Source organism: Pogona vitticeps, chromosome 3 (genome assembly GCF_051106095.1).
Source record: "Pogona vitticeps strain Pit_001003342236 chromosome 3, PviZW2.1, whole genome shotgun sequence".
In the NCBI taxonomy this organism is placed as follows: Eukaryota; Metazoa; Chordata; class Lepidosauria; order Squamata; family Agamidae; genus Pogona; species Pogona vitticeps.
Window position 1 is genome coordinate 197,594,766 of NC_135785.1, and position 72,089 is coordinate 197,666,854.

General features: G+C 42.2%; 2 long non-coding RNA genes across 2 annotated transcripts; both read right to left on the reverse strand.

Annotated features, from left to right (window-relative positions):
* Positions 1-1,695: 1,695 nt before the first annotated feature.
* LOC140705421 (uncharacterized) lies at positions 1,696-28,196 on the reverse strand. The gene is made up of 2 exons (XR_012084803.2): positions 28,151-28,196; positions 1,696-1,920 (listed from the first exon to the last, which is right to left on the reverse strand). It is a non-coding gene; the product is annotated as an uncharacterized LOC140705421 (long non-coding RNA).
* A 42,120-nt stretch (positions 28,197-70,316) lies between these two features.
* Positions 70,317-70,973, reverse strand: LOC144588192 (uncharacterized). Its single transcript, XR_013543596.1, has 2 exons — positions 70,871-70,973; positions 70,317-70,766 (listed from the first exon to the last, which is right to left on the reverse strand). It is a non-coding gene; the product is annotated as an uncharacterized LOC144588192 (long non-coding RNA).
* Positions 70,974-72,089: the final 1,116 nt, after the last annotated feature.

Sequence of the window (72,089 nt, forward strand, 5' to 3'; positions counted from 1 at the left end):
AGGATAGGCCTAAAAGAGCTAATTTCCCAATTTCAAAATTGGGAAAGGAGTATGAAAAGGCTGTATATTGTCCCCCGGCTTATTTAACTTATATGCAGAATACATCATGCGAAAGGCTGGACTGGAGGAATCCCAAACCGGAATTAAGATTGCCGGAAGAAATATCAACAACCTCCGATATGCAGATGATACCACTCTGATGGCAGAAAGTGAGGAGGAATTAAAGAACCTCATAATGAGGGTGAAAGAGGAGAGCACAAAAAATGGTCTGAAGCTCAACATAAAAAAAACTAATATCATGGCCACTGGTCCCATCACCTCCTGGGAAATAGAAGGGGAAGATATGGAGGCAGTGACAGATTTTACTTTCTTGGGCTCCATGATCACTGCAGATGGAGACAGCAGCCACGAAATTAAAAGACGCCTGCTTCTTGGGAGGAAAGCGATGACAAACCTTGAAAGCATCTTAAAAAGCAGAGAATCACATTGCCAACAAAGGTCCGAATAGTTAAAGCTATGGTTTTTCCAGTAGTGATGTATGGAAGTGAAAGCTGGACCATAAAGAAAGCTGACTGCTGAAGAATTGATGCTTTTGAATCAGTGCGCACTGGAAGGACAGACCCTGAATCTGAGGCTCGAATACTTTGGCCATCTCAGGAGAAGAGAAGACTCCCTGGAAAAGACCCTGATGTTGGGAAAATGTGAAGGCAAGAGGAGAAGGGGACGACAGAGAACAAGATGGCTGGACAGTGTCATCGAAGCTACCAACATGAATTTGACCAAACTCTGGGAGGCAGTGGAAGACAGGAGGGCCTGGAGTGCTCTGGTCCATGGGGTCACGAAGAGTCAGACACGACTTAATGACTAAAGAACAAAAACTTACTCCAGATTGCAAAATATTTTTAAAACATCCTGAATGGCTTTTATCCTTCAAACCCACACCTGAAAATTTTACAAGTACTGTATTTCTGGATATATATCATGCTGCCTGAAATCTTGTTGCTACAAGTTATGCTGCAGAAAGCTGATGAGATCAGCAGCAGAGGTGGTGGTGATTTTTTAAAAAATTGAAATATTTCTGAATTCTCCCCTGAAGTTCCTGAGGCTCCCATGTAGCCACTTTCAGCACCAGAAAGCTGTTGGAGGTCACTGAATGAGGGGAAGTCTTTAGCTACCAAAAATAACTTCCACCATTAAAGTCGTCCCGGTGGCAGCCATTCCCTCCTCCTGCAACAAGATTTCAGCTGCTCTTTGCCTGTTCTGTTATATGCCTATATGACATTTATAAAATGAATAGAAATAACATAAAAACTTTGGCTGTGATACTAACAAAACAAGTAGGAAAGGTGTTGAAAGTACTGTAGGTCAGATCTCATCCTCTGAAATCTTTAACTGTCATGAATTAAGATGAGATATTTTAATTTTTTAGAATCACATTTTATGAGGAGTCCATGAAAAAGGTGATTGAGAGTGTCCCCCGTTCGCCTTAGAGGAATAATTGAATGATAATATACTTAATAGTAAGTGACTTTCTATCTTTGCTCATTTAGTACTGATGCCATACGCAGTGAATATGATCCTAAGCTTATCAAACTTGAGAACTGCGACTGAAATGGATCAAGAAAAAGGAGATTCCACATAGTCTTTGTTTTTGTTAATTGCAAAGAAAGTCATGCTTTTAATATGCCCTTTAGGTAATTTGCAGTAGTGATTTAATTGACATATCAAGGCTACTACAGTGTTCTCAACTGATCTGTACTTGTCTGAAGATATGTGGCATGCAGTACATGAATGGGACGTGGCGGCATTGCAGGTTAAACCGCAGAAGCCTCTGTGCTGCAAGGTCAGAAGATCAGCAGTTGTAAAATCGGATCCATGGGATGGAGTGAGCTTCCATCGGTTGTCCCAGCTCCTGCCAACCTAGAAGTTCAAAAGCATGTAAAAGTGTGAGTAGATAAATAGGTACCACCTTGGTGGGTAGGTAACAGCATTCCATGTCTAGTTGTGCTGGCCACGTGACCACAGAAACTGTCTTCAGACAAACGCTGGCTCTATGGCTTGGAAATGTGGATGAGCACTGTGCCCTAGAGTCGGACACGACTAGACTAAATGTCAAGGGGAACCTTTACCTTTACCTTACATGAATAATATCTATACAGCATAGAACTGGCCTTGGAGCCACTGTTGGGTAAATATGACAGTACAACAATAAATCTGGAGACTGCATTTATGCAAGTCCAAGGCTAATTGTGTTGGTGTGAAAAGGTGAGTGAAAACCTGATTTATCAAGCTCAATGCCACAGACTTTATTTACTGTTTGTCTCACTAGTGTCATATTGGAGAGGCACTTGGACACTTCCTGACAGAATAAACATGACCTTTAGCTATCAGTGAATCAAACTCCTCCACACAATGAAGATGTTGATGATGAGATTAAGTGACTGGAATGTAAAAACTAAGGAGTTATATCACTATGTATGAGCAGCACAACTGAGCGTGGGACTCACTACATTGTGAAAAATTATTGTGTTATCTGCTATAATTCACATCTATGGAATCCCCAGGTGAAATTGCTGTAGCTGTCCAGCAGGAATCAGCAGGGCAGAGGTAAAGAGCTTGGTTTGCACTGAGCAACAACAGCAGAAGCTGCCTTAGGGTGCTTACAAGTGCTAATTGGCAATTTCCATCTCTCGTTGTCCTAAGTAATCTTGGAACAAATGTAAACCATCCTTGCTAGCTGAGCAAAGAAAGATGATTCCCCACTCAAAAAACAGGCTTCTTCGCATTGAGCTTTATGGCATGTAGCCACCACATTTTAATCTAAATTTATCTGTACCCAGTCTGATGTAAATTGAGGTGTAAATGGCCAATATAGTTGCCCCCTCAGTCCCACTTGCACTTTTCATTGGCCATCATTACTTTGAACAAAGAGTAAATAGTTCTCCTTCAGGATGTGCGAGCAGCCAATAGTTTCGTAACAAATCTAGTTAAAAGGTAGTTTGTGTGTTAGTCAAATGTACTGTGGGCTGATGGGGTAGAGATCTTTTGTTGAGAGCTCTTTTGTTGTTGTTGTTGACATGGTTGGCTTTTTGAGGAATTGTGTCAGCTAGCGTCTCCCTCCCATGATTCTCTTTTTTAGATGGGAATTTTCCTGGGTGGGAGGCATTAGGAAATGTCAAGCATAGATCTCTGTCTTGCAACCTGGCATCTCTAATTGGTCCTGCCACATATGGGGAAAGCAGCCCCTGCTGCCTTAACCATCTGGCCCAATCAATACCAAAAGAAAAAAGTGAAATTGTCAATCCTCCTTAATAAAGACTGGCTGACATTTTTAAATGCAGTGTCTGACTGAAATGCAGTGACAAAATCCATAGATGCATTTACAAAGAAAATAGTAGAGGGCTATGTCTAACCTTGAAGATCAACAGTTTCTGCCTGAAATACATGTTTGGAAGTAATTCTGTACAGATCACTGGAAAATATTTACCTTATATTTTCTTATGGTGATGGTAATCTTTCAAAAAAAATTCTATATGACTAATTTAACTGTAACTTATGTACTGTAAGCCCATGTGTGTGTTCTTCTGTGTTCTTTTCTTCCACTCCCTAGAGGGTTCAGCAAAACAATTCAGCTCACCAAACCCCAGTATTTTAATAGACCTTTTTTTTCAATACTCTTAGTTAGACATTCTTATATAAAAAACTGAATGCTTAAAATTAACTATTCTCCCACAACTTTGTGTTGACTTAGAACTCCCACCAAGAACATCTCAAATGATCATAATCAGTAATAGGATTTCACATATTTTTCTGGTGTTCATTATAGGACATTCAGCACTGCATCAGAAAATTCTGACAGAGAAAACATTATTACTTCCTAACATAAGCCAGGTGAACTGAAGCAACTGTCTGTAGCTTTCAACTACATTAGAAGCCCATAGTTGCCAATAGAGGTGGGTTTGGACTGCAAGACTTGTAATTCCCTGGACAGCATAGCTCATAGGCCAAAACCCACAAACCTGCACATCTTTAGTTGCCATTCTTGGGCTGACCTGGTAATCTGTTGAAAGGGTCATGGTGGTATCGCTGGATGCCTTTCCATTTGCTTAGACAATAAAATTTAGATGTTTCACAAATGGAAGGTGCGGATGCACATTGAAATACTCTTGGGTTTGTGTTGGGTTTTGCATGCTTGAAATCAATTTTAAAAAACCTTTTACATGACATACAGCTCAATGTACATTTTTTGGCTGGGAAGTTTGTTGTTGTTCAGAATATGACATATTTTAAACAACTTGAGGGGGTTGTTTATTTTAACTCAATTTATTTTGAATTGTTTTGGCATGTGTGCTAGCTTGTGTTGAAGTAAATTGTGTCTGTGGCACCTATGGGATATTGGATGCCAGGATCATGGGTGCAGGGAAATCTTGCAGTCTGATCTCCCCCCTCTATCTGTAATACTGAACTAGTGCTATACCAGTTTGAATTTTTTAAAAGTTGTCCGAATAGGATGCACAGACCGACCCCCAAACCACATAATTTCAAAAACCCTGATCCTTCACACAGTTTATTCCAATAGTGTAATCACGCCCTAAATTGTTATGGAATAGCCACACAACTCAGCATCCACTTCTTTCCCTCCCCATCATACCAAACTCTGCTGTTGTTCTGTAACACCTTGATCTTCATTCAGAAGGAGATTGAAATGAAAAAAGGGGGTGGCCCACAAAAGACAAAATTGTGACTCCAGTGACTTTTGTGATTCTGTGATCTGCTGAACTTGTTGTCCTGTCTGTAAATCCAGCTGAACTCAAGAGAACTCATTCCCACATAAACCCTGATTAGGTCTGAGCCTCTGAGCCATTTTTTAAAAATTGTCCTCCACATACATCTATTTTTAGCAGGCGAAGAATTTTACTTGATATACCTGTTTGCAAATTCTGATCATTTGTTTTTGTTCGTCAAAACAGTGGCTTGTGTGTTTGCAGACATTCATAGGCTCAAAAGCAAATTATTGTTTTCGCACAAGACTTTTTTATTTAAAAATAAAACAAATCACTAACTAGACAACATATTCTTTGGTGTTGGCTGATTAATGCTACTTTACCGGTCTTCTGGGGAACAGCTGTTGCTAATAAAAGGCATTATAAGAAAATAATTGGGTGTCTTTCTAGAAGAAACATTTTGTACCATCGCTAATGATGCTTATTTTCCTTCATAAACATTTTCAGGGACTGTTCTTTTATCTGCTGCAGCAAATTATGGTGGTGATGGCTTACAGGCAGAAAGACAAATTGTTCTCAGCTTTACACAGAGAAAATTCTCCTCTGATTTATATTTGGCTAAATGTTGCCTCCTCCACTTGGGAGCATACTACTTTGTATTTAAAAAGACAACTGCCCCCCCTTTTGCATTACAAACTCTAGTTATGAGAGTATTGTTGCTAAAATGCTTACATTTATTATATTACTAAAATGCTTACATCTATTTTGACATTATTTATGCATATATTTCTATACTGTATAATCTTTGTGATGGTAAAGCTTTGCCACAAACAGGGCAGTAGAGATGGATGTCTCTTGATACTGCAGATTCCAGTCTGCACATTTATGTTGTTGGACTGCCTAGGGAATTCTCGGAGCTGAGGTCCAAAATCACAAATCTGCATAATTCTAGTTGCCAGGTTTTAATCCAGACCTTACAGGAATTATCTAAGATGTTGGACCCAATCCTGCTAAATAGATTCAAGACCTTGGACAGGCCTTTTACAGTTCAGACAGAAATTTAGAGAGGACTGAACCTACCCTGTCTACAATAACACATTTTCCAGCCTTCACTGAAACATGGAGTACATCCATAAGAGATGTTGTTGTCTCTAGATGGGACAATGAGACTATTGGAGAGGTTGAGTTTTGGCTACACTCCTCTAGCTGCACAGCAGAAGTACAGGGAGTTACAGAGAAGAATTAGCTTCACATCTCCCCAGAGTAGTCCACTCCTTATTGTCTCATCAACTGGCATTTGCAGTCTCAATAGCTCCCTCTGATTAGTAAGAGAAAGAATACAAAGCTTCTGTTTATTCATAGCTGAACAGATCAAAAGAGCATACTGTACAAAAAAAATGATCGTTCACAGTAGTAGTAGTAGTAGTTGTTGTTTAGTCGTGTCCGACTCTTCCTGACCCCACGGACCAAAGCACGCCAGGCCCTCCTGTCTTCCACTGCCTCCCATTGGATCAAATTCATGTTGGTAGCTTCGATGACACTGTCCAACCATCTCATCCTCTGTCGTCCCCTTCTCCTCCTGCCTTCACACTTTCCTAACATCAGTGTCTTTTCCAGGGAGTCTTCTCTTCTCATGAGATGACCAAAGTATTGGAGTCTCAGTTTCAAGATCTGTCCTTCCAGTGAGCACTCTGGTTTGATTTCCTTTAGAATGGATAGGTTTGTTCTCCTTTCAGTCCAGGGGACTTTCAAGAGTCTCCTCCAGCACCACAATTCAAAGGCATCCATTCTTCGGCGGTCAGCTTTCTTTATGGCCCAGCTCTCACTTCCGTACATCACTACAGGAAAAACCATAGCTTTGACTATTCAGAATTTTGTTGGCAAGGTGATGTCTCTGCTTTTTAAGATGCTGTCTAGGTTTTTCATCGCTTTCCTCCCAAGAAGCAGGCGTCTTTTAATTTTGTGGCTGCTGTCTCCACCTGCAGTGATCATAGAGCCCAAGAAAGTAAAATCTGTCACTGCCTCCATATCTTCCCCTTTGATTTGCCAGGGGGTGATGGGACCAGTGCCCATGATCTTAGTTTTTATTTTATTTTTGCACTCTGCTCTTTCACCCTCATTAAGAGGTTCTTTAATTCCTCCTCACTTTCTGCCACCAGAGTGGTATCATCAGCATATTGGAGGTTGTTGATATTTCTTCCAGCAATCTTAATTCTGGTTTGGGATTCCTCTAGTCCAGCCTTTCACATGATGTATTCTGCATATAAATTAAATAAGCCGGGGGACAATATACAGCCTTGTCGTACTCCTTTCCCAATTTTGAACCAATCAGTTGTTCCATATCCGGTTCTAACTGTTGCTTCCTGTCCTACATATAGGTTTCTCAGGAGATGGATAAAGTGATCAGGACTCCCATTTCTTTAAGGACTTGCCACAGTTTTCTGTGGTCCACACGGTCAAAGGCTTTTGCATAGTCAATGAAGGAGAAGTAGATGTTTTTCTGGAATTCTCTGGCTTTCTCCATAATGCAGCGCTTGTTAGCAATTTGGTCTCTAGTTCCTCTGCCCCTTCGAAATCCAGCTTGTACTTCTGGGAGTTCTCGGTCCACATACTGCTGAAGCCTGCCTTGGAGGATTTTGAGCATAACCTTGCTAGCATGTGAAATGAGTGCAATTGTATGGTAGTTGGAGCATTATTTGTCATTGCCCTTCTTTGGGATTGGGATGTAGACTGATCTTTTCCAGTCCTCTGACCACTTTTGAATTTTCCAAACTTGCTGGCATATTGAATGTAGCATCTTAACAGTGTCATCTTTTATGATTTTAAACAGTCCGACTGGAATGCCATCACCTCCACTGGCCTTGTTATTAGCCATGCTTTCTAAGACCCACTTGTAGTAGTCCTTGGCAAACACACACTGCTTTTAGCTGGCTCCTGCAGACTACATTCCAACTACACTCTAACAGCATAACTGCCAGCAGACAGAAAAGAGAGGGGGAAAGACTCTAAAGCAGAGAGGCGTGGGTCTCTTCAAAATCAAAGGCAGGGAAGGGACAAATGGTTACTGCTAGGTTGATTAACAGTCACCCCAGCCCAGAAAAGCTTCCTCCCAGCCAAACTTAATTAGGCAATATAAAAGGCTGAAATAACTGCATCATGGACAACAGGACATGTGTCAGGGGAAGATCTGTGATGAGAGTGGCAAGTGAGTGTGAGCGAGAAGTGAATACATCAAGAAAGTGATGGTGGATGGCCCAATGATTAGGAAAGTGAAGGGCAATTGTGTACATTGGAATTTATCAGTCAGATTACTGGCTACCGGGTTTTACTGTTATTTATATAAGTTTATATGTGTGTCAGTGAAAAATGGGGCCAAGCAATATGATACAGATAGGCCACAAGTAAAAGCTGAACTTCACTAGTGTTACAAAGATGTGATTCAGACAAAACTTCATGAGTGAGCAGCCATACTTTTAAACGGACAATCCACTTATATCCTGGTGCTCAATCACAAAACAAAGCAAGCTAATTTGCACAGTGAAGCCAGTGCTTTGCCTCCCAATGACTAATCCCAAAACCAATCCAGATAATTTGAAAACTGTAGGAGTGAAAAACCTCTTGTGACACTCAGATGTTTACAAAAATAAAGGAATTCTCTCTTCTAATGAAGTACTATCTCTAACATATAGCTTGACTCTGATTTTAGTATAGTATAAATCAACCAGCAGATTAATTTAGACCACATGAAACTCCATCTTAAGATAAAGAAGGCATGTTTCCTCATTCTCTCTTCCTCTTCTCCTTTAGCCATCGGGGTCCCAAAAACGGTACTTAGATTGAGATTGATGTAGGGGTGGGGCTGCCAGAGATACAGTTTAGCAGAAAGTCATTATGCCTGCATTACCCCCAAAGTAGATTGTTTTTAATGAGTTACATCCAAACTCTGACAGGCTCACAAGTGCAGTATGATCACAATAGTGCTCTCCCACTTGTGTTCCCTAGCAACTGGTATACAGAGTCAGGCTGCCTCTCATACTGCAAGAACTATTTGTTGCCATCCTTCATGCCTAGTTGCTATTGATAGCCTTATCCTTCAAGAATTGGTCTAATCCCCCTCTATGGGAATCTAAAGGCTTGGTTACATGTGGGGGAAATGTTCTTAAATCGGGTTTAACGTGTTTGGAATTGATATTAAAAATTCTGACCAAATGATGCAAAGAGAAGCACAGATTTTTATTTTGCGCAGAAGGTATGTCTTTTGGTTGGAATGCCAGGTATTTTACTTGGCCATGAGAGAGTCATTTATTTTATATCACTTGTGAAATCTTATTTATTTATTATTTATTTATTTTGATCCCCCCCCCCCAGCATATGTAATTTGTGCCTGTAGGGTATGTGAATTAATGGGTGGTGGGATAAGGGGTTTAAGGCTATAGGAAAATCTTGCAATCCAGTCTGAAGAGAGAGCTGGCAGAGAGAGAAAGGTTGAGTGGAGGAAAGTGCTTCCTCCATCACAACCTAGGAGTTGCCAATCTTGTCAATTTCTATGGTCAATTTCTTTTTTCCATTCACTGGCGTGCCTTCCTTCTCCCCAGCACCACTACTGATTGTTCCCTCACTCTGACTCCTTCTTACCCCCTCTTGCTCTCTGTGTGTCTGTCTGTCTCCATGCACATGGAAAGTTTGCAGTCCAATATGTTTTAATTTTTTCTGTCTCTCATACTGAACTAGTAGGCCAGGGCATGGACCCACCTCCGTTACCATCTCCACACAAGAATTGGAGGTTGTTCATGACTTTGTGTACCTTGGCTCAGCAATCTTGGACACTCTCTCCCTGGATGTCGAGCTGGATAAGCGCATTGGCAAAGCAGCTACCATGTTCTCTAGACTCACAAAGAGAGTGTGGCTCAATAAGAAGCTGATGGCATATACCAAGATCCAGGTCTAGAGACCCTGTGTCCTGAGCACACTCCTGTACTGCAGTGAGTCCTGGACCCTTTGTGCATGGCAGGAGAAGAAGCCAAACACATTTCATATGTGTTGTCTCCAATGCATTTTTGGTATCACCTGACAGGACAAAGTTCCAAAGAGAGTAGTCCTAGATCAAGCTGGAATTTTTTGTGTGTATACATTACTGAAACAGCAACATCTACAATGGCTGATGGTTGGATTCCAAAAGATCTCCTGTATGGAAAATTAGTGCATGGAAATCACCCCAGAGGGAGACCGCAGCTGCGATACAAGGATATCTGCAAACAGGATCTGAAGGCCTTAGGAATGGACCTCAACAGATGGGAAACCATCTGAGTGTTCAGCCTGGAGGCAGGCGGTGCATCACTGCCTCTCCCAATTTGAAGAGACACTTGTCCAGCAGGCCGAGGCAAAGAGGCAGTCCCGAAACCAGCAAAATCAGGGAGCTGGACAGGGGACAGATTGTATTTGTCTTCAGTGTGGAAGGGATTGTCACTCTCAAATTGGCCTTCTCAGCCACACTAGACGCTGTTCTAAGTCCTCCATACAAAGCACGTTACCATAGTCTCTCGAGACTGAAGGATGCCTAATCTAACTGAACTAGTGTTATGCCAGATTGCAAGAAAAGTATTTGTAAAAAATATTAAAAATAAGATCACAGCAGCAGTGGCTACGGCAGTGAGATGCAGCCAGCATGAGGGTGGGTGGACACAGGACAAAGCCTTAAATACAAAAATTATGAAAGCCTGTGTAGCCCCCTCAACCAATATACAACACCAGTTAAAATGGATTAAATTTTTTCCCAAGAAAAATCATGTGACTACCACAAAAATCATGTGACGACCACATCACTTTAAACCCCAATCTGTCTCCCAATTCATTTTCATAATGTAACTGGACCCATGAAGCTGTTGTTATACAGAGGAGTTATACATTCTGTGTTACCACTCCAGGTCAGCAACCTGACTGAGGCAGCTTCATCATGCTGTTTTTTCCTGGCCACTATGATGGGGGACAAGGCTTGTGGGAGTTGTAAGCCCAAGGAATTAGAAAGCCAAAGGATCCTCATTCCTGCTTTAATTATTGCAGCTTTAAAGCCATTTAAAGATGTTTTAACCGAAGCCATATAAAGATCATATCTCCCCTCACATAAAAGGCACAGAATCTGAGACTTTAAATCCCCCTTCCATCTCCCATGCATTCTGTATATGGCAATAGACAGAGGAATACCCTTCAGCCTCAGCAACCCAGAAGAAAAATGACGTGAAGACTGTTAAGATACGGTGGCATTAAGTGCTAAATAGAGATGGGGACGAATATAAAAATGGATAAGCTTTTCTGATGAATATAGCCAATTCATCATATATTCGTCGATCCGTATTTGTAAAATTTTAAATCAGGACGAATATGGCTTGACGAATATTTCCTCGATTTTATTCGTTGATCCATTCATATTCATCTACTGTATATTCATTACCTGTTTTAGGGGCCTCTCTGAGCTTGCTGGTGCCAATTCAAAGCTCTGGCTAATCAGGACAGAGATCCTGGATTGGCATGTCCGGCAGCCAATAGCGCTGCAGAAAGGTGTATCTACTTTTACAGACACTTCATATAAGCTTTTCCTGTCCAGCTGTTCCCCACTTCTGTTTGTGCTCTGTGGAATGAGAACAGTTGCTGCTCGCTGGCTTGCTGGTGCTGTTGTGGTTTCGCTTTTGCAGCAGCAAAGCAAAGACTTATATTTTTCTTTTTCATCATAATTCATTAATCATCATCAACTTTACTGGGAATTTGGGGAGGGATTTCAGGTAGCTTAGGTTACAGTACTTCTTTGGAAGGGCTTAATTTTATTTCAAATTAAAATCAATCAAGCCTTTTTTTTTTTGCTGGAGGCTTGAGTCTCTCTCTCTCTCTCTCTCTCTCTCTCTCTCTCTCTCTCTCTCTCTCTGTGTGTGTGTGTGTGTGTGTTTGTGTTTGTGTGTGTATTGCCCGGTGGGGGGAACTGTCATCATGTGACTGTGGAATCTCTTTTCCTTTATATTCAGTTTTCAGAAGTTTATTTTAGGAGAATCATTTCTCCCTTTCCCCAAATTGGTTGTGTGTGTGTGTGTGTGTGTCTGACTGTGACTTAGGTGGCAGGGCTTTTCTTTTTGGACTTTTTTGGCTTGTCTGCCACAGTGGGTTGGGGGGTGGATTTTCCTAATTACATTGTACTGAGGGGGGCAGCTTTGTTTAGGCAGGCAGGTCACATTTTAGCAAAAGAATTGCACTACCATCATTCTGAAAATAAAATTTACACACACTCTCTGACCCTCTATTAGTTTCCTTCCTCAATCTCCATTGCTTTATTTGTTTAGTTCGTTTGTTAGGCAGGCAGTAGAAAATGAAGGGATTTCTTCAGGGGCAATCCAAGGGGAAGAAGGTTGTGAAGCTACGCAGGCTAGGTAGCAGCAGCACCATCACGACCACCATGTGCACAACCACATCTACGATAACCAGTGCCACTGTCCCTCCTCCGGTGGCCTTGCAGGCAGGCAGGGAACCGAAGCTTCCAGAGGTGCCAAAAGAACTGCCGCTCCTCTTCCTAGAGGAATCTGAGGAGCTACTGGTTTTCAAAGATCTCCAGTCCAATTTGGAACCAGTAATGGCAGGGTGGGCTTCACAGCCCCCCCATCCCCAGAGTTATCTGTTCCCTCCTCCCACACCACCAGACCAGCAGCGCCCCTGGAGCACAAAGTTCTTCCCAGACCAGCAATCTGGAGCAGGGAGTGGGTCCTCGTTTGGGCAAACATGGCAGAGGGACCATGTGGGATCATTGCACGGTGCTCAGTGATGACCCACGGCTGCCACACTGCAATACTTGCCTTGGGGTGATCCAGAGGGGTCAGACCCCCAGGCATCTGTCCTCTACCACCCTCCACCAGCATCTGGAGAGGAACCGCCCAAGGCTCCTGTCTAGGGAAGGCACTTCGTCCACGCTGTCTGGGAGAGGGAAAAGAGCAGCTCCAGGGGAGGCAGGAGGAGGTGCCTCCTTTCAAAAGGGCAGCCACAGGGGTTTCTGGGGTCGGGGGCATGAGGTAGGCCACGCTCCACGAAGTGGCACCCATTGGGTCCACCATTACCCTCAGCCAGTGGTCAAAGGGCAAGGCCTAGCAGGTGGCCACTTGTCACTGAGATGATTGCCCTGCTCAGACTTCCACTGTCCATTGTGGAATCCCAACCTTTCCGCCACTTGCTGCATTTTTTTTTTTTTTTTTTTTTGCCCTCTGGTACAACCTCCCCTCACAGAGAACTCTCAGTCTAGAGTGCTGCCCTCGCTCTATGACTCTTTGACGGAGGTGGTCCATGACCATTTTTCACAGCTACAAGGACACAAGGTGCACTTCACAGCAGACCTGTGGAGCGGAGGTCAGCATGGCTACCTTTCTCACACAGCCCACTGGTGCCAGCCGGAGGACTTGAGTAATGGCAGGGCATTGGTGACAGGGCCGCAGGGGGAGGCCCTTGCCCTGCCCCTAGGCTACAGGTCCGTTCTGCTGCAGGCATGGCACATGGAAGCTCAGGTGATGGGGAGGAACATCACCGATGAGTTCCTATCTGTGCTGCAGGAGTGGGCACCAGAGGGTGAGGTGACCTGTGGCCACGTGGTCACAGATGCTGGGTGGAACATGTTGCCGGCATTGAACATGGTGGGCTTTGAGGGCATTATATGCATCGTGCACTAATTACACCTTGTGGTGTGCGATGCCCTTGGCCTGGGCAGCCATGTCAAGCCCGAGGGGGACGCAGGCACCCGGGAGATGCGGGCACTTCTGGAGCAATGCCATCAACTGGTGGGCCACTTCTCCCGCAGCCTGGAAGCTGCCCGCTGGCTGCGTGAGAGGCAGGAGGAGTTGGGTCAGGAGACCCACATTCTCCTGACAGACCTGTCCGCCAGGTGGAACTCCACCTATACCATGGTGTCCCGCCTGGTGGAGCAGAAAGCCGTTTTAGAGGACATCATGTCCGCTATGCCAATTCTGCCTGGGGGGGGGAGAGGTGCACATCAGTGCCATGGATTGGCTGGCCCTCTCCCAGATGGTGGAGGTGCTCAAGCCCTTCCTGGAAACCACAGACATCTTGTCTAGTTATACAGCAAGCCTGGGGCAGGTCATCCCCCTGATTCATGCCCTTGATCAGTCCCTGGAGACTGCTGTGGCACCAGGATCCTCCCTCCTTCCACAGACCAGGGCTTTGGTGAAGAGCTTGCAGGCAGGGTACAGAAGTGACTCCATCCTGTCTACGGTGACAGAGCTTACCGCATGGCCTGCCTGTGTGATCCTTGAATCAAGGGGAGCTTGGCAGCATGCACCTCAGACCTCAAGAAGTGGAGAACGGAGCTCTCCATCAAGGTCTGCAGGGCGTTGGGGGCACAACGCTTGCATGGGGCGACAGGAACATACGAGGGGCAGGGTGGTTTGCCCAAACCATAGGGAAGAACTTCACCTGGTGAAGGCTCCATTCACCACCACCATTACTGGAGCTCTGTGTGACCTTGGGACTTGCCTCAGAGGAAAGACTTTACTTACTTTTACTTGGCGCAAGACAGCTGTCTGATGAGGATTCAGCAGTGATAATGGTGCGGGAATATCTGGCTCAGCCCCCTCAGCCCCACCAGTCAGATCCCTACATTACTGGGCTAGGAAACTAGTCATACGGCCAGAGTTGTCTAATGTGGCCATGGACCTCCTTTCCATCCCCCCCACCCCAGCATCCAGAGCAAGTACATGTTTCCCCATCTCTGAGACATACTCTGACCACGCTGCTCCCGTTTGGACTCTGTTACTGTGGAAAGACTGTCGTTCATCAAGATGAACCTTCCCTTGTTGGGCTTGCCCTCACTGAACCCAAAGGGGGTTTTGATGACAGTCTCTCCCTTAACACACCACCTGCCTGGCTGCCCGCATGCACTTGCCTCTCTGCCTGCCTGCCTGCCTGCCTGCCTGCCTGCCTGCCTGCCTGCCTGCCTGCCTGCCTGCCTGCCTGCCTACCCACTCTCCAGTCCTCCTGAAAAAAGAGACCTGCCTACTTGCCTGCTGGCCTGTAAATCTGCCCCTCAGTCAGAAGTCCAGTTGCTGATTCCAGTCACCTCCTTGGGCCAAGAAACTAAGTCCTGCCTGCCTGCCTACTGGGTCACGTCAGCCCGGTGGGCCAATTTTTGTAGAACTCCTGCCCGTTGCAGTTTCCAGGTGCTTCATTGGGATAACTGCTGCCTGCTGGGTCACATCGGCTTGGCGGGCCAAGTTTGTTCCACCTTCTGCCTCCTTCCCTGCCTGCTGGGTTACATAGTTCCAGCGGGCTAAGTTTTGCAGAACTCCTGCCTGGCACGGGTTAAACCAGATCAGCTCTGCAATCTGAAGCCAGGTGATTTGGTGATGAGGTGATGTGCAGACAGCCTTTGGGTGGGGCAGACCCAGGCCGGCCCTCTTGACATCCAAGCTTAAACCCTCTCATGGCACACTCAGAGCCTGTCCCGACACCACCCCACCCCCCACCCCGGATATGACTAGAGCGCCAGCCAACCGTCCCTTGGCACACGCAAAGCCTGTCCCCATCCCTGAATGTGGCAAGAGGGCCAGCCAGGCCTCTTGGCAGTTGGCACACCCAAAGCTGGTCCTGGCATACTGAATGTGCCAAGAGGGCCAGCCTGTCTCAGCCCCCCCAAACCTCCAAGGGCTATCTTTGTCATATCCGGGCGGTCTCAGCAGCCACGTTGCAATCCCCAGCTTTCTAGTTCTAAATGAACATCTTTGTCGCCCCATCGCCTGGCTTCAGATCGCAGAGCTGATCTATTTCCGACAGCCCTGCATCCCCGCGGATTAACTGCTGTTAGTGGCACTGACCCTGCTCATCTGATGGTGCTGCTGGTGCTGTTGGAAGTTGCAAGCAACCTCAGTTTCCTCCTGGGGGCAAAAACCTTTCCTTTGCAGGCAGATCTGATGTTGCTGAAGAAGACCAGAGTCTGCTCTGCTGCCTTTTGCCTCAGTGCCCTGATGGGACAAGACACGCCACTTTGCTGCTGCCAGCTTCCTCAGTGCCCGACGAAGCCAAAAAGCCTGCTGTGCTGCCAAATACCTCCTTGCCTCCAGTCCTCCTGAGGGCAAACTCTACTTCACTGGCAAATGTAATGTTGTGCTGAGCTGAAGACAAATTCATTGCCTCATGCATGCCTCTGCCAACAGGACCTCTCATTTTGCTGGGGCTAAATATAACTCCCTCAATGCCATGGGCTTCTGTGCCGTGTGGTAAACTCTCCTGGGGGGGAGACCCAATTTGTGGGTGAATAACTCAGAGTTCCGATATCCAGTCTTCACCAAAGCTGTCAGGTGTGTTGGGGAAAGACACAGGAAGCTCTGTTATGATCCTGGATTCTCTAAGTACCTGGGGGTCGCTCTCCTGGTTGTACTGAATTGGTGAACAATGAGATGGATCTTAAAAGGCATTGTATAAATGTTTATTGTCACAAGATTAATATAACTTCTCATTAGCTGTTCTTGAATGAGGCTCCTGAGAATTCTTTTTCAAATTTCTCTTAGTTCTTCACATAACAATGTTTTCTGTGGGCTTGAATCTGGTTTAACTTGATAGAACAGGCAAAATGTCAGAAGCAACCTTGAGAGGGCATTTCTTCGTCAGAACACTCTGCAGGTAAAACAACGCAGAGTTAAAGCATGCAGGGTCCCAGAGCCGTGCATTGCTGGACGCAATTGAAAGTTTCCATCAGCTGGATTTGTGATGTTAAAAAAAATTGTAACCATTAAACCAATGTCATCAATGTTTCAGTAGCAAGGATTCTTTACTGATGGTGGTGTAAGGATACTTGTGGCCCAGAAGTTGCCAGAAATATTTAGTAGATTTTTTTTCCTAGGTGGAAAAGCCCAAGGGAGTGAAGGATGACAATTTGAAATATCAGGCAAGAATAGAGAAGGTAATACTTTTTTGAAAGCTCCTGCTGCCTCTCTCCATTTATGCTGGCCCCTGCTGAACTGGAGCTGCTCTTCACTGCTGGAGCCTGGAGCCCGTCGAATGATACTTAAGTACCTGTGGTGTGCTTTGTTGTACAAAACAATCCTGAGTTTTATTCAGTTGAAGCATGTCGTTTAGCAGGGCAAATCTGCAACTCTGTTTGGAAGGGAACTGGGTGATATCTGTTACATAACAGCACTGATGTTACCTGTCTGTCATGGGTTTGGAGGGAAAGTTCCATCCTATGGGGAGTGGAAGGCGGGACATCAGGAGGAGGGGCTGTACTGTATAAATATGTGATGCCTGTGTGGTGAAGGGAGATGCTGAGACAGACTGTGAGACACTGGGTTGGGACGACGCAGCAGCTGGGGAAGAAGAAGCTGTTGTGGGAGTCTGGGTGTCTGACAGGGTACTACTGTGTGTCAGAGTACCAGCCTGAAAGGTTCAGGGGTCTGTGGGTTAGCCAGAACTGATGGGTTCAGGGTCTGTGCTTTAAGTTAAAGGTTCTAGGTGAACCAAACTGTATGCTTGTGTGTGTGAGAATAAGCCACGTTACTTTATTTTATTCACCTGATTGTTTTATTTACCCTGTTTGTATTTAAAATAAACCTTATTCTTTTGTTGTTTAAAAATCCATCCCTGGTCTGTGTGACTTATTATAGGGAATGGTTGGTGGCAGCTTAGTAACTGTGTGATAGATCCCAGTAGGTCTGGGTTTGTCACATTGATTGGTGTCCAGCGTGTGGGATACGACTGGTCCAGTTGTCCAGCGGTCCAGCAAAGCCTTGGCAAGTGTGCCCAGAGCAAGGGGGGTCTAGTCAGGGACAGTCTGAGGCGCGTAGGTAATCTTCTAGGTGTACCTCACGGGGAGGTGCACTAGTAGAAGAACGTGCCAACTGGGGAGACTTAGATTAAGGTGCTCTGAGGCAGCCTGATTTTGGCGGGAAAACGCTGAGGCAAAACTGCGTAGCAACAGTGAGCTAGCTTGCCAGCTGAGAGGCCCAGCAGAGGGGGGTAGGCTCTGACTCGATACTGTTGCAAATTTAGTGCTGAAGAACAGCAGCAATCTCTGGGGAGAGCTGGTTCTGAGGCAAAAAGGAAAAAAGTGGTCGTTTTATTTTGAGGCTTGACTTTTTAAAGCAGCCTGTTCTGAGGGGGGGGTTATGCCCTTGACTCGGAGCCAAGTAGCAGAAATGAGTGAAGTGAAAGACCCCCAGATTGACCAAGGTTCTGAGGAGGAATTTGGCTCAGTGCAAGGTGACAGCACAGGAGAGCAGGACCCAGAACTCAGAAAAATACTCCTAGCCCAACAGCATGAGCTGAGGGTGAGGGAAATGGAGGAAAGATTAGAGAGAGAAAGAAGGGAGGAAAGGGAAAGGCAATTTGAAATGGAACAAAGGGAAAGGGAGAAACAGAGACAATTTGAATTGGCATTGGAGAGAGAGAAAATGGCGTTTGAATTAAGAAAACTGGAACTGATGAACCAGAACAATAATAATAATAGGGATTCTGAGGGAGGCCAATTGTCTAAGGCTGACCTGAAGAAATTCCCTGTGTACCACAAGGGAGATTGTCCTGAGGTGTTCTTTTCCTTAGTGGAAAGAGCGTTTGTGGACTTCTCAGTAAGGGAAACTGAGAAGATGACCATCATGCGGTCTTTAATCAGTGGTAGCCTGGCTGAGGTTTATGCCGAGATGCCTGAGGAATTGATGAAAGATTTTGCAGAGTTTAAAAAACTGGTGTTTGCCAGACATGGGATAAATGCAGAGCAGCTGAGACAAAGATTCAGGTCCCTCACCAAGAAACCAGAACAGACTTTTACCCAAGTGGGGGCCCAATTGGTGAGGCTGCTTGAGAAATGGCTATCGCAGGAGGGAATAGAGACCTATGAACAGCTTAAAGACTTGATAGCCCTGGAACAGTTCTATTCAGTTCTGCATGGGGAATTGAAATTCCAGGTGAGGGAAAGGAAACCGAAATCTGTGGCAGCAGCCGCAGAAATCGCGGATTTTATCTCCCAAATAAGAAAGCCCTTGGGTGAGGGGAAATCTGTAGGTAAACCCAAAGAAACTTACAGCAAGTACTCTCAGGGACCAGGGAAAAGCCAGCAAGGGGGAGGGGCCCATGGTGAAGGGAAGCCCTCAGGCATGAAACCAAGCCCTCAGAATTTGGAGGGAAAACCGAAACAAGAGGAGAGAGAATCCAAATACACTAGAAAATGTTATTTCTGTCAGGGAAAGGGTCATCTAATCTCAGAGTGTGAAAAATTAAAGCAGCTAAAAGGAATGGTGCCTCAGAATTCTAGTGGGACCAAGCCAAAAGCTGTGTTCTGTGTCCAGAAAGAGCAAGGCTCAGTGTCACAGAGGGAGCCTGTTGCCATGGCTACTCAGTCTGGGACAGCTGCCTCTGCTGATCAGGCTGAGGAAAATGGTCCTCTTCTGGAGGTAAAGCGCTGCTTGCTGATAAAAACAGATTCTCAGTTGTTTGAGACAGCAGGGGTGGATGTAGGAATACTTGACCGTCAGTATAGGGGGCTGCGGGACACTTGTTCCCAAGTAACCCTATGCCATCCAGATATCATCCCTAGGGAGTTTATAATCCCAAATGAGAGCATGAAGGTAGCAGGGATTGAGGGGCAGGTAATCTCTCTGCCAATAGCAGAGGTACCTGTCAACTTTCAAGGCTGGAGGGGAGATTGGCGGATAGCGATTTCATCGACTCTGCCAGCAGCCGTGCTCGTGGGAAATGACCTGGCTGAACATGTGAAACGGGTGCTAGTGATTACACGCTCACAAGCCACCACAGGGACAGTTCAGGGGGGTAATGATGAGCCAGAGACGGAAGCAGGTGGGGGAAGTTCAGAAGCTGTGGTGGAAACCTTAACCACAGACAGCAGATTTGGACAGGAGCAAAAGGCAGACGCCACTCTCCAAAAGTGTTTTGAACAGGTGACTGACGCCCAGCTAACACCTGAGACCCCAGTGAGATTTCTGGAGAAAAAGGGGATTTTATATAGAGAAACCCTGAGGAATATCTCAAAAGGGGGAGATGGGATCAGAAGTCAGCTGGTGGTACCTGAAAAGTATCGCCCCATGATCTTACAAAGGGGGCACTCTGACATGTTTGCTGCACACTTAGGGGTGAAAGAGCCCCTTGATTTGATCAAACAAATTTGGGAGCAGGTCACCCAGGATGATCCACAAGACGTTGTGACTTACATAGACACCTTGATGAATGACCTAAAGCGAAATCTAGAGCTGGCAGCAGAAAACCTGCAAGCGCAGAAGGTCAAACAGAAAACATGGTATGACCGCAAAGCTAGAGAGAGGCACTTTGACCCAGGGGAGGAGGTGCTTTGGCTTAGGCCCTGCAGAGAGAATAAGCTGCAGCTCAAATGGGCAGGACCATATAGGGTCATTTCCAAGATGTCAGACCTGAACTACCTAATAGAGCAAGAGGAGAACCAAGCAAGGAGGGTGGTTCATGTGAATGCCCTAAAACCCTACTACAGAGGGGAACAGAGGGTTCTATTTGCTATAAAAGCAGCTGAGAGTGAGGAAGCGGAATTGCCCTTCTGGGAGGGTAGAGGGGAAGTAAAATACAACCCAGAGGAGGTAAAGATCAGTCCTGCACTCACCCAAGACCAGCAGCAAGAACTAAAAATGCTGCTTAGTAAATATCAACAGGTGTTTTCCAACAAGCCGGGGATAGTGAAGGGAGTGATGCATCGGATCCACACAGGGGATGCACCCCCGCAGGCAGTATCCCCATACCGAGTAACGGGACCCTATAGGGACAAGGTGCGGAAGGAGCTGGACGAGATGCTGAGGGAGAACATAATCGTCCCCTCTTCTAGTCCTTGGTCCTCTCCGATAGTCCTTGTGGACAAGCCTGATGGGAGCATTAGGTTTTGTGTTGATTACAGGAAATTAAACCGTGTAACCACTCCTGATGCCTACCCAATGCCCAGGCTAGACAACCTGATTGAAACCATAGGGGGTTGTCGGTTCATCTCATCATTGGACCTGGTAAAGGGATATTGGCAATTAAGAATTGATCCCAGGGATCAAGAAAAAACTGCCTTTTGCAGCCCTTTTGGTCTCTATGAGTTTCGAGTCCTGAGCTTTGGTCTCAGAAATGCACCAGCCACATTCCAAAGGCTGATGGACCAGACCTTGGCAGGGCTCAGTGACTTTACAGTGGCCTACATTGACGACATAGGGATCTTCAGTAATACCTGGGAAGATCACCTGTTACACCTGGAGTTAGTGCTGCAGAGGTTAAGTGCAGCAGGGCTAACAGTAAAGGCCAGCAAGTGTCAGCTGGGTAGCCCAGAAATAAAATACTTGGGTCACATGGTAGGGGGAGGAATGATAAAACCCCTGGAGGCCAAAATAGAAGCTGTTCGAGATTGGCCTAGACCCACCACCAAGAGAAAAGTCAAATCATTTCTTGGGTTGGTGGGCTACTACAGAAAGTTCATCCCGAGGTTTAGCGAGATTGCGGCTCCGCTGACCGATCTGACGAGGAAGACGGCTGATGACCGCATCCCGTGGACCAGCGACTGTGAGGCGGCGTTCCAGAGGTTGAAGGAGGCGTTAATCAACTATCCTGTCCTGCGTGCTCCAGACTTCGACCGGGAGTTCATCATCTACACCGATGCGTCTAACAGCGGGGTGGGAGCAGTTCTGTGCCAGGAGGATGAGAATGGTGACCAACATCCTGTGTCCTACCTGAGTAGGAAACTTCAAAAAGGTGAGAGACATTTGGCAACCGTGGAGAAGGAGTGTTTGGCCATAGTCTACGCGATCCAGAAGGCCAAGCCTTACATCTGGGGAAGACATTTTATTCTGTGTACTGACCATTCACCATTGCAATGGTTAAAGACAATGAAAACCCACAATAGCAAACTTATGAGGTGGGCTTTGAACTTACAGGACTATGACTTTGAAGTGAAGGTGGTCAGAGGGTCAGTGAACTGTGTTGCTGACGCCTTATCAAGAAGACCTGAAGATTGAAGACGGCGAAAGAACATGGACTATATGTATATAATGAAAACAAAAAGTTAAAATGTACCTGGTTTTAAATTGGTTTGTATTAATAAAGGTAAATTGATGTAATGTATATGGTAAATGTTTAAATGCCTATTTGAAATGTTTAACTTAGAATGTAAGTAAGTATAATATGGTAGGTATAATTGGTGTTGTGTGTTTTATACAGGTTGTTTTTTGGGAAAAAGCACCTTAGCTTTCCCCCTACAAAACAACTTATAAAGAGGGGAGGTGTTACATAACAGCACTGATGTTACCTGTCTGTCATGGGTTTGGAGGGAAAGTTCCATCCTATGGGGAGTGGAAGGCGGGACATCAGGAGGAGGGGCTGTACTGTATAAATATGTGATGCCTGTGTGGTGAAGGGAGATGCTGAGACAGACTGTGAGACACTGGGTTGGGACGACGCAGCAGCTGGGGAAGAAGAAGCTGTTGTGGGAGTCTGGGTGTCTGACAGGGTACTACTGTGTGTCAGAGTACCAGCCTGAAAGGTTCAGGGGTCTGTGGGTTAGCCAGAACTGATGGGTTCAGGGTCTGTGCTTTAAGTTAAAGGTTCTAGGTGAACCAAACTGTATGCTTGTGTGTGTGAGAATAAGCCACGTTACTTTATTTTATTCACCTGATTGTTTTATTTACCCTGTTTGTATTTAAAATAAACCTTATTCTTTTGTTGTTTAAAAATCCATCCCTGGTCTGTGTGACTTATTATAGGGAATGGTTGGTGGCAGCTTAGTAACTGTGTGATAGATCCCAGTAGGTCTGGGTTTGTCACAATATCCAGCCCCCATGTGAGACATTTTGCTGGGGAAGGAAAGGAGAAACTCTTTTTCACGTTACAGGTACATGCTTAGACATCAGCATAAGCAAATGAGGTCTTTATGAAATGCACTGCATGACTTTTAAATCCCTAGACATTTATATCACTTTTTGAGTTTGGCACTCTTAGCCAGCTTTGTCCTAAGACAGGGCAGGAAATGTTGGACCATAACACCTACAGAGGCTCCCCATTAGCTGTTCTGGCTAAGAATGATGGGAGTCGAAGTCTAACAACATCTGGAGCACCATACATTCCCCACCTTTGTTGCGAGGCTATGCTGTGGTTGGAATAAAGGTTCCTTTATTTGCTTGACTTGCAGACCTCCTAAAATACAGTCTGTCTGTATGTCCGCTTCGGAACTCACAAGCAAGGTGCATACTTGTCCCTCCCAAAGTGAAATACTGGCTTTCATTACTTGAATCCCATCCACCACCTCCCCATTTGGGAAATGAGTCTCTTTCCTTTCCTCACTCTCCCAGAAGATGAAATGTTAGCAGTCTATACTAGTGGTTCTCAAACTGGGTTCCCCAGATGTTCTTGGACTGCAATTCCCAGAAGCCTTCACCACTTGCCATGCTGGCCAGGATTTCTGGGAGTTGCAGTCCAAAAACATCTGGGGAGCCCAGTTTGAGAACCACTGCTCTATACAGAGGTCTGTCATCCTCTACAAATGTAGGTTTATGTGGAAAAACTAGTACTTCTACTGGATTCTTGACAAAAATTGTTGTAGTGCAACATAGTTATAGGGACTCTAAACTTTAAAAATCGGTGTGTGTGTTTTTAAAAGTGATTGAAGTTATATCTAGTTCAATATTTTCACATACAATTTGCATGCCTGACTTATCTAGACCAAATAAGGTAATATGTTTCCAAGTCTGAATTGGATCCTAGTCATTCAAGTGAGCTTGCCTTACATTTCCATCATCATCATCATCATCATCATCATCATCATCATCATCATCATCATCATCATCAAGAATTATTGATAAATGTTAATGAAACAGTGGCTACATAGGTCAGCTGTGATGTCAGCTTTCAGGGTTGAATGGGACACACCCTTCAGATACGAATGAAGGAGTCGGAGTTGAAGGAAAAAGCCTTGGAGTAGTAACAAGAGGATTTTGTTGCTCACAGTGTCAGTCCAGAAAATAGCCTTTTGTAGCCTTTCAGACCAGGAAGAGCAAATGGCCAACCTAGATAAGTGGGTCCAAGCCATGGGCATAAGCACACTTTATTGTAGACCTGCACGGTTTAAGAAATTAGTTTCTTTAAACTACACTTATACCACATGAGCCCGTGATGGAAGTCTTTTATACACCTTGAGGTCCACTTTGAATAATCCTTACTGATCAGTGAGCTTCTGTTAATATGTGTGGAGGCCCATGGTATAGTGGGCTTCAACATTTTCTGTGACATAGTCTAGCCCAGTAGTTCTTAACCTTTGTTACTCAGATGTTTTTGAACTGCAACTCCCAGAAACCCCAGCCAGCACAGTTGGTGGTGAAGGCTTCTGGGAGTTGCAGTCCAAAACTCCTGAGTAACCCAAGCTTAACCAGTGGTCTAGCCCATCCACTTTCTATTTGGACATTGTGCCTCTATCTGCTAATTAGGAAGCTCCAGTTCACATCCTTCCTTTCTTCTTTTGGTCAGGGTAGTACGTAATCAGAGTGAAATATTGGCCTTCAGTACTGGACATCCACCCTCCATTGAAGTAAATCAGTCCATCTCCTTACCTCACTTTTTCTCCCTTTCCAAAAAGATGGAATGTCAGTGATCTTCACACTGATAGTCATATTCTACAAATGTAGGGTTGAACAGAAAAAGTGGTACTTCTACTTGATTCATGACAAAAAATAATTTCAGTATAACTCTGCTATAGGGACTCTAGACACCAATACTAGCAGTGGTCACAAAAAAAACATGGGAAGCCAAAAGTTAAATAAGTTACATCTGTGCCATTACTTATTTATGGTTAACTCTGAATTTTTGAGGAACTGGCAAATCATTTTTCTTCTCTACAAAAATTGCTTGTCCCCATTTACTGACTCTTTCATATTGCTCTCTTCAGCATATTGCACCTCAAGATGGCAGTCTTGAACTACACAGTTTTTCAGGGACACTAAGTAAATATTACAGCAGAAAACTTTCGGAAAACAAGGCATCTCAGGGAGGTCCAGCTTAAAGCAGAAACAATTGCAGCAGTGTTCAAACAGAACAACCACATCAGACACCAACAGCATGACTTACTGATGTTTGTACACTGAGGGCCATGCGTCTTCCAAAAGCTAGATGAAACCATTCATTACTATTGAAATTACTGTTGTTATAAGCTAAACACAATTTAAGTAACCACTGTCAAAGTGGAAATGCTTTCATCTTGTTTCTAAACTTTGTAGCCACCAGATTTTAATTATACAATTCTTTATATGATATGAAGGAAGCCTAGATGGACATTATTATTTCCTCCCAAGGCCTGCTGTAAAAAAGATTACATTTTTTTAAAAGTCCATATTAATGTTACAAAGGTTATGGCTTAGATTACAGAAAGCTATCGGTTGCTTACCTAGGAATATAGAGTAAGGGGGATATGTTGGTCTTATTAATTCATAATTCTGTTTGCAAATGCCAGTTTTTCTAAGGCATTTCAATATGCAGATATGGGCCTTTCTGGATTCATGGAAGAAGAGAGGAGATTGTGTACTCGAAACATTTTCCTTCCTCTCATTATTGCTTTTTATGGAATTGTTTATGGCAGGAGGAGTGAAGTAAGGGCAGAAAATACGCCATGACTGGCAAGTCAACCTTCAGCTGGCTACCTGAACCTGTTGAGATTGAACTCAGGCCATGAGCAGAGGCTTGGCTGTAGTACTGCAGTTTAACGACTGCACCATGGATCTCTTGGACATGGCTCTATGAAAATGACCCACTACATTTCAGTACTAAAGACATTACTTAGTCTGGTTCATTATAGTTTGCTCTCTATTATGGGAATGCAAAAGTGATTGCATGATCATGGATTGCTTTTCCCCAAAGATGCTCATGTGGTGCCTTCATATGGTCTTTTCAGCACTGGGTGAAAACTGTTTTTTGTCCTCTGAAGCTTTCCCAATTAAATGCATTTTAGACCTTTGACACCACATGTATCTATTGTTGGCTTTATTTCTGGTTGTATCTGTTGTCACTCAGTAGGAACTAAGGGATGATGGTAAGGATAGTCTCTCAGGCTGCCAGAGCTTTGCTTATGATTCACGCATTCGGGGGCCTGCAGTTGAAGTGACTCGGCAATAGGAGGCAGCAATTTGCTTCCCACCACAAGAAACAGCTGAGTAGGGACTGTGCGGATGGCCCTGCCTTCAGCTTGTCAATGGATGAGCATAGGTTGGGGCAGTCATCACACGCTCTGAATTTGGCACTTGGAGGCATAGCCCCATTTGCTCCACCCTCATTATAGCCCCACTAAAGTGTCACTAGGAGGAGGGACTGGTAAACTGTTTCTGAATACTACCATGTTTTCCTGAAAATAAGACAGGGTCTTATATTAATCTTTGCTCCAAAAAACACAATAGGGCTTATTTTCAGGGTAAGTTGTATTTTACAGTCATGTCATATTCTGGTTGATGCACAATGGTGGAGGGCGGCGTTTCACTTAACTAGGGCTTATTTTTAGGGTAGGGCTTATATTACGAGCATCTTGAAAAAATCACACTAGGGCTTATTTCCAGGTTAGGTCTTATTTTCAAGAAAACAGGGTAGTTCATCCTGGGATGGTTCCACAGTCAGAATTGTCTTGATACCATATTACCACATGCTTAATCAGAATGTGAATTCATGCTAATGTCATGTTTATATTTTATTGTCCTCAGTATTTCTTCTTCTGTAATATGGTTAGAGAATTTATTTTTGAACAATATGAAAATGCTGTTAATACATAGAGCTGTGCTGAAATTTTCTTCCATTACATTTTTGACCATTCTCAGTCAACATGATGGAAAAAAAGAAGGGCTTTGGGAAAGAGCTGCAAAGGAAATACAAAGTAGTCTCTCTCCTTTTCAGTGCAGGGATGGGGGTCTCCATTTTAGCTCTCACCACAGCTATCTTCAACCATGTTGTTAACATGGAAACTAGTTGTGACTCAGGTTCGCTTCTGACAATTCTAAGAGTTGGTTATAAAATGCCAGGAAAAGAATTAGAATATGCAGTCTTCTTTAAATCTTATGCTGTTTTTGTGTTACTGCTGTTGCAAGGGCTAATGGTAGTGATGGCATTTTTGTGGGGGAGTACTGAAATGTCGTGTTAATAGCTGCTCCATACTGCTGTTTGTTGAAAAGATGGCTGGCACTCATCATGTAAACAAACATACCAAGGACAGAAGCATTCAAAAGACTGAAATGAGTGGGAGTAACGCAAAGACCTTCACTTTCACCCTTGTGGCTTGCGCAGACAGGTGGATGTTTTACTTCAATGCCACCACTTTTTAAATACTTCCGTGCTGGAATATATCTAGTCTGTGCTTATGGACTTATCAGGGGAAAAAAAAATCAAGCTTGCTTTAATACATTTGATTAATTTCAATTTCAGTTTAACAATTTGGGGGGGGGGTCAATTAAACATTTCCTGAGGGAAATGAAATGCTCTAAATGAGAAACACTCCATTTATCTCCTGTTCTTCTCAAGAAAACCCCAGAAATATATGAACGTAAGTAAATATATCTATTTATATTTGTTTTCATCCACATGAAACTTTTGCAGGGAGCTTCAACCACAACCACATTCAAGTCAGAATAAATATTGAGGAGGCAGTTCCAAGAACCATGAATGTGCCTGAAATTGGGTCCAGGAACCACAGGATTTTAGACAAAAATGTTCTTTATTTGGTGAGTTGTTAAGGCACCATAGAATTCCTTCTTTCTTCCTTAATTATGGAGGTGGGAGTGTCTCAGATGGAGCTCTTTGACAATTATTGGATTTAAAAGAAATCCAGGACTTCAGTCAAGAACAACAATACTGATGATAAGTTCACAAATTTTTTCACAAGGAACAATCACATGTATTGCTTGATATTTCAAATATGCAAACATGTTATCACATGATAAGCAATTATAGATCATTTCTTCTTATTACTATATCTGTTTACTTAAGAACATCCAGCTGTGCTGGATCAGAGATCTAAGGTGTGTCTTCTCTGAAGTGAAGGCGGCTGACAGTGATGGAGTTACATCATCATCATAAAACTCATCATATAGATGGAATAGAGTTAAAAATGCCAATATTATAAAATCACTATCAAGTGATGAAAAGTATAAATCCCTTAAAATACTAGAAGCAGATAACATCCTGCACACAAAAGTTAAAGAACTGACAAAAAGATAATATATATATATAAAAACTGCAGAAAATCTTAAAATCAAAATTAAATGGGGGAAATGCAATCAAAGCTATAAACACATGGGCAGTTCCATTAATTAGATACCCAGCTGGAATAATAGACTGTACCCAAAATGAATTGGAAGAATTGGATCGAAAAACATGGACACTAATGCATCACTCACTACATCCAAAAAGTGATGTGGACAGATTATATTTACCTCAAAAAATTGGAGGCCATGGATTACAGCAAATACAGTAGGTAGCTAAGGATGAAAAAGGAAGTCTAAATTATTATATCAGTACAAGTAGAGAAAAATTACTTAAGGACGTGAAAATGGAGAATATTTTGAAACCAAAGAAACAAAGGCTTAATATAAGAAACAGCAATTTGAAAATAAATTAAACAGTTGGAAAAAATGAAACACTACATGGACAACACTTGAGAAATATTGATGGAAAACATGATAATAATTCAACATCAGCATGACTAAAACTGGGGACCCTTAAGAAAGAAATCAAAAGCTTGATTTTTGCTACACAAGAACAAGCACTCCAAGCCAATGTGATGAAAGCTAAGGTCCAACGAATCAGTGCTAACAGCAAGTGTCGACTTTGCCAGGAAAATGTGAAACTGTGTCACACCTTATCTCTAAATGTCCAAAGATTGCACAAATTACAAAATTAGACATGATAGAGTGGCAAAATTAGTGCACTGGTCATTATGCAAAAAATATAACCTGCCAGCTTCCAAAAACCTATTGGAACATCAGGTAGAGATGTCAGAAAATGAAGACATCAAGATCTTGTGAGATTTCTGGATCCAAACTGATAGATACCTTGAACATAACACAGCATACATAGTAGTAATAGAACAAAGAAATGTCTGGATAATTGACATTGCAATTCAAGGGGATGCCAGAACTGAAAATAAAGAATTGGAAAAACAAAATACAGAGACCTGGCAATTGAAACATGTCACTTGTGGATGAAACACACTTCAGTGGTCATTGAGGCTTTGGAAACAATATCAAGAAATTTCACAGTTGCAGATCTCAGAAAGAACACCATCAAAGCTACAAAAATGACAATATTACAAACAGCATACATACTGCACTGATATTTAACAGATACTTAAGTTTTTGGTTAAAGTACCAGTTAATATTTCTATAATTTTGATTGACTGTGCCTGGTGTTTGTGAATAATAATAATAATTAGAGATAGGGAGAAATATAAAAACAAATCGGCTTTTTTGATGAAAATAGCTGATTTGTTAAATATTAATTCCTTCATATTAGCAGGTTCCAGAGACCCCCATGAATACGAAGGGACAAATATTTACCAGTTTTTATTCATCCTTTGTAATATTAAATAACAAGCAAACAAAGAAACAAAACAAAAAACATTCTGCCTACTAGCCGCCAATCAGCTGATCGGTGGCAGATAGGCAGCCCCCCCCACAGCCAGCCACCCCAACAGCCTACCCCCACACCCCCTTCCTCTCCCTACCTTAGCCTCCAACCCACCATTGCTGACACCCCCTTACCTTAATGGCTGCTGCCAAGGTCTCCTTCTGGCCTCCCAGCCACTCATGTAAAAAGGGAGACTGACTGCCCTTTGCAAAGATGGCAGCTGTGGCTTCATTCAGGGAAGGGAATCTGCAGCTGCCATCTTTGCAAAGGGCAGCCTGGATTCCATTAGCTTGCCTTTTTCTTTTTGTAATAATAAGGGGGGCAGTGGGGGTGGTTTAAAAAAAAAACCCACAGGAATTGACGAATAACTTCGTTTTTCATCACTTCATGGGGGTAGCTTTGTGAGTCGTCAACTTTTGATGATTCACAAAGCTGGACAACTCGCCAAAATGGTGAGTCGTTCCCATCTCTAATAATAATAAATAAAATCAATAACGCACAAAACATGCAACACAACCTTAGTATTGTGTGTGGGTGTGTATGAATCTGTACATAAAGCAAGTGAAATCAGAACATAAAAATAGATTATAACCACAATTAAAAGTCACAATTTAAAAGACAGAACAGCGCTCAACCAGTTAAAACCAGGGGATGCAAATTTGGACTGTGTGACCCATAAACATATGTTGCTATTGTTTTAGTTAATTGATTATATGTTTATTTAATTTTGAGTAGTTGTTATGTTCATGTAATTGTGATCTAATGTTTGTTCTTTCTGTTGTGAACCACCCAGAGTGGCCCAGATAGCCAGTTGGGCAGTTAAATAACAAAAGTTTTTAAATTCTCTTCTATAATGATGCCCAAAATTCTCTTCTGCACGTTGATAAGAAAAAAAATGCGTAACTTGTACAAGCTGATTGCTGCTAATCAATGAGTCTCTGCTTGGCTTCTTCATTGGGTGGCTTGGCCCTGAAACAAGAATCTACAAAAGGACTGGTTAATTAACAGCAAATTTCTGTTGTGAGTTATGTCATCCCCCTCCCCCAGTTGCATGAGTATACTACAGGATTTTGCCCACATAATCAATGTATTTCATTATATATTACTTTGGGAATCCTTGTGGAGAAGAAGTTAGAAACAGATACTTTTAATAAACACTGCTAATAAATACATGATTTTTAAAGCACCAGTTTCAATTGTTATTTAATAGAGTTCATTGGAGCCATAAAGTCACAAGCCAGATCACTCTACATTCTGCAATTGAGTTTTGAATTCACTGCCATTAAACCTGTTTTGACCGAAGACCATTGTTGTTTCTTTGTCATATTTGCAAGGGCTTAGTGTGAAGGCAGGAGGAGAAGGGGACGACAGAGGATGAGATGGTTGGACAGTGTCATTGAAGTGACCAACATGAATTTAACCCAACTCTGGGCGGCAGTGGAAGACAGGAGGGCCTGCCGTGCTCTGGTCCATAGGGTCACGAAGAGTCAGACACGACTAAACGACTAAACAACAACAACATAGATGACATCTTTATTTACAGCAACAGCTGGGAAGAACATCTAACTCACTGTTAGATTGTTTGAATTAGGAAAGGCAGGGTTAAGAGTGAATCCCTCGAAGTGTAAGATAGCTTGGATGAGAGTGAAGTTTTGGGGGTTCCAGGTAGAACAGGGCAAAATCCAACTGGTATCTGACAAAGTTGATAAGGTAACTGCTTGGGCTGTACCTCAAACTAAGAAGGAGGTACAACAGTTTCTGGGTCTGGCAGGATATTATTGCCAGTTCGTTCCTAATTCCACAGAGATAGCAGCTCCCCTCACAGATTTAACTAGAAAGAGAAAGCCAAATAAGGTAGTCTGGGGAAGATAAGAACATCAAGCTTTTAGGGAGCTGACTTTAGGAACCTGACTTTAACTTACCTTTTATAGTACAAACCGACACTTCTGACAGAAGAATAGGAGCACTGTGGTCACAGATGAAGGGGGAAGTGGAGTATCCCATGATGTATCTTAGCAAGAAGTTGAGTGCATGAGAACAGAAATATGCTACTATTGAGAAGGAGGCCCTGGCAGCTTAGTGGGTGATACAAACACTGAGGTACTGCCTACTAGGGGCTCCTTTCACGTTGGTCACAGACCACACCCCATTACAATGGTTGAACCAAATGAAGGATACTAATCCTAGACTGACACGGTAGTACTTAAGCCTCCAACCATAAACGTTTAAGGTGCAGTACAAGAAAGGTAGTACTCATGCTAATGCAGATTATTTTTCCTGACAGGGAGACAGGGGCACAGAAGTGGAAGAGAGGACGGCCCACTCATTGGGGAGGGCATGTGAAGGACAGGAGGCTAGTGAGCCGTCCTCAGCAAGGATTGGACAGGAGGAGGCGTGTGGATGTGTAGAAGGTGTACTCATAAAAATAGAAGAGGAAGAAGTGAAGGAGGGAAAGGCGGTAGAGGTGTGCTTGGCAGAAGACAAGGAAGGGGACAAGGGGGAGGAGCAAGATCTGATAGTGTGGGAGGAGGTTATAAAAGAGTGGGGTGACACGCGGGAGTTCAGAGTGGAAACTGACACGATAGAGAAAAGCACAAAAGATTTCGCGGTAGAGACAGAAAGAAGTGATGAAGCATCTAGCAAGGTCTGTGACTTATTAAGAGACTTTCCCAACCTTAAGACAGGAGGGGGATTACTCCCTGATCCAGGCTTACCAAGAAGTGAAGGAAAGGGAGTGAAACCACTAGAATGGATGGTCGTGGTTTATCCCTGCAACCAAGGTGGGGGAAGGAAAGTCATCCATCCCAGGCCTCTTACAACAACCCACCTCCAGAAGGGGACTGGGCAAGACACCCTTGCTGTGGGATGGTGTGTGCAGCAAGGAGCACCCCCTTGAGTGTGATAACCAACTGCGAGCGATCTGGTCCAGCCCCTATGTAAGAAGTGATTTATTTACACCAGAAGTGAAGATCTTGAGTTATAAGACAATCCCGGAGTTAAGTTGTTTCGATCCTTTTAATCTTGTTAATTCGGAAGTTGATGTTAATAAAGTTGAAGCAGTTGGACATTCAAAACCACCTCCAACCCTTATTCCCGCCAAAAGGAGCGGACCGTCACCAACTTTAGAAGAGCCTGATCACAATGTGCAAATCGCTTCCTTAGATATATCTGAAAAGCAACCCCAAAGACATTAGGGGCTTGCATAGTTATTGTCTAGTCCAGCCATTCACAACCTTTCTTTGGCCGTAGCTATAAACACAATATGAAAGGAATATAGGCTGAATCATGACTGTGTAAGTTGCATAATGAACCTTCTAAGGCTCTTATGTCTGGGGAAGTGGACTTGTCCAGAAAATCTCACATTAAAATATAGTAGTAAGTGTTTAAGGTGCCAGAATGTTTTTGTCTTCTTTGTTTTTCTCTTGTTTTTGCCTTATGAGGTGGTGTGTAAAAGGATTATTTCCAGCCTGTTGCCCCCTTTAAATGTCCCAGTCCCCTGGGGTGGGTGTGTCATAAGGCCCCTGTTCAGGATGGCTAGTCTAGTACTTTCTTCCCCAACAATGCTCTCTAGAGTCTACCTATGGACCCCTAGGCTTTATAAAACAGGCTGTCATTTACATTGGGTGGGTAGGTACTTTCTAATCCATAAAATCAAACGAAAAACCTATCTGGTCCAGCATCCCCTTTTCCTGAGTGGGAAGCCCAGAAGACCTAAGAACCCTACAATTTATGACTCTGAGACACCTTTCCTTCCGCCAACCTAGGCAGTGGTGGTTGGTGCTCATTTGGTTGGTTGGGCAGAAGGCAGTGGTGGATGCAGTGAGGAAGAAAAGGGGTTATGCCCATCTACAGGAATGCGGGGACACACGGGCAAACTCACACAAATCCACACAGAGGTGAGCAACATTCATACTTACAGAAACTTTCTGCTTTTGGCAAAGAGGGAGGACTAGGCTACAGCTATGCAAACCCCTAATGTTTTTGGGGTGCTTTTCAGAATAAGATAGTGGAAAGTAACCAAAGCATGTATTCAAGCAGTGTCTCATTTGCCCTAAGGAAGACACACAGCAGAGCCTATAGGAATTCCCTTCTGGACTACTCAGAATTGGCTTTGATTTACTCCAGCAGATAGTGAGAACTGTAAAACCTCGTGGTCTCTGGTCATCAATGGCAGCAGTGGATGCAAATGTTTCCTCAATTAGGGAAAGTTCGCTTCCCACTGAGACTATTCAGTTAATTCAAACAAAAATTTCGGCATTGCCAGGCACCTCAACTTTGAAGGATTACATCCAATTAGTCATGTTTAGTGAACATCTGTTGAACCAGAGTGATTTTATTTAGTGGCTTTCCTCGTACTATAGTTTTTGGGAATAAAATTAACTGATTTACCTTGCATTTTCCTTAACCATGCAGAGTATTATCTCTGTGTTAGGGTTAGACATTGTTATTTTGCTTCATTCTGAGGAAATTTATTCCTCTCTCAGATGTCTTGGCAAAAGTCAGAACAATCTTCTACAATGACATATTGAAACACTGAGGATAGAACATGTAATGTTGCATTGCCTTTTGGTCTCATTATCACAATAAGTCATAATGGATAATTCGTCCCCAAGGAAAAATGCTTTTCATAATTTAAAAGGAGGCAGAAAAAATCAGTTTATAACTTAGACACAGAATGTAACTAAAATGTTGTCAATTATCAATTTATTTATGAAAAAACATATATTGGATAACTATTTTTATTCTCCAAAGAGCAGAGCAGTTTTTTAAAAAAAATAAATATTCTAACTGCAAAATGGTATAAAGTTGTGAGCATTAATTTATAGTCACCCTCTTTAAAATACAGAGTAAGCAACCAAGGTATATTCTTAACATGCTACCAAGTCTTGCTAAGATTTATTTCAAGTTACAATGGGTATTGGCCAGCATAAGTGAAAGAAGGTGTTCTGAGTCATTTCAGCATTCCTAGAAGTTATGATTGTTTGAATCAGTGCTGTTGAAGCCCTCACTTAAAATATGTTTGCTTCATTTAATCTGAATAGTAAAATGAAGGCCAAGAATTTCATGAAAGAAATGAAACATAAACTGAAGCTGACAGAAGAAGACCTACAGTTTTCCAGTAAGGAATTTACAGGAAGAAGTAGAACATAAAAGACAAGGATCCCCACCGTCACAGAGAAGAACTAGACGCAAGTAGAAATCTAAGGATAAAATTGGTAGTAAAACTTATGCATGGTCTGGATAAAAGAATGGATAACATTAGAAAATCAAAGTCTATTGAAATTGGAAGGTCATGATTTTAAAATGGGTTGGCATGCATATGGAAATTTAAAGAACAGTCACATTTTGCAGAACATATTCTGAGGAAGGCACTGTGCTTAGTATGGCAAAAATTTCAAATGCAAACCTATAAGAAAATTCCAATATGGGTAGCACCAATAGAGGCATTTACACTGAAAGTGTTGGATCAAAAGGGAGTGTTACTCACGTATATAGACTTGTTAAATAAATATCAAAATATGAAAGAAAAAAAGGCCTAGAGAAATTGGGTCAAGCTACAGGTTGGTGGTCAATGCTGAAACTAGAATCAAGATATAAAAAGGACAAAAACAGGGTCTTTTGTGAGGGGAAAGTTCAGGTGACCGAACTATGGATCTATACTAATGAGAAAATAATAAAAAATCTATACATATCTATTAGAGGATGATTAGAGGATGAGAGGGTGAAGGAGGTGATGGTAAAATGGGCACAAAACTTTGGATATAATATTGATACTTATGAAGGGACCAAAATGTGGAAAGATAATTATAAAATGATCAGCCCAGTCAATCTTAGAGAAAATATCCTTAAAATGTTTCATAGATGGCCTTTTACTCTGGTAAGATTGGCAAAAATATCAGAAGGGATCAGCAATGTTTGTTGGAAATGTAAAAAAAAATCGAGGGACTTATATATGGTGGTCATGAGAAAAGGCAAAAAAAATATTTGATCACAGGTTTGGGAAATGTCACAAGAGATTGTTCAGCAAAAATTAAGTTTTAAACCTGAAATGTTATTATTAAATATAATTTCAGAAATTATTGGTAAGAAAACAAAATATAGTCTAGGTTACTCTGGGCCCAAAAATGGAAGAACAGAGAGACACCAATGATGGATGAGCTATTAAAGAAGCTTTTGGACATTACAGAACTAGATATGCTTTGAGAGACACTATGGGATCAACTAAGAGACTTTGTAAAGGAAAGCTGGAAGCTGACATATAATTGGGCCCAGAAAAAGACAGGAACCTAGGGGAAGAATTAATTTATAGTGAATCAGTGCTCACCGGGCTCCTTTGATGACCAGACAATGGTGAAATCTCTGATCTATAGGGGTAGTATGGATGTGTAGTCTTGATGTTTCTTGATATTATTGTTGGTTTTTAGTGTTTTTTGTTTTGTATGTTGGGTATGTATGAATAATAATAAAAACAAACAAATAAAATATATTTGCTTTCAGGCACTTTACTCTAGAACTGTCAGCACCTGCTGACCTGCATTTTGTATGAGAATGATGATGATAATTATGATGGATGTGATCAAAGTGTTGATGGCTGCCAAAGTGGAGCTAGAAAAATCCCATTTTGGATTAGAAATCCCAGTGTCTGACACATACAGCCAGACTAGACATTTGGTGCGGAATTCCCATTCTTCATACTTCTTACAGGACATTTGCATGACACCATCATCCAGCCACTGTCGTCTTCTGTTTTCTTTGTGGCTCATCTGCATTTCCTTAAATTGTAAAACAGCCTGAAGAACAGATCAGCAATGCAACCACCACAGGTACAGATGCCTTTTCAATGCTGGTCTTCTTTCTCTTAGAAAGAAAATAGTTTTGACATGGGCCTATTGAATCTAATCCATTCCCAGTGGACTGCAAATTCTGTTGGAGTTTTATTTCCACCCTTGCATGTATCGTTGGTTTGTGTGACTGGGAGGATTTTTCTGGTCTGTCTATCCAGCACTAACCAATCTTTTCTTCCGGGCTTTGAATTCAAAGGCAGGGAGTCCTGCCTTTCTGCCACATGTTCTTTCCCTCTCTTTAGTCTCTTAGTGCAGTGGTCCCCAACCTTGGGCCTCCAGATGTTCTTGGTTTACCACTCCCAGAAGCCTTCACCACCATCTCTGCTGGCCAGGATTTCTGGGAGTGAAGTCCAAGAACATCTGGAGGCCCAAGGTTGAAGACCACTGTCTTAGTGGCCGTTGTTTTGTTTGCTGTTGATGTATTTAGTTGCTTGCTAAATATATGTGTAGTAAAGAAAGCAGCATACACAAGTCTGCATCTTCAAGTAACTGTAATAATTTTAAAAATCCTTTTTACTACAGATGTCTCAAAGTGAGTTACTGACTCTTTAAGTGCTACTTAATAAGAAAGGAGAGGACTCTGGGGAATTTGTAGTTATTCTCCTCTATGGATCTCTGTACTTCTACTGCATAGCAAAAAAGGATTTTACCAGCATTCAAAACTCTGCAATAAATTCATGATCACATTGTCATTAGTGTCATTTTGTGATTTACTTATTTATTTATTAAATCTTCCAGCACAGCAGTGGGACATATTAGTCCCACAGAGTCACATTGCTCTGAGATTTCCACTGAGAAGCGAGCTACAAACAAGGTAGGCATATGATGGCATTGTCACCTGAACAATGGTTAACAGATTCTCTAAATTTCAGTCATTTCCCATGTTTTTAGTTAAATAAACAAAGATTCATTAGAAGGAAATGTTCCAACTAATCCACTGCTTTTTTGCCTTTGGAGTGGGGTATATTTTTATTGTAGCCAATTTAATGTATCTGGACAAAAATAAACAAAATGTTTTCTAGCAAACAATTATTCATTAATGCTGGTGTTATGTGCTATGTTCTTCAGTAGTTTGCAGAGAAAACTGGGATTTCTTCCATTTAGAGGGAAGCCAGAAAAATCTCTTTACTACATGAATAGTACATTGGCTGAAATCCTCTTGCTTAGCATAATAAGTCACACTAGAGGAGATCCATTGAATCAGTGGAGATTTGGTGAATCAACTCATCTGAAGTTCCATTGATTCCAATGGACCTATTCTAGTTATGACTGACTATGCTAAAATAAGTTGAAAATAGAGGAGATCCATTTGAATCAACAGAACGTATGGAGGAACTGATTAAAGGCCCTACTGCAGTCTGACTTACTACACTATGCAAAAGGATTCCAGCCAATATATCCTAATCTAAACCCTAACCTTCACCTTTAAAACACTGGAATTTCTGTTGAGGTCAGAAAAAACCCCACAGCTCACTCAAAGCAAGTTGCTTTTGCCTTGTCCTACTGCATGAAGTTAATACATCTTTTATTAATTGTTTAAATGCTTTTCTCATTGTGAGATGTTGTGTTCCAGCACCATAATGGCCTAATATTACTTTTATTATTTCTAAAAAATCTATTATTATCATTATTCATGCTGATAGGATGCAGGTGACCTAAATTTATAATAATAATAATAACAATGTAACTTTATTGCATTCTTGCTTTACAACATATTTGTGCATTATAGTATTGCAGTGCTATGCTGATCTACCATTAAAAAACAGCCAGAAAACCTTTTCACTGCTAAATGAAAGAACAGCAAGCAAGGGAGGGAAAGCACCAAACTGTACCTCCTGCAATCATTATAATTAATGTATGCTGGTATGTTGGCATCATACCAACTTCTGTAGAGGGAACATTCTGTGAACATGAAAAAAGCACAAATCTCCTGACAATGTGAATGTCAATGCTAAAGCAGCTACCTGAAATGAACTTTCAGTATTTATGCGGAAGAGAACATTGCTCTGCAAGCTACACTTGCTGGAAGTTCCTCTTCTAGAAAGATGTTAAAACTCCAGGAGCCCTGTCCTCCCCTTGTGGTGGCCACCCTACAAGCCTAAAAGTCGACCCTCTGCAATAAGTCTTAATCACTCTGTTTTGTGTTCGGCTTTTTGTTGTGGTTCTGTTGTAGACTGGGGAAATGTGGCTGACTGAGTAACGCTCCTTCTGTAAAGCTGAGAGTGACGCCATCGACCTGAAATCAGGGTGATTACATTTATATGCTTGCTTTATGTTATTAGGTTGTTTATATTGGTGATATCAGCGGTAGTGTAAAGTTCAGACTGATTTCTATAGCCTTAAAATCTTCGGGTTTTCTGAACTTTATATCCTTTGACTTGGTTGATGAAATGTACACTGAGGCAATAACTATATTTTGGAGAGGTAATTCTACTTTAATTTCACTGAGTGGTGATTGGTGGAGACCCTCTGTGAGGGTTTTCATTTCTTTGACTTTCACAGACAGGGCCAGAATAGAAAGACATCCCTTTTACAATCATCATCACCATCACCATCATCATCGTAATCATCATGTGCCATTCAGTCAATTCTGAGTTATGGTGACCATTTTCTGGGTTTTCCAGATAGAGAATACTCAGAAGTGGTTTACCACTCTCTTCTTCTAGAGGAGCCCTGGAACTGTGCAACTTGCCCAAGGCTTACACAGGCTGACTTATTCATAGGAGGCACAGTGGGAAATCCAATTCCCAACCTCATAAGTGTGTGAAAAAATGTCTTGGTGATTAGCCTTGCTACAAAAGGGCGAGAAGGTAAGGCAAGTACAGTACCATTATCCCTGCCACAACCATCATTTTTCCTGCCCCCACCACCATCTTCACTGGCCTGAGCTGTTCTGCTAACATCCCTTCAGGTCTGGGATCATGGGTAGACCTGGGACTTTCATATCTTTTTCACTAGCGTCCAAGAATTCTTCAGGAATTCCCCCAGCTAGAATTCTGATAACTGTAACCAAAAAGTCCAAGTCTTCAGAGGAGTTTCAGTACACACAGCTGTGCCTCAGCAAATTAGGGGACTGATTGTTTATTGAGATGCATCCTGTACATGACCTAATAAGCTAAAAGACTAACAGCCCCTAACCCCTTGCAGTTCCCATGGTGTTTTGCTCCTCCCACCCAGTTTCTCTGTCTTCTACTAATAATGGTTACTCCACTGAGAAAGTTGTTGAAGCATAGATGTCCATGTACTGAAACTCCTCTGAGAACCTCAATTTTTTCACTACAGGTACCAGAGTTCTGGCTGGGGGAATCCCTGGAGAATTCTGAGACCAGTGGTAAAAAAGATATGAAAATCCAATGTCTAGTCATGCTCTGCTGCTGAATGTCAAACTGTTTCACAGTAAAACAACTATCACCCATTGTTTAATTGTGGATGAAGGAGCTGATGTGGTTTCTATTACCAAAATTTAGGTGGATGAGCTGGGAGCAACTGAACTTTTTCAGCTGTTTCTATTGGGCTTCCTGTCACCAATTTATTTATCCATTTGTTTCTTTTATATCATTTGTAAGCTGCTTTTCCCCTAGTTAGGGGACCCAAGATGGCTCACAGTGTTAAAGCAAGTAATACCAACCTTTAAGATAAAGGGGAATGGTGAATCAGGAATTTACACGGATTCCCGCAGAGGCCCACTCTACATTTGTACTTTGACATTTCCACTAATTTCCAGCCAATTTCTAGAGTCCATTCAAATGGACTCCATTCCCTATTTGAGGAATGGAAAATTCCATTTGGAATCCATTCCCCATTTTACTCAGTGGGGAAAAGTGCACAAAAATAGGTGCATTAAAACTGTGTAAATAAATGCCTTTTATTATGGGAAGTGCTTACATAAAATATGTATCAATTTCCATGTAGAAAGAAAAACTGTCTTCTAACCTGATACAAACAAAAGATGGGAAAGAAGTGAAGGTGGGAATCTTTTGTGGCGCAACATTTTGCTGTCATTTTCATTAGTACAACTATTAAGTTTCTAACTTTATGTTATAGTGTGCTGCACAATGGAGTAATGGACTAGGACTCTGGAGATCTGGGTTCAAGATCCAGCTTGGCAATGAACATTAATTGGGAGGAAGGTGGCACTTATAATCCACCACTCCTTAAATATTTCACATACTTTGAAATCTCTCAGGTGCAGCTTGATGGCACATAACAGCAACAAAGCTTCCTAATACAGAGCAGCCTACACCTGCTGTAAATTGACCCATTCATATTTATTTATTTATTTATTTATTTATTTGATTTATATCCCGCCCATCTGATAAATCTATACCACTCTGAGCGGCTAACAACAACATATGTACAATTATAGTAACATAAATTCAAAATATCAATTAACAAAACATAACATAAATCATAAATAATAGATAGATAAGAAAAGAAAAGATAAATTAAATTAGATTAAATGCTGGCAGGAGGGAAGGCCTTAACATAGAGCCATGTTTTTAGCTGAGTTTTAAATGTACCCAGGGTAGGGGCCGCGCAAATCTCAGGAGGGAGATTGTTCCAAAGGCGAGGAGCCACCGCCGAGAAGGCCCGGTTTCGTGTCTTCTCCCTCCGTGTCTTCTCCATTCATTCATTAAGCCCATCTTCTCCACCCCCAAAAAATTCTGTCTAGCAGAACAATGGTTGATGCTGTCTGTATCTGTTTTGCATTGCTTTTCAGTCTGAGACGGTGTTAAGAACCTCATTACAAACGGTTCTGGGAGACCACAACATTCATATTGAGGAAACTTTCTCTGGAGTAATGCAGAATTTCATGGATACCATGACAGCTATGAGTCTGCCTGATGTGTAAATGGTCCAACATCTGGCAGATTGAACCTGGAGCAGGTCCTCTTATCTCAAACATAGGGAAAAATATTTGGCAACAAGGACAATAATAGCTTCTCATGGTTTTGAGCAAGATAGAGGATCTACAAGGGTGGACAGCTGGCAGGCAGAGTTGTGGATCTTGGAATGATGAATGTACATTGTGAGGATTACTATGCAGTATGAGAGTTATGGATTTATGCAGCAGATTTTCCCTTCCATCATTTCCATATATATCTGACTCATTCCATGGCAAAATAGACACTGTATTATTTATTCTGTGACCTACAGACCTAATGTCCAAATCTCATGTACCAGATGATGGAAAACACCTTCATTTTAACAGAAAACCTTTCAAAAATCTGCACACTTACAGACACAGAAGCAGTTTCAGCTTAAATTTGGCAGAAAGATTTCACAAGTAGGAGAAACATTTTCTCCTATTAAGCTGGAACAAAATGATGGGTTAAACATTCATTTTAAGTTAGGAAGTCTTTGGTTGTCTTTTATATCCTTTTCTGTTAAAAGTGATCCCTCTCTCACACGCCCATCTCCACTGGTAGAATGGAAACAGATGCAGGGTATTCCTCCCCCCCCTTTTGGATCAGTTGCTTTAATTCATTTGTTGTTTACACCTATTCTAATCCAGCCAGCAGCTGTATCATAGACACATGGAAGCACACACTGTAAACCTCTGTTTATATGGGGGATGGATGGAGAAACTGTATGTACAAAATCAGTGCTGGATCAGCCTGGATGCATAGTTCCCCCCTGCCCCCAATAGCCAGATTTGTCCAAGTACTGTATAATGTAAGAAGGCTGGTGGAGAAAGTTGTTGGATGAAAACAGTAAGGATTATCTGGTTGGCTGGGTTCTATCCAGATTCTGGACACAGAGCTCTCTAGCTGTTTATACCATCAACTGGCTTGCATGTCAAGCTTTCATTTTAAAAGGTGAACCTCTTAGCCCTTTAGAAGTTGAGATATAAGGCAAAACGTTAATCAGTCACTGGATTACCAAAGTATTTGGGGAGAAGCAAGCCTTCCAGTTTGACTTGCCAATGGGAGAAACCATTGGCAGTTTGAGAGTGTCTTATAGATTTATGAGTTAAAGACTTCTTCTCTCTGAACACATGGGTAAATGTCACAATTTTGAGAAAGCTAGTGACCAGCTAGTTGACAGATAGGTGAAATCTATTTTATAGATCTGCCTACAAACAGTGAGTACATAATAGGGATGTACATTTGGATTCAGAAATATTCAGAATTCACCAAATAATGCCATATTTGGAAAGTTCCAAATAAAAGTCAAAGCAGTAGCACTGCAATTTGACATACTGAATCTGGCTGGGCAGGCAGTGGAACTCTGCTTCAACAGGATAATATCTGATGCATTTGAAGAAGTGAGCTACAATCCATTAAAGTTTAATCCAAGATCCTTTGTTATTTTTTTAAATAATCACCACCCACCACAGTTAAAGACAGCAGCCTAGTTTAGGGGATTCAAGAACAAGGATGAGAGGTTACTGCCAGTGTCTTATGCCCATATGTGTTGCCTAAGGCAAGTGCCTCAGTCTGCCTAGCAGTAGAGGTGACTGGGATACTCATAACTAAGGTGAGGAATTCTATGACATGTTGTATTTTTTCCTGCAACCTATGTTTGAGTTTATGGGTAGGTTTGAACATGTTTATGAGTAATCTGGTGAGAAAAGCCATATTACTCGAAACATGGTTTAATTTGCTTATGGGTTCAAATGTAGGTTGCAGAGAAAATGTGAAATGTCATAGAAATCCTCCCCCTACTCATAATTCTTTATCATAGATAAAGCAGACTCATCAGAGCAGATTAGATTGGATACTTTGATATGGAATAGGACTGACAGCATATTTGGCTGACTGTTGAATCATGAAGGCTATTTGTGTCTCTCTGTGGCAACTGTGGAAGGGAGCTCACAGGGTGGAGTGGCATCGCCCATAGATCTTAACACAAAATTCAGACTTCAAAGGGTAAAAAAAAATGAAATTATAAAAAGGGCTTTTTACTGCCAAAAGTGGGGAAAAGGAAACTGAAAGCATCAGTACCTCCTTATATGGATGATACTTTTTGGGTTCCAAAGCAGAGGTAGACTGCTGCTTGATCCTCCAGCAAAGTCAGAGACTTCTCCTGTACACTCCAATCCCTGAGGAGACAGAGAGGGTCACTGGCTGTAGCATGGCCCAAAGGGTAAAGAGTGAATCTGGGCCTGATCAGTGTGACCTTATTTGGCCATGGACTGAATTTGATGGGCACTGCACAGTTCTAATAAGAAAGGAGAGGGGGAGAGATATATCACACAATATGTTTTTTCCTTTAGTTTATATATGGTAAATTCATAAGTAAACTATTCTAGCATTTTCATGCTAATAATATAAAACGTTCCAATTCTTTTTCTCCTTTGCACTTCTGTATTTTTTGCCTATAGTTTTTCAGTCAACCTAAAGTAGATAAGTGCTCGTTAATAAATCTTTTAATCAGCAGGTAAGAGTAATATATAAAACAGCCTTACCTATGCTGTTTTTCTTGTTGAATTGCAAACCATGTGGTGTCATAGGATTGGCATTTCCATGATAATACACACCCAGAGGAGATACATCTAATAAACATCAGATGGACACGTAAAGGAGAAAGTGCTTTGCAATTTGCATGGGAGGGCCTATCTAGAGCCATACACTCACATGCGGTGTCCAGAGTCTCTCTCCAGAGTCACATGGTAACCACACAGTGACTTTGTTGCATTATCTGTGCACCAGGGTTAAAATGGCCACCCAGATCAGATTTCAACCTGTGCAACTATTGTCCACCCAAAACTGCAATGGATACAGAGACATCTGTTGGTTAAGTGAAGCATTACCGAAACTTTTCACCTCAAAAGTTATATTAAAAAATAAGGAAGTTTTCTTACACCAGTTTAGGGGTACCCAAGGACAGAGGAAGCTCTTTTGGGACCTGTCCAGACCGGCCATTTTGGATGCGGGGTGGATCAGGCTACAAAGGGCCTGTTGAGGTGAGAGGGAGGACCAATGTGCCATTTGGAGCACTCCTCCCATTCCAACAGCAAATGGCTGCTTGTAGACCAATAGGTGCCAATGAAGCACTTTTCTTGATCCTCTGTAGAGGGTCAGAAAAAATGAAAGGACTTTTTAAATGGCTCCTCTCTCCCTCTTGGTTCCGTTCTGCTTTCTCCCTTTCCCCATCTCTGCTTCCTTTCCCTTCTCTTCTTCTGTTCCCATTCTCATAATCTACAGCCATGATACTGAGGCTGCTGCAACAGTGAGGGTGCCAAAAACACGCATGCCCTACTGCTGGGCCAGAAATGAAGCTCTTAAAGGGGAAGGATGACTCAATCTAAAGATAAATGGATGGATGCTTTTCCCCCCAACTCAAACTGTGTCCTCATCTATCCATAGGCCATATCTATATGCTAGTGTGGAGAGGATCTTATACTGAGTGAAACTGTCCTTCTAACCCAGTATGACCCTCTCTGATTGGCAGCTGTTCACAAGGATTTGAAGCAGGATTCTTCCCTCATCTTTCCTGGAGGCCCTTGGTATTCCTTCATTGTCTTCTATTCAAGTACTACTCAGACCCAGTCTGGCTTGATTTACAAACAAACAACAAACAAACAAACTGTACTGATCACCCCTGATATGAATATTATTGTGGTAAGGCAACAGTATAGGGTCAGTACCATAACTTGGCAAGAGAGAATATACTTCCCCTCTATTCTTAGCATCGAGCTTCATGCAAAGGAGTGAATTGCCAAAGATCCATGGCATTTACCCATGCATCCAGCTTTACTAGAAGCTTTGTTACCATTTTCTTAAGGACACTGCTTCAGGGCATCCAGTGGCACAATCTTTACTAGACTGGATGAAATCATCTCCATGTCTAGTCACCTTGGGCAAGAGACCCACCATGTCCGGACCCAAACCATTGGAGTAGGTTTGAAACAATACATAAGGACACATTTCAGCCCTAGTTTTGTCACTTCCCATACCCATTCTTTGGCACATATCCCAAACTGGACAAAACTGCTTAACTTGCTGACACATTCCTGGCTAGTAAAAGTTCTTTGTAACCCTTTGTTTAATACAAGATATTCCCATGTGAGCTCCAAAAGCATCACTATGCACCTTGCTTAAAATCTTGTTTCTATATTTTTCAGGCACAATAAGTTGTTTGAGGTTTCTCTCTCCACCCCTCTGAGGTGCTAACAAAACTTCCCTATATAACAGATTATTATCTATTATATATCTCTCTAGGCATTCAGGCGTTAATGAAGAGGGAGTTCCCTTAGCTTTCTCAAAGCATTGAGTAAGGGTGGTATCCTCCTCCTATTCCTTATCAAATGATGAATTATTAGGGTTTTTCATAAATACAACTTCTGCTATTTCATCCACGCCAGAGTTTTAAACTGGGGCCTTCCAGGTTACTTTCGGAAGTTAGGGATTCCATTTTTTCCCTCAGGGATTGTTAACTGCTCTCGCTGGGAACGTGTTACTACAAAAGCATGCTGCACATGCTTAGTGAGATCTAATCTGATCAAACAAGGTGCTGGAATTTGATCAGAAATTGCTACATCCCAAATTCCAACCCAGTCTCTATAGTTTATCTTTATTTTAGTCATGGGTAAAATCACTGGCATAGAACTTATTCCCTTGATTGTAACAGTTTGATTTGGAAGTATTTGTTCTTTAGGAACCACATCAGGATGACATAGGGTTAAATGGGAACAAGTATCTACAATTCCAACATAAGATGTCCCATTAATATGAATTTTCTCTCCAGAGTTCTATAATAAAATATTATCTGACTTTATAAGCACTGAACAACTCTGGCTTGTGACAGATCAGAATTTTTTTGTCATGCTAGTTGCCATGGAGACAGAACCATTGTTACAACGACCTTCAGTGGCTTCCACTGGTTGAACACAGTAAACCTTTTTGGTCTAACTCTCATCTATTCCATTATCCCAGTTATAACACTGTAAGTCCTTCGATCATACTGAGGAGAGCTGTCAAACTTTTCCTCAGGATTCATTCACTTTGGTGGACTAGGCCCTGGCAACTTAGGTGAGGTATAAGCTCACCATCTTTCCCTGACATTTTACTGTTGTATTTTTTATTGAAGGGTTTCTTATTGTTGTCCTAGTTCTCCCTGTAAAATTTTACCTTAGAAAACTTAGGATCCCTAATCTCACTAATGGAATCAGAATATTCAGACACCTGTAATACATTTTAAGGATTTTTGTCTTTGACTAAATAATGCAATTCCCCTGGCAAAATGGAATAAAATTGTTCTAAATCAACAAAAATTTTCATTTGGTCTAGAGAAGTGACATTTTCACATTGCATCCATTTGTTCAAACATTGAATCAATTTAGCCCCCACCTTGGGCATAAGATTCTTCAGGCTTTTTGGTAACGGAGTGAAATTTTCTTCTAAGGTGTTCTGCATTTATGCCATATCAGGAATATATAATTTTTCCATATGCCTCAAAATGTCTAGCTTGCTCCAGAGGCATCTGAGAATAAACATCAGCTAAATCTCCACTTATTTGTGATCTCAAAACTATCATCCTTTCATCATCCTTAATCTCAAAGTCCCAGCACACTCTCTCAAATGATATCAGGAAAGATTCGGGGCAATCTACTTTCCTATATTGAGGAAATTTCTTCAGATCAATTTTGAGAGATTTCCCTCACTAGAGTTGTTGTTGCTGTTGTTGTTGTTGTTGTTTTGAGCAGCTAATTTTTATTTGAAATTCCATTTCCCTTTGTCTATTTTCTTGCTCAAATTCCCTTTCCTTTTCTTTTGCCTTAATTCCGGCTCCCTTTCTCTTAATTCCATTTGTCTGGCCTCTTGCTTCACTTTTTCTCTGATCTGAAATTCTTTAAACCTGAATTCCTGTTCTAACCTCCAATTTTCAAAATCTTGGGAGCTTAGGACACCTTGTCGTTCTCAGGCATTTTCATCAGTTTCTTCCTGTTTTCTAGAGGGTCTCCATTTCTCTCCACTTCCTGAGGTAAACTTTCTGCCTCTTGGTTCCCTTTTTGGCTATGTTTGGGTGGCATGTTTAAATCTGAGTGAATTAGTCTTTAATGTCTGTACTGTTTTTAAAAAGGACCTGTCTTTTTGCTGTTTATTACAGGAACTATTGTGATGAGTGCCCCACGTCACTCCTGTAACACATATTCAAGATCTAATTTGCATGAGCCGAGGAGTGGAGGGGTGGAGTCAGTGGATATAAGAAGGTTTGACAGAAGAGATGGTGGGAGAGATGTAGAAGTTGCATAGAGTTATAGATAGTCAGGGAGATAGTGAGAACTGATATTAATAGAGATAAGCTGGTCAAAATAAATAGATCGAGCAGGTGGTGATTGATTGTGGCAAGATATATGATATTTTAATGATTTGATTGTATGCACTGAATAAAGAACATCTGTGATTCTGATTTAATTTAATAGACTTTAATAAACAAGTTCTGTTGGCAGTAACCAGACAAGTGTCTGACTAAAGTTCTTTATATATTGTGGATAAAGGAAATCCACTGCTGGCATTGAGGAAAAGAGGGAACGTCACAATTGGTATTTGCTGGAGGGAGGACAAAGCGTGAGCCCTTTTTGTTTGGGGAAACAAGCACGGGCCTCATGGTAAACATCACAACTATGTTGTTGCGCTTTACTCAGCAGTTCTCTAGCTCACAGCATTTTAGTTACTGTGTATGTCTGAGCTATTCTTGCTCTCAGACACCAAAATAATTTTATTTTCAAGCCTCTGCTTTTATTTTCGTATCACCTCAGATCTGCTCTGACCCGGGCTTCCGCTCTTATCCAACACTGCTCCCTTATTTCTCAGTGCCTTTGGATTTCAAGCTAACCCACTAGGTCTCTTTTTTCCTTTAGAATTTTCCTTTAGAGTCGGTTCCCTATCTTTAGTTCCCCCAGATCTGGGTTCAGAAGCCCCACCACTAAGCTTTTCCACAAAAGCTCTAGCAGGTCACCCACTTCTTTACTACAGACCTCTGACTAAATGGTACCCATGACTCCAGAAAATTTACTTTTAAGAATTGGCTTTACTAGATTATTTTGTATCCCACCACTGGACTCCAATTGTGGTGTTTACCCTGCGGCCCCTGCTTGTTTCACCAAACACAGAGCTCACGAATGTATCCTAACATGCCCTTTAACATTCTACCACCAGTTGATATCTTTATCAACCTATATTTCCTATGAAAGACTGAGGTCCATTCAATACTGAACTTTTAAACAGAAACAGGTTTATTGATTACAAGATGTTTTAGGCCATTATTAAAGTTACACAAAGCTTCAGTATTTTACTTTATCCTCTTCTGTCTTAATTAATACAGGTCACACTCTGACTAATCACTCCTTAAACACTCTCTCTGCCTCAAACCCCAAACTCTTTGCCCCCTTATCCTGGAATAACCATGTGAGACCAGAGGGATTCCCCCCCCATCATGGCGGGTCTTTGCGGCCTTTCTCGGATACCCTTGCGACATCTCAGGGCTGTTCATGAGAACGGCCGAAGGACATGGAAAAGACAGAGGGCATTTAAGATGAGAATACCATGTCACTGGTGGATCTATTAGCTCGGAATCCACACTGTGATTCTGGATAGACTCTGTCTGCAAGCACCTGGAGTCTCTTCAGTGCAACACAGGCAAGCAGCTTCCCTACAACACTGAGAAGAGAGATACCACAGTAGTTATTGCAGTCGCCCCTGTCTCCTTTGTTGTTATACAATGTGACAATGTTTGCATCCTTCATGTCCTGTGGTACTCTACCTTCCCTCCCCCTTCCTTATTACCATGCATAAAATGACCCTCAATTTTTCCTCTAATTATTTTAGGAAAAAGTGTTGTTTTATACACAGAAAAATACAGGTAATTTACCATGTATGTAATGGCCAAACTTTAACTATAAGCAACCGTATCCCAGGCTAGCCTGGCTTATAAAACATTATAGGTAAGGAAATGTCTTTTACCATTAAATGGACAGAACCAGAGCAAAAAATAGGGTCAATTAAGTTTATTCCACAACTACCCATGAAGGACTGATTGAATAAGGATGGGTTTGCCAAATTGTTTTTGTGCTTGCCAAAAGATATTCCATATGATTCAAACTTTGAAATAGGACACATCTTCTGAAAATCACAATTACATCTTCTTGAGTGAAAAATAAGAAGACAAAGCCCACAATATAAATTTCCTAAATGCAGCATTAATTGTCTGAAAATAATTCTGAGGAATGCAGAATGGGATGGTACAAAGAATGTATGGTATCAGTGATAATACTTTAATTTTAAGTATATTTACCTTTTCCCCAGATAGTTTAAGTGATGCTCATCTGTCCAAACCAAGAGATGTTTCAGTCCAGAATACTGACAGATTCATCATAATAATTTGAGTGATCTCTCAAGGAACCGATATGCCTAAACGTCTCCCTGACAATGTAAAACTAGCTCCTACCTAGCACCTAGCAAGCATCATTCGTGCTTGCTGGAAAATGCACCTAATAAATGTCAATCAAAAGGGATTTGAAGCAGTTTTGTTGAGAGATTGCCTTTAACTTCTCACATAAGGTTAAAGGAAATAGAAAACTTGTATGTTTTCGTTCATGCTGTTTTCCTTTTAACTTTCAACCTTATTTATGAGCTGTATTTCAGTTACTGGAGTAAAGAAGCATTTGGACACATTACCAACCACTGCATGGTCAATAACCTTCATTCTAATTTTAGGAATACTTAAAAAAAAGAGAAGTAACCAGGTGATTAAGACAGTGAGGAATCACTTCTTCCAGGATGGGATGCACAGCTGAATCTTTGTCGCCTCACCCTGCTGAGTGTAAATAAGTTGCTAAATGACTTTTTCCCTTCTTGAAATGTGAGAAAATCTGCTTACATTCTTTGTGAAAAGTTCAAGCAAAGATAGAAGTGCTTTTTAAATTGTAAAAGCCTGGCTGCTTATCTGGGGAATGCACTTTCATTTTCGCTCGGAAGAAAGACAGTGACAGGTCAACAGCCAATGAGCTGTAAAAAAACTACTTTCTTTTCCTGTGCTATGAATCTTTTCCCCTTCACGGATTGCTGCCTTGTCGTGGTGAAGGGGTTTGAGAAATTTAGAGAAGTTATGGGCTATGCTGTGTAGGGAAACCCAAGATGGACAGGTCATAGTGGAGAGTTCTGACTAAACATGATCCACCTGGAGTAGGAACTGGTAATTCCACTCCAGTATCTTTGCCAAGAAAACCCCATGATCAGAAACAAAAGGCTAAAAGATATGACGCTGGAAGATGGGCCCCTCAGGTCGGAAGGCGTCAAACATGCTACTGAGGAAGAGCGGAGGACAAGTACAAGTAGCTCCAGAGCTAATTAAGTGGTTGGGCCAAAGCTGAAATGACGCTCAGCTGCAGACATGTCTGAAAGTGAAAGGGAAGTCTGATGCTGCAAAGAAAAATACTGCATTGGAACCTGGAATTTAAGATCTATGAACCTTGGTAACCTGGATGTGGTCAAACAGAAGATGGTAAGAATAAACATTGACATCCTGGATATCACTGAACTAAGATGGATGGGAATGGGTGAATTCAATTCATACGATTATCATATCTACTACTGTGGGCAAGAATCCCATAGAAGAAATGGAGTAGCCCTCGTAGTCAACAAAAGAGTGGAAAAAGCTGTACTGGGATACAATCTCAAAAATGATAGAATGATTTCAATATGAATCCAAGGCAGACCTTTCAACATCACAGTAACCCAAGTTTATGCACCAACCACTGATGCTGAAGAGGCTGAAATTGACTAATTCTATAAAGATTTACAACACCTTCTAGAACTGACACCCAAAAAGACCTTCTCATTATAGGGGATTGGAATGCTAAAGTAGGGAGTCAAAAGATAAAAGGAACAACAGGTATGTTTTGCTTTGGAGTTCAAAACGAAGCAGGGCAAAGGCTAATAGAGTTCTGTCAAGAGAACGAGCTGGTCATCACAAACACTCTTTTCCAACAACACAAGAGGCAACTCTACACGTGGACATCACCAGATGGGCAATACCAAAATCAGATTGATTATATTCTCTGCAGCCAAAGATGGTGAACCTCTATACAGTCACCAAAAACAAGACCTGGAGCTGATTGTGGCTCTGATCATCAGTTTCTTATAGCAAAACTCAAGCTTAAACTGGAGAGAGTAGGAAAAACCACTGGGCTAATCAGGTGTAATCTAAACCAAATCCTTTATGAATACACAGTGGAAGTGAAGAACAGATTTAAGGAACTAGATTGGGTGGAGAGTGTGACTGAAGAACTATGGATGGAGGCTTGAAACATTGTACAGGAGACAGCAATAAAAACCATCCCAAAGAAAAGGAAATGCAAGAAAGCAAAGTGGCTGTCCAATGAGGCCTTACAAATAGGAGAGAAGAGAAGGGAAACAAAATGTAAGAGAGATAGGGAATGTTAGAGAAAATTGAACACAGACTTCCAAAGAATAGCAAGGAGAGACAAGAGGGCCTTCTTAAGTGAACAGTGCAAAGAAACAGAGGAAAATAATAGAAAAGTAAAACCAGAGATCTGTTAAAGAAAATTGGAAATATTAAGGGAATCTTTTGTGTGAAGATGGACATGATAAAGGACAAAAATGGTAGGGACCTCACAGAAGCAGAAGACATCAAGAAGCGGTGGCAAGAATACACAGAGGTATTGTATCAGAAAGATCTGGATGTCCCGGACAACCCAGATAGTGTGGTTGCTGACCTTGAGCCAGACATCCTGGAGAGTGAAGACAAGTGGGCCTTAGAAAGTGTGGCTAACAACAAGGCCAGTGGAGGGGATGGCATTCCAGTCTAACTATTTTAAATCTTCAGAGATTATGCTGTTAAGGTGCTACACTCAATACACCAGCAAGTTTGGAAAAATCAGCAGTGGCCCAATCCCAAAGAAGGGCAGTGCCAAAGAATGTTCCAACTACCGTACAATTGCACTCATTTCACACGCTAGCAAGGTTATGCTCAAAATCCTTCAAGGTAGGCTTCAGCAGTATGTGGACCAAGAACTCCCAGAAGTACAAGCTGGATTTTGAAGGGGCAGAGGAACTTGAGACCAAATTGCTAACATGCGCTGAATTATATAGAAAGCCAGAGAGTTCCAGAAACATCTACTTCTACTTCATTGACTATGCAAAATCCTTTGACTGTGTGGACCACAGCAAACTGTAGCAAGTCCTTAAAGAAATGGGAGTGCTTGACCATCTTATCTATCTCCTGAGAAGTCTATACATGGGACAGGAAGCAACCGTTAGAACTGGATGTGGAACAACTGATTGGTTCAAATTTGGGAAAGGAGTACGACAAAGCTGTATATTATCTCCCTGTTTATTTAACTTATATGCAGAATAGATCATGCGAAATGCTGGACTGGAGGAATGCCAAACTGGAACTAAGATTGCCGGAAAAAATATCAACAACCTCCGATATGCTGATGATACCACTCTGATGGCAGAAAGTGAGGAGGAATTAAAGAACCCCTTAGTGAGGGTGAAAGAGGAGAGCGCAAAAAACGGTCTGAAGCTGAACATCAAAAAAATCTAAGATCATGGCCATTGGTCCCATCACCTCCTGGGAAATCGAAGGGGAAGATATGGAGGCAGTGACAGATTTTAAATTTTTTGGCTCCCTGATCACTGCAGATGGTCACAGCAGCCCCGAAATTAAAAGATTCATGCTTCTTGGTAGGAAAGCGATGACAAACTTAGACAGCATCTTAAAAAGCAGAGACATTACCTTGCCGACAAAGGTCCGCATAGTCAAAACTATGTTTTTTTTCAGTAGCGATGTGTGGAAGTGAGAGCTGGACCATAAAGAAGACTGACCACCAAAGAATTGATGCTTTTGAATTGTGGTGCTGGGGGAGGCTCTTGAGAGTCCCCTGGACTCTCAAGGAGGAGAACAAACCTATCCATTCTGTAGGAAATAAACTTTGAATGCTCACTGGAAGGACAGATCCTGAAGCTGAGGCTCCAATACTTTGGCCATCTCATGAGACTCCCTAGAAAAGACCCTGGTGTTGGGAAAGAGTGAAGGCAAGAGGGGAAGGGGAGAACAGAGGATGAGGTTGTTGGACAATGTCATCAAAGCTACCAACATGAATTTGGCCCAACTCCGGGAGGCAGTGGAAGACAGGAGGACATGGCATGCTTTGGTCCATGGGGTCACGAAGAGTCGGGCATGACTTAATGACTAAACAATAACAGCAAGGGAATGGGAACATGTACAGACTATCAAAATGTGTTGATGATCCTCCACCAATAGTGTTTGAACTTCAGAAGCTCAACATTTTTTCTCATGTAAAATATGCAAGGCCCAGCAACCTCCTTCTTGGGGGCCAGGAGCTGAAGAGTCCAGAGTGCCCTGGCAAAAATTACAGCCTCATTTGATCACTCACAGCAGCTCTTATTAAAGGCACAGAGCCAGCCCCTACTGGCTCTTTCTCCATATTCCCAGGGGGTTGGGTTCCTGGCACTAACCCCCTGGACAGTCAGTCCCGCTGGGAGCCCAGTTGACTTCACTTCCCAGAATTCTCCAAAAATTCCCCCAATGGAATTCTGGGAGCTCCAGTCCAGAGACCCCACATACCTACAAACAACCGTATTTTGCTCACTCAGAACACAGTTCATTCCAAGGCTGCATGGCTGTCTTGGGCCTTTCTTCCTGTTGTGAATGTACAAAAAAGGAAGCTCCTACAGTGGTTCCTCAGGTTAGTAATCTCATCGTCCTTCAGGTGCTATAGAAATTTTCTCCCAAAGAGCAGCAGCTTCTCTCTCTCTTCTTCTTCTTCTTCTTTTTTATTCACAACAGGAAGCAAGGTCAGAGTTGGGCCATGTAGCCTTGGAGCTTTACCCTGAGCACAACATAGGAGTCTGTAGATGTGGGTCCATGAACTGGAATTCTGCCTGGGGAGGTCTTGGAGAGTTCTGAGAGTTGAGGTCCAACCTTTTCCTTTCTCGCCCAAAAAACAAATGACACATTTCTGTTGGCTAACCTGAAAATGATGCTCAGTCCCACAGAAATTGTACACCTGTACTTTAAACCAAGCATTATTTATTTCATTTAGAGACCTTCCCTGCACGTTGAAATATAAAAAAACATATGGATATCAATGTTAGGAAGTAAACATCTGCCTTTACTGAACAACTGAAGGTAAGAGAACTATTTTGTTGAAGAGCAAATAAAGAAAGAGTCAAGAGCACATAGCATCTTGACGCACTGTGCAAAGTAGGTCAACTTCTTCTCACTAGTTATAACTGGATCTCCAAGGAAACCACACCTATTCACAAAGGATAGGCAGTTATCATTTATTCCTGCCTATAAGCTTTGCATGCTACAAGATGCTACTCATAAATATGCCCCCCGCAAGAGGGTGTTGAGGTGGTGGTTAAGATTTTTCCCTAGAAACATGGTCCAGGATTAGTTGTGTGCCACCAAAATCTAGTTCAGTGGGAATAGGGGCAGAGAGAGAAAACTCCAGTTTCTACCAGGGATGTGCTGATGTCCCCTGACCTGTTCTGCACACAGATTGGGGCTAATCCTCCATTCCCTTTAGGTCAGACATACAGACCAGGTTTGTCCCCACATCTGTATCATTACCAATGTGTTTCTGGTCTCTATTTTGAAAAGCAAAGTCCTGTGAGAAAGTGCAAATGTTTAAGACCAGGGGAGAGCTGTGCATTATCTCAATCACATGACCTATGCATTCAAAGCCCTTACAACAATCATTTTTCCACAGCCACACACTCAATCCCAGCAGTGTAATAATATTTCAGTAACATTTAATATAGCTGAGATAACAAAGAAAAAGAACATTCTGTAATGCAAAAAGGTTATCTAAACAGTGAGTCAAGTTTTCCTCTTTGCTTTGCTGCCCAGTGAAATGTCTGCCAAGCGCCTGTCTGTCTGTCTGTCTATAGCAGTGGTCCCCAACCTTTTTCACACTGCAGACCGGTTTAGTGTGTGGGCAGGGGGGCATCCATGCAGTCATGGGCAGGGCATCTGTGCATCCATGCATGTGTGGGCAGGGTGTATGTGTGTGCGTGCGACCGTGCATGAATGTATGTGGGGGGAGTCCATGCATCCGTGCCTGGGGGGCATGCGTGTGGGGGGCAGGAGATCTGTCTCCACAGCCTGATCCTGCCAAGGCCACAGCCCGGTACCAGGCTGCGGACTGGGGGTTGGGGACCTCTGGTCTATAGGACAGTGACCTCAGTTCCAGGCTTCCCTAGTGCAAATGGAAGTCGCAGTGTTACTGTACCACAGGAGTGAACAGCAACTTCTTGTTCTGCTCTGTAGTCACTCTAGAATTGCACAAACATCCCTGATCTGCTCCTTTCTGTCCATGTTTATCCAAAGGCAGTGTTCATCCCTAGTGTCTATCCCATAATTGCCTCCCAGAGTTCTACTTACGTTTTATGTAAAAAAACATGAGTACTGTAGAAACATCAGACTTTAAGGGGGTGGCAGGATTAAGTGACAGAACAGCAACATCAGAGAATAATGTGTGTGTGGATTCTGTGCTGTCAAGTTGGAACCATCTTATAGCAGCCCTAATATGACTTTGAAGATAAGTAAGATATTTAAGGAGTGGTTTTACCAGTTCCACTATCCAAGTGCATTTCCATGGCCAAGCAAGGATGCAAATTGTGTTCCCCAGAGTCCTAGTCTGTCACTCTACCCACTACTGGGAACACCCAGAGAATAATAGCCACAATAAAATGGTTGCCAAAAAAGGGGGGGGGGGAAGGACAATCAATCCCCACCATTTGCTTCTCTGGGCGAGAGAATGTGGAAATCAACGATGAGCCACAGTCTTGAAAATGAAAGGACAAATATTAAAGATACATCATTTGTGCCATTATTGTAACCCTGGTTTTTCTACATATTATTTTCCTTACTGATACTTGGAATAGTCATCTCTAAACTGTGTGTGTACAGTACATGAGCTCCCAGTACGGCCATCCCCAATGGGAGTGTCCATTCACTCTGTTCAAAGTCTGCTTTTATTTGTCTTTGTGAATACTGTAATTCTCTTACAGTTTATTGCACGCCCAAAATGATTACACAATTAGATTCTGTTGATGCGGAATGTGCAAAAAAGAGTTGTTGGCTATATGTTTATGCTGCTTATTTTCCAAGACAGAAGGCAAGGTGTCTTTCTTGGCAAGGGATAGCCATGAAAAAAGAGAGAGATGGGACCTCTCGGGTACAAGCAACAATAATAACAAAATTGGTCTCGGATTTGTTTCAGTTCCTTTTAAAAACTAGCAATAATGGATCTTTAGAAAATAGCAAGACAGTTGTAATTATACAGCTTAAATCTGTGCTGCTTTGCTAGCAGGTTGTCTTCCTCACTGTCATCAGATTGCAATTTCTCTGGATTTGTTGTGGGCTACAACACATTTCTTGAAATGGAGGTCATGTCGACACCCACAGGCAAGCAACATTTTCACAAGAAGCAACATGACTTTGTATTTGACTCTCTTGAAAGGAGATTAGCAGCACTATGATTTGGAAGAACTGCCAGATTTTCTATGCCTCCCTCATTCCTCTCTGTTACTTCTCTCTTTCTGAGCCCTTTCTTCAGCGGGTAGATATTACTGACTGAAGCATTCTTGGATTGATTTGCAGGGACGTTACGTGGGGAGTGGGGTAAAGGTGACATTATCAATGAGGGCGAGACATGCACAAGTAGAGTGAACGTATGCTTGGTCTCCAGCTTCCCTGATGTGGCTTTGGTTAGAGATTGTTGCAAGGAACATCCATAAAACCTCGAAAGGTATTAGCTGAAGAAGTACAGGCCCTATAGCTTGCTGACTGATTAACATACATTGCACTGCCACCTCTTGTTGCTGCAATACCTCTGCCATCTTCAGAGGATATCTCTGAACTGTTGAGGTGAGGGAGCCTGTGCCCACTGGCCCTCAGTCTCCACCTGTTTGACTGTGTAGTACCTACACATTGAATATGCTCTATCCACACAGTCTGATGTGCCTCAAAGGTACACTTTGTATGTGTCTAGGCGTTCTGCACATCCAGGTCCATTTGAATGCGCGGCGTTTCATAGTGGTGCCCCAAAAATGACTGTGTCCTTCCTGTCCACATGGGGGCTTATATCTTCAGGGCAAGGTGTTGAAAAAAAAATGAAATGTGGCCTGGCTGCCAGATGGTGCGGGGTATAAATCTAATAAATAATAAAATAATAAATAAATTCTGCTTCTAATTTCATGTTATTTGTTTTGTTTGTTAGTCTTTGTTTGTTTTTGTTTTTAGTTTTAGTTTTGGGAACAAGATTTTGGTTGCAGCAGCCAAGCAGACTCATGAATGTGGCCAGGTCAGTATAAAGGTACAGGGCATGATATCATCCCAGATGGGAAACATCTTTCCTTTAGGGAGCACAATATAGTGTACCATATTGACCCCCTTCTAAAGGTTATCCTTATAACAAACCTATGAGAGCAGTTAGAGTAAGAGAGTACTACTGGCTAACAATCATCATCAGCATCATCATGGGCCATCAAGTCAGTTCTGACTGATGCCAACCCTTTCCAGAATTTTCGAGGTAGAAAGTACTTCAGAAGTGGTTTATCAAATATGTAATGCTTATGTTTCATTGTTAATCTGTAACTGTTTGATTATTATTTTATTTCAAGGTACTTATATGCTTATTTTACTTTATATTTGTAGTATTGTTTTACTGTTTGATCATGTTGTGAACTGCCCCAGAGTGGCCTTAGGCTAGATGGGGAAAGTATACAAATCAAATAAAAATAAATGAATTATCATTCCTTTTGTCTGGGAGCACCCTGGAACTGTGCAGTTTGCCCAAGACCACGCATGGTGGCTCTTCTCCCAGGGGGCACAGTGGAAAATCGAACTCCCAACCTCAGCTTAAACCATTGAACTATCTAGCCAACTTGTTCAAAAATAGCCCAATGAATTTTGTGGCTTCATAAGGACTCAGACGCAGGATATATCCCATGTCCCTGTCCAGTATCTTAATTATCACTCAGTACTGGTTTAATAGGTAATAGACGTTTATGGTGTTCTCTTGAACAAAACTGGTTGTTTCAGGTTAAATTTAGTATGAAGACTTATAGTCTAGTTTCATCCCTTGGGGATGGTGGCACAGCCATGTATGATGAATTAGATTCTCACAAGGTCAAAGCAATAATTTGGTGTGAGCTTTGTAACAAAGAAGTTACTGTATTTACAGTTTCAATTAGAGATTGGAAATATTACTCTCTTTTTTTGGATTATAGCTCGCAGAAGCCACCAGTCAGCATGATTGTCATCTCATAGCCTCCTGGCCTTAGCAAGGAAGTATTCCAGATTGGTGTGGCTGGAAACATTACAGAACATCCTGTCACTGTGTGACTCTTGAAGGGCTGTATGGAAAGGGATATTGAATATCAGATCCTTGGAAGCTTCCTGAGTACTGTACCAGACAGTTCAACTTGTAGCCACAACCCATTCAGGTTTTGGGATAGTGATCCTTAAAGAAGGGTTGACCTGATTCATTGCATGGGCAGGAGATCTCTATGGAAAATTTAGGTGGCAAGGAAAGGAAGCTAGGCTGATGATTCAGAGGGTGAAACTCTTCTCAGTGAGTCAGAAGGAAACCGTCAGCTCTTAGACTTAACAGTGATGCCTGCTTTCTATGACACTAATGCTAATAGCTACATTTGTATGCTTTAAGCCTAAGTCGGGCAGAAAGAGAGAACCTAGAGAGGTATCCAGAGTTCTGCCAACTCATCAGAAACCAAAGCATGGTGGGTCCCTATCATTATTTTGACTAGAGGTTCTCCGTTGTTGTTTTCAATCAAACAAGCCCTTCCATTGAAATCAATAAAAAGGGAAAATGCCCCTCACTAGGTGGAGGATGGTGTAAATAAGGGACCTGACCCTGGAGCTTTAGGGAGAATATAGGCAGATCTTAGAAGTAACTGATTACAAACAATGTAAGTAACTCTTTTCAACAGTGGCCAAGGCAGACACATTATGATTATACCTTAACAAAGGATAATCACACTCTTTCTGTAGTTCAACGTTAACTGTGTTAGTTATTTATATATTTCCAGGTGAATGTGCCCTTAATGCCTGGGTAGGTCTTGTATCACGGCTATTAGACTATTCTGATACAGTGGTGCCTCGCTAGACGATTATCGCAAACCGGTTAATTCGCAAGACGATGGGTTTTGTGATCGCTATAGTGCTATACAAAACAGTTTTCCCTATGGGCGATTTTCAGTCCATGCTTCACAAGATGTTTTTTTTTTGGGGGGGGACAGTTTTTCACAAGACGATGATTTTGACAGCTGGGTCTGCGCTTCACAAAACGGTATTTTTAGGGACCATTTTTCGCAAGACAGTGATTTTGACAGCTAGGTCCGCACTTCGCGAAATGGTTTTCCTATGGGTGATTTTCACAAGATGACATTTTTCCCCCCATTGGAATGCATTAAATAGATTTCAATGCATTCCAATGGGGAACCGCATTTCGCAAGACGATGTTTTCGCAAGACAGTGATTTTCGCGGAACGAATTAACATCATCTTGTGAGGCACCACTGTACTTTTTAAAAAGTAAATTTTAAATTACTTTTAAACAACAAAGAAAAGGCAAACACTACTTTTTTTAAGTTGTAACTTTTCTAATAACTAAGTACATTTTCCCATGGAATTACAACTATGCCTGGCTATTCATTAAAATAAATTCTGGACACGGAAACAAAAGGTGCATGCAATAGAGTGTTCCATTTCTCCTGGTGAGAGCAATGCTTGTAAGAATACTGTCAGTGGTAGATTTATAGCCACGGACCTTTGTGTGAGAGCAGATAATGCTTCTGCAAACTTTTTATTCATTCTCATATTTTGCAAATTAGCTTGCTTTGTTCGGTGGTTTGCAAATTTGCAAGTTTGATTGCTCGGGCACAAAGCTCTGAAAGAGTTGCACTGCAGGAAGAAAAACATCCTATTGTTTTCTGAGGACAGGCACTGTTTGGGCTCTGTCCTGTATGGCTTCCTGTACCAATCACTGGCCATACACCAAGCATTCTTTATTGTTTGCACAGAGCCTGGTTTGGACAGAATACATGATTCCGCTTATGGGAGTTACCCTCAAATAAGCATGCAGTAAAGCGCTGTAGGCGCTGTGGGCTAAACCACAGAAGCCTGTGCTGCAGGGTCAGAAGATCCGGCAGTCGTAAGATCGAATCCACGCAACGGAATGAGCACCCGTCGCTTGTCCCAGCTCCCGCCAACCTAGCGGTTCGAAAGCATGCAAATGCGAGTAGATAAATAGGGACCACCTCGGTGGGAAGGTAAATAGCGTTCCGTGTCTAAATCACACTGGCCATGTGACCACGGAAAGATTGTCTTCGGACAAACGCTGGCTCTATGGCTTGAAGAGCGGGATGAGGGCCGCCCCCTAGAGTCGGACACGACTGGACAAAAATTGTCAAGGGGAACCTTTACCTTTTTAAAGCCTTCTTTCCAGAGTTGGTGGCAGTGGCCCTCAAGGGAAATCCATTGCAGTTCTTCACCACAAGATGCTGCCTGTTTCAGCCAGTATTCCAGTCCCTTTCATGGGAACTCTCCTAGGCTGGAGAGGACACCAGGACTCTGGCACACAGTTTTTGTGCATACAGATTCAGTAGCTCTGGGTACATTCAGGCATGCTTAATTACACGCATGAGTCCCCACCTCACCCCACCCATGAAAGTTTAGATATGCAGACTTGAAGGATCAAATGAAAGCAAAGTCAGTCTTGTTATTTGCTGACAAAGAGAACTGCCTGAAGCATTAACTGGCTGACTTCCCACTCCTTATGATCTCAGGAAATCACATCCACCATCCTTCCAGGAACAATTTTTTAAACTTCAGTATTGGTGTTTATTTATTTATTTTAACAACCACACGTTCTAGCAAACAAAAGTGCAGAGCATTTGAACACAATGAGGTCAGGCAGAGAGCATGATGACACAATGAGTTAAATCACCATTTAATTCATATATATGTATGCCTGGCAATTGACATTCTGAATACAGGAAGAAGCTGTGGTTTGTTCCTTGGGGAAACTGCCTTGCAAACCCATTTTTCTACACTAACATGCACCAACATGCTCTATAACTAATATATATAAAACCAATATTTTCTTATTTTCCCTTCATTATGCCATCTCCTGAAATGATGTAAAAAATGCATTCTTTTGCCCACTTTTCATTGTGTTTTCTGTACAACAGTGTCAGATTTTGATATGATAAAGACACATTTTTAAAATCGAAATCGCCTCCAAGCCTTAATAGTTTGAAAGATAACTGTTTATGATCACAACACCATTCGAAATCAGGAATACTTTCTGCTGAAAATGAGTGCCCTCTGGTGGTGGATAATAGATATATGTAAGTCCCAAATATGCAGAGTTTGGAGGGTTTTTTTAAACATGTTATTATTATTATTTTTAAATGCAGCTTCCAGAATCCCCCAGCCACCAAACACTGGCCATGCTGGCCAGTCACCGTAATCCAAAGAAGTAAATTGTCCCATTTTCTGAAACAATATTCTTCCTCCTGCTGCACTGGCCGAAACCTGGGTCTGGAGGGTTTCCCTGTCCTCCAGTGGAAGTGTGGGGATGAAGTAGGGGGCTGCAGTGGGGAGGAGTGACCCCCTGCTCTTGATGCCAGTAGCTCTGTCAGTGGGTGACCCTGCTGGATTCAGTGCAAAGACTCAGTGCATAGGACTAAAGCTCCTCTTTCTCTTTCCCCCTCCTAATCCAGGGATAAATGTCTGGGCTTTTGCAAAGAAAATGTGGTAGAAACTTGCCTGGAAAGAATGATTCCCTCTTTGTGGAGAGAGAGAGGTACAGAAATATATTGAATGCTTCCTTTGGCAGCTGCTTTGTAAGTGAGGCCAGAAGAGGTTGTGGTGGGCGGGTGGGAGTGGCAGGAGATGGAAGGGGAAACAGTCAGAGTGGGAGGAGGGAAGGAAAGAGAAACAGTCGACTTCATAAATTGGTAGACTTTGCCAAGTATACACATCTGGCTGTGATGATAAAAAGCATTCCCCTGTGGAACAAATCACTTATCAGACTGATACAAAGTAAAGGAAACATGCTGGAAGGATTCACTTTCGGTCCTGTAATAGCTGCAATAGGGGGACTGTTCATTTCTAGGTGAGTCTATTTGGATAACCCCACTCAAAACTACAGTTAGCCTTTACTTACCAATCCCAGTGGGGTTTAAAATGCCACATTTGTTGGTACCTTTACTTGAGTGATTTGTGTATTTAAGAAAGAAATACACATTTATCTTTTTCTTTTTTCTCTCAAGGGGTCATTCTCTTGTAGACAAAAAAAAAACCTTAATAAATTTGTTATGCTCGTGATGTCATAAATTTGTTAGTCTTTGCAATCCCATGGAAAACTTTTTGCCTCCCAGAGCACGCCAGGCCCTCCTATCTTCCACTGCCTCCCGTAGTTGTGTCAATTTCATGTTGGTTGCTTCGCAGACACTGTCCAGCCATCTCGTCCTCTGTCGTCCCCTTCTCCTCTTGCCGTCACACTTTCCTAACATCAAGGTCTTTTCCAAGGAGTCTTTTCCTTCCCCCTTAGCTTGGTAGTTTTCTGCCATTTTCTAAAATCTGTTTCCCACTCTTGCTCATTTCATCTGCCTGATGTTGTCCATTCTCTTTCCTTTTAAAGATTAATTTGGCCACTTTAAGCAAAAAAGCAAAGCGTGCTGCTTATATACCGCCCCATAGTGCTTGAAGCACTCTCTGGGCGGTTTACAAGTTAAACCCATCTTTTCCAGTAAGCAAGGATGTTCTGAGTAGAGAATAGTTGCCTTTGATGTCCCAATACTGAGCTACAACATCTGAAGAGACTTTAGGAGGAAGCATTGTTTAAGTATGAAAAAAAAAAATTAAGTTAGTTATTTTGAAAAGTTGTAAAAATAATCCAAAATTATTTCTTTGCTCAGGAATTCTTTTTACTAATTAATTGTAGCATAATTATCAATTCAGCTGTGTATGCGTAAAGCATATTTGTATCCCACTGTTCAGTCAAAAAAAATGGCAAAAAAAATGGACACATACTTATCAGTTTAAGATGAGCAAACTATGGATGTGACTTCATGCGTTACAAATGCAAGCTCTGGCATAATCTAGGCACTGGACAACTGACCTGTTCTGTGATTGGGCACAAGACCCAACCTGCTTGCTAGGCCATTTGGAGTAGCAGAATAGGATGCCACATGGGTGCTTAACCATTATCCAGACCCCCCACCACCTGGAGACAAGTGCGGACTTGCTGCTCCCAAACTAGACAGGGGTCTCAGAAGTCTTCTCCCCAAGGTCTCTTGAGGGGATCCAAATAAGAGATTTTGGAATGGATGCTCCATTAGCTCCCAACTAGATCTGTCCCAATGCCTATTATCACTATAAGATGTGGCGAGAGCACACACACACCCAACAGCCTGGCAGCTTCGACCCTCTAGAGCTACTGCAGCTGCAACCAAGAAAGGAGGCTATTTCAGATATCATGCAACCACAGGCATTATCCCATATCTGATGTGTATCCTGTTGAGTCTGTAGAGGAAGTCATGGTGAAATGAAATATCTCAATGGTGGATCCACTGCCCCATACCAACTGCAGAAACAAGCTGCCTCAAAGTCTTGCTATCTTTCCTTCTAGCAGGCTCCACTTTCCAAGAGTGATCGCCACACATGATTATCCAGAATGTCAGACCAAAGAAATAATTGTGTTGAACTAGAGGTCAGGAAGAAATTCAGATCAGCTTGGGCTGCCAGAATGAGCTTAAATCCTGAACGATCATGCACATCTTCCCTGCACAAGAAGATGATCAGTGTATTGGGAAGGTCATATCTGTGCATCCTTAGATGGATGAATGACAGGTGACAGCAACACTCTCCATCACATGCATATCTGGCCAAACCACGTAATACTCAGCAAGTTCTCAAGACCCAGATGAGGATCCCAAGCTGTTGACATTGCATAAACTCTAGCCCAACACATGATGCTGTGATTACAAATCCCAATTCTGCAGAGAGTTAAGGATGGAACTCAAAATGAAAGTATTAGTACTGTGTCACTTGAGTATATATGTACAGTTTTACAGTATATGCCATTGACTTCCGGCATGCTGTTGCCAATAATACTCTCTAGTGGAAGCCCACGCTAGCAGCTAATGTTACAGCCCCAACCTTGAAAAAGTGTACTTCAAATTCTCCAGCTGGGAATGGCCAGTCTGTCTTACATTACTGTTGAAAACTGGGACCTAGAGAGCAGGATTCCATCTGCATGGATGAGATGAAGGCTGTTATTGTCTGGACAGAAGCTAAGGAATGTCCTAGGTTCATGCTGCAAAGGGACTGTCCCTTCTGCACTTTTTTTTGTCATCAATGTGATCCTTTCCCTCTTGCTCTTCTGGACCTTCCTGGTGCCATGGTAGCTTTGCTGTTTCTCCTTTGAGCCAAGACTGGCAGGACAGGGGCAGGAACCACTTCCAGCTAGTATTCTCCCTGGGACCTTGTCCCCTAAGGAAGACGTGCTGAATGCTCCCTGCTTTCTCATGTCTTTCTCCCTCAGGGTGCATTCATGCATTTGCCATGCTTCTGGTGCCTCTTCTTCTTAGCTGGCTCCTTGTCCTTCCTCCTCTCCTGGCTGTCAGGGTTTCTGGACCCCACAGAAAGTGACCCCACCCTCCTAGATCCACTGTTCATACTTTTTACTGGGTTGATTCTGGGACAACATTTTTTTAAATCAGCAGCAGCAATGCTAGCTGTGATAGCAGAGGTGCCTGGCTGTTCTGCTTCTGGTATAACGGGTGATGCTGGATACCCCAAACTGCTTTCTTTGGTGGCCTATCTGAACTACAAGACATGCGGTCCACCAGAGTGCCTTGTTAGCTGAATACAGGTCGGCTGCTGGTTAGTTTTCCAGATATTAGACCTTCCCCCATGAGGCTCAGGTGTTCTTGGGTGGCTGTAGGCTGAGATTTACTATTTGAAAAGCCTCTATTCTGCCATTTGCTTTCAAAGTGTGAAAAAATATCACCTTGTCTGAATGCTCTGCAAGAGAGTGTGCTGGTAGACCTGTTTGGCCCGAGTGATGCTTCAGAGAGCACACCTTGCTGAAAGGGTTGGTGCGGGATATAGCCTCTGTGCCAATGCACCCTTATGAGGCAGGGCACCACTGGGTCATGAGGTGCCATGTGGTCCTAGGGGGCTTCAGGTCACCCACTCCACACAAACCTTTCTCTCTCTCTCTCTCTCTCTCTCCTTTTTTATTATTATAAACTACAACATAAAATACATAAAGCAAAATGCAAATCAGTTGTGTTCCCTACCCCACCTCCTCTCTTTTAATCTATCAGCAAAGAATTATGGCAAGCTGACTATCGGCTGGAGACTTCTATATCAGTTCAACTCCTACTTCTACTCCTGCATCTTTTGACCTAACCTGCCACTGCACATCCTGCCTGTATGTAGGGAAATACAAAGGAAATTCTTAATCTCATGTTGTTAGGTGCACAGTCATTAATTTAGAAGAGCATAAATGATTGATTTCTTGTGTGAGGCATAATGGGAAGGTTCTTGCTACAGAAATCAAAAGTGAGCCTCCTGTGCCACAAGCTCTCTGATATTCTGAATACTTAATACACAACTATCAAGTTTGAGGTATGCTGAGTTATTCTCTGTCTAAGTGAGTTCAGGTGATAGTCTAAGGTTTCTACAGCTGTGACCCAGAGCTTGGAAACTTACCTTTTTGAACTACAATAGTCTGTAAGCCAGCAAGGCCCACATGGAGCCTTGAACTCTTAGGATGCAGATGAACAACTCCTTCCATCATATTCCACCATCAGCTAGCATGGCAAGGACTGGTGGAAACGGAATTCATTTCCATTCGGCTAAATGTGCCCCCTGCATTTCTGCACTAATTGCATGCCATCAAGTCAATTCCAACTCATAACAACCCTAGTCATAAGCATCCCTTCTTGAGAAAGATAATATCTGCAAGCAATGGAACCAAACTATGTTTGTGTGGGTGTTCTATTGTAGCAGACTAGGAAGGAACAAAGTCAGTTCTGGATTTTAGCTTTTCTCCCCTCATGCCCTGTTTAAACCAGAAAGCTTTTCTGGACACTTTTGCTCTTCTCCCCTTTTCCCCATTTTGTTGTTTCCTTCCCTTCTCAGCCACAGGTAAAGTGTGTTATCTTCTGCCACAAGTGGGTGGCACTTGATGGCTATCTCTCAGCTCCTGTGCCTTGAGCAACTGCAGTGGGGTGTGAAGAAGTCCCTCCACCAAACAAACATGGGGGGGGGGACAGGAGGGAGAATGCAAATGGCTGACTGGTTGTGACTTAAGATGGGGGCAGTCTGATGATTATGACCTGGGGCTCTACACAGCACCCTTATTGTGTGATCTAGCCACTTAAAGCTCAGACTACAATCGTCCTTTGGGAAGAATTTGGTGTTAGGGGTGAACAGTGGTTCCTTGCTCCAGCTTGGGGGTGCCTTGGAGTTACATAAGTCATGGTTATTCACATTTGTCAGTGGTCAGTGGTAGACAAGTAGGATTCTTACAGTCATCATCATCCTAAAAGAGAAAGAGAAACTTTTCTAGGCCAATATACAAAAAGGCCCATACTAACGTGGTGGCGCTGTGGGCTAAACCGCAGAAGCCTGTGCTGCAGGGTCAGAAGACCAAGCAGTCGTAAGATCGAATCCACGTGACGGAGTGAGCTCCCGTCACTTGTCCCAGCTCCCGCCAACCTAGTGGTTTGAAAGCATGCAAAATGCGAGTAGATAAATAGGGACCACCTCGGTGGGAAGGTAACAGTGTTCCGTGTCTAAGTTGCACTGGCCATGTGACCAGGGAAGATTGTCTTCGGACAAAACGCTGGCTCTATGGCTTGGAAACGGGGATGAGCACCGTCCCCTAGAGTTGAACACGACTGGACAAAAATTGTCAAGGGGAACCTTTACCTTTTAATATCCAGTAATGTTGTTTTCTTCCTCTTTGAATTGGCTGGTGGTGGCCTAGTGAGGGCTGTCCCTGTGACATATTAGCAGAAGTCCCTTGCCAGAGTCATCTGGATGTGTACAAGTATATATGTCATCTCCCCACCCACCCCCATCCCAGTAGCACCACATTGTTCGATAGTGGCACTCTCTAGTTGCATAATAATTCACAATAATTCAAGGGTATTGAACAAAAAATGGTAGATATGGGCTAGTACATCTGGGTGCAAAGGACTCTGCTAAAATATGGGAACTGAACGAAATGTCTTAAAGCTGTAGTTCTGTAGGTTGATGCTGGGACAGCATGTGTGTGTGTGTGTGTGTGTGTGTGTGTGTGTGTGTGTGTGTGTGTGTGTGTGTGTGTGTGTGTGTGTGTGTGTGTGTGTGTGTGTGTGTGTTTAATTACCATCATCAGCATGCCTTTTCCCCTTTGGGGTTGTATTTAAAGTTTGTAACCAGCAGAGGTCACACCTGCCTTATAGTGTAGAACATGGAATTTAGAAGGCAATCTGTTGACTTCTGAAGGAGCATCTTGAAAGAAGTAACAGACCTATATACATTACTCCAAATTTTAGAACTGTTTGTCTATGGTGTGGAACAGATTCCACTTAGTCGATTGATGTTCACAATCTTTGCTGTCAAATTTGAGCTAGTGCTTTTAAAAGTGCATTTCAAATAAGATGTTTTTCAATGTTTTGCATAAATCTAAACTTTTCCATTAGCAGAGAAAAAAAGTGTTATCTGCAAGGTTACAAAATGTGTTTACTTACAAATTTGGAAATAACAACCATGGCGATGCACTGATTTATCATCTGCTCATGATTACCAGATGGTCCACCTCCTTTACAAGCAAACTGTGACTCACATGCAGTTTGCAAATCAGAGCTTACACTCCACTAGATAGGAGATGGGGATGTCCATGCTGCCAACTCTCATGATACGTTTGTTATGCACCAAGAATTTCACCTGATATTTTCTGAAGGATTGCTATATCTGTGTGAAGAGCACAGAGAGCCACATGTGGTTCCAACAGGTCTACATTCCAAGCATTTATCAAACACAGATTTGCTTACCTTAAACAAGGATGCTCTAGTATGGGAGAGGGAATCACATAGCCCTTCAGATGTTCTTGAACTGACACTCCCATCAGTCCTAGGAAATACATACTATGGTGAGGCACAAAAGAACCTACAGGCCAGTAAGTTCTGATTTTTTTTCTGCTGTACTAGATGCCTTCAGGTAGCACAGCCTCTTAGGACCCCACACACTTTTCCAATCTATTATCAAGCAGATTGAGGGTCAAACCACACATTATAGAGAGCATGTTATTAGAAGAGAGAATTCTGTAAGTGCTGAGAACATCTGACTGTCATATCAGGAACTTTTCATACCATCACTAGTTAGCAGAGTAGCTTTTTTCATATTGTGGTTAGTCACTGAAAGAAAAACAAGGCTTCATTTGCAAGTATGATTGCTGAAGTATAAATATCTGCCTAAGTCACATCTCTGGAACAGTCATGAAGTTCAGCTTCTATTTGTCATGTATAATTTAGTCAGTACAGCTGGAGTGAAAGAAATGGCATGACACACATGAGGGGCCATAGTGGCAAAACTGTTTTACTGATAGATTCAGGCACTCCTACAATAACTATAACATATTTATTTACTCTTTAAAATGTGTTTAGCAAGGCAAAGAGACATCTTTAATACTCCATTTGCATTCCTCATCACCATAACACCCTAAAACAAAAATAGTTTTTACCCTGAGTCATCTATTGAACCATGTGCCCAACTTAAAACGATTGCTTGATGCTCTATTTATTGGGGCTTCAGCTTCAACATACAGCTGCTGCTATAGTTTCACAAGCAGATTGAGCGAGCTGCACTGAGGTCTGCAGACTTATTCTATCAAAGTTTAAACATTCGAGCTGCAGTAGATGACTCAAGTTAATTTCTTGTATGTATATTTGTTCTTTATCTTCTCCATATGTAAGCTTAGAACAAACCTGGCAATCCTACACATTCCCTAGCAACGTTTCTCTTTCTTTCTATCCTAAATGATTAGCTTAACTGCAGTGCTACAGAAGCAACAAGCTGTAGTGTTATTCCCTACTGCTTGTTGCAGAGAAGGTCTTTGGCCTTTTAAACCTATTTTTATTGCAGCCTCGGAAATCACCTGCAAGTCTGTGGATTGTCATATATATGTATAGGTATAGGTTCCCCTTGACAATTTTGTCCAGTTGCGTCCGACTCTAGGGGGCGGTGCTCATCCCTGTTTCCAAGCCATAGAGCCAGTGTTTTGTCCGAAGACAATCTTCCGTGGTCACATGGCCAGTGCGACTTAGACATGGAACGCTGTTACCTTCCCATCGAGGTGGTCCCTATTAATCTACTCGCATTTGCATGCTTTCGAACTGCTAGGTTGGCGGGAGCTGGGACAAGTGACGGGCGCTCACTCCGTCACGTGGATTCAATCTTACGACTGCTTGGTCTTCTGACCCTGCAGCACAGGCTTCTGCGGTTTAGCCCACAGCGCCACCACGTCCCTGTGGATTGTCATAGTAGCTCACAGATCCCAGTTACAATTGATGCTGTTAGCACAGAGTTAACTGCTGTATATCAGCATGCCTATTAGAAATAACTGCTGCTGGTCATGTTTCATTAATACCAGTGGCATGATATAACCTGGGTGTTAGTCCTTCCCCAATCTTTCTTGGCCACAGTTCTGAAACATGGAGATCCTGAAAAGGCATTTAGGTAGGCATTTGCTACTGGGTTGACTCTCCAGGATGTTTTGGCCTGTAGCATCCCTCAGCCCCAGCATGGCCAATAGTAAGCAATTTGGAGCATTAGCATGCAAAACATCTGGACCTAAAGGTTCTCTACCCTTCTCCTAACCACCAGCAACAATGAAATTTATCTTTAGTTAGCTTTAAAGCAATGTTTCCCAGTTGAGAAAATATTGCATGCCAAAGACCTTTCATTCTTAGGAAGACAAATATATTAACTACCCTGTTTCCCCTAAAGTAAGACCTAACCTGAAAATAAGCCCTAGTGTGACTTTTCATGCTAGGGAGGCAGTGGAAGACAGGACAGCCTGGCGTGCTCTGGTCCATGGGATCACGAAGAGTTGGACACGACTTAATGACTAAACAACAACAAATGATTTTTCAGGATGATCGTAATATAAGCCCTACCCCAAAAATAAGCCCCAGTTCAGTGAAACCCTGCCCTCCACCCTTGTGCAGCAACCAGAATAAGATGACATGACTGTATATGAATAAATGTAGATTGTTGTACATGAAAAAAATGCCCTGAAAATAAGCCCTAATGCGTTTTTGGAGCAAAAATTAAAATAAGACCCTGTCTTATTTTTGGGGAAACAGGGTATTAGGACATGGTTCTGGTCTATCTCTATAGCCCAGATACAGATCTAAGCCACAAAGCAGTAAGTGAGTATAGAGGGAATGGAATAGCCCCTGAGATTTAAGAGCAGTTGAGGCCATCTTCCAAATACAGCTCTCACAAAATGTTGGAACTTGTGGGATCAATTGCTTAGTGACCTGTGGAAAAGAAAGAAAGATTATAGCTATTTGCATTTCTCTTCCAATCTTGTGATTTTTTTTTCTAACAAGAAATCTGGAAGCAGATAGATAATGTGACAGACCTGGGGATGGAGTAGGACAGAATGTCTCCTGAAAGGTACAGGGTAGGTTGGTCCAGATCTAACATCCTTTACTCAAGAGCAGCTTATGAGGCTTCCAGCCACCCTGAATAAATACAATGGTGTAACGATATCAAAATCTCTCAGTTCTGAATTTGTCACATTTCTCTAAATTGCATCTGCATGTCCCTTTCATCCTTGTTTCACTGGGACAGCTTGGCATTTTTTATTTTCTTTTATGTACATTTTAGGATGCCCTCTTCCAAATGTCCATCATTTTTTCATAATGTAAGCATTTTTGTACATGTCTGCAATCTGCAGTTTTGTCCTGGTGATGGAAAATGGAAAGACACAGAACAACAAAAACAAACAAAACAACAACAAAGAAAACAAAAACATTGTCGCATCTTTAAGACAAGCAAAGGTATTTAAATTTGAGAAGTGGATTGTAATCCCCAAATGCTCACATCAAGAGTTTTTTGTTACTCTTAAAAATGCCAAAGCATGTTGCTTGTGTCTTGTTTTTGTTCGCTTCTGTCTTGTTTTTTGTTTTGTTTTGTTTTCTGTAATTGCTGAAGCAGACTACAAGCTCACTTACACTATGGTCTTGTCCTCAGACACTCTGGGATTGCTCTGGTATTTTATTGATGTTGAAGATTTGACTAGATCACCCCAGTGATCTATTCAGTGGGGTAATCTCCCCACACATAGGGAGAGAATTTTTTTTTTCTCTGCGTACTGAACTGTTCTAGTATTGCCTGTCTACAAACATTTGGAATTGTTCCAATCACAGATTCTGGCCATTATATTATACAAGTCAAACAATTTTACATGTGAGAGAAATAAGCAGGCATGTCCACCCCCTTTTTAAAATACTGGTGACATGAGAAGGTATAAACTTAATTTGTTTGGTGGCCCAGTACATTCAATTTAATGTTAATTTAGAAGTTCAGCCACAGAGGACTCCAATGAATTTTCATACATGATTTCCCCTCTGCTATATTCTCGAAAGGGAATGTACTCAAGTTTAGAATCCAAAATGAAGTCAGTGATGGAATTAAAAAACTCATTCCATTGTATTAATTCACTTTCCTTCAATGTCTTTAATAAATTATAGGTATTAACAACTTTAAAGAGTACAAATTATAACGTTGCAGGCTATGCAAGACTTGGAAGTTAAATTAATATGAGGTTTGACAGTGATGTGGATAATAGAGAATTT